Raw genomic sequence first — 72,089 nt, 5'->3', positions numbered from 1 at the left:
AAAAGCGTGGTGTAGCCGATAAAACGCGGATAAAGACAACGGTTTATAAAACCGTTGTAAAATGTATATCGCTAAAAAAAACTTGATTCACTAGCATACAGATAGTATTGGTTGTATTTACAAATCAGTGAAAGGGTTGTTACAAATCCGTAAAGCTCTAACTTAATAAAGCACAAGTTAGCAGAAACTCTTAGTTGTTTGTTTTGTTGTAGGTGGAGTCGCTTTTCTTTTATCTGACTTATAAAGAACAATCTTATATATGGAAGTGTGTGCTCTTAATCCTAATATAATAACAAACACATATTTTTGATATTTATTTCTTTAATTTATCAATGGGTGAGATTTAGTTTGATGAATCAATAAGCCCGATAAGTTGGGAAATGATATCACTTATAGTGTGTGTGTTGATTATAGAAGGTGTCCTAGAGATACTAGGTTGATAATGTCCCCAAGAGGAGCTCATAAGGATTGTCATGTTAAACCTGGGTGGACTTAGTCCGCATGGCGATAAGGTTGAGTGGTACTACTCTTGGACTTAGATATTAATTAAATGAGTTGTCAGTAACTCACTTAATTAGTGGACATTCGATATCTTAAACACAGGGAGACTAACTCATAATAAGAAGGAGCCCAAAAATGTAATTTGGGATTGGTGCGGTAGTTCAATGATAGTTCTCTAGTGGAATGAATTATCATTGATAAAATTAAGTTGTCGGGATGCTTAATTTTATCGGGAGACCAAACCAATTCCTCCTCTCGGTCCTATCGTAGCCTCTTATTTGTAGAGTTCTATACCCACCTATACTCACCTTCTATACCCATCCAATAGGGGCCGGCCAAGCTAAGCATGGTATATGGGTGGTCGGCCCTAGCTTGAACCCAAGCTAGTGGGGCGGCCAAAATAAATTAAAATAATTTTAATTTTAATTTTTATTATATGTGGAAGAAATAATTTATTAAAGAGAATTAAAATTAAATTATCTCTTGTAAAATTTATAAAGATTAAAGGAAGAGATTAGATCTCTTTCCTTATTTGTAGATTGGTGAGATATTTTATTTTCTCTTTAAAATTATTCACATGTTGATAAAATTAAAATTATAGAAATTTCTTTTATTAACCATGTAGAGATTTTAAAGAAATTTTTAATTTTAAAATTTCGGAAACAAATTAGGAAGTTTTAATTGTTAATTGAAACTTATTTGTTCTCGATGATGTGGTCGATGTAGAATTAATTGGGAAATTTTATTTTATTTTTCCAATTAAATCATGTCAAGAAATTAAGGAAATTTTATTGTAATTAAATTTCCTAATTTGCCTAGGCCAAGGAATATAAAAGAAGGGTGAGGGTTCCTTCATGAGACACAACATCTATTATTTCTCTCCCTCTTTTGTTCCTTGGTGTGGCGGCCATCCTCTCCCTCTCTTCCTCTTGTGGTGGCGAACCCTTCTCTTCCTTTGGAGCTCTTGTGGTGGCGGATACTACTCGGAGAAGAAGAAGAAGGAGGAGAGAAAGCTAGCATCTCTTGGAGCTTGGTTAGTGTTTTGATTTTCTTCCTTGGTGAAGCTTTTCCTTTGTGGCCGAACCTAGCTAGGAGGAGAAGAAGGTGGTTGGTGGTTTCTCATCTCGGAGATCGTTGCCCACACAACGTCCGAGGTTAGAAGAACGGTAGAAGATCAAGAGGTTTTTCTACAAGGTATAACTAGTAATTTTTTTCCGCATCATGCTAGTTATTTATGGAAATAATACCAAATACAAGAGGCTTACGTTCTAGAATTTCGAATATGTTTTACGATATTGTGTTCTTTTGTTTTTTCTTTTCCTTGTGATTTGATTGTTCTCTTTGGTTAACCTAAAGTTATTTTAGGAAATTAAATATTAGCTTCTATAAAAGGTTTTGTCTAGTCGGTGGTGGTTGCTCCCATATCCAAGAAGGTCATGTGCCTCGCCACGTCAGAACCAATTATAGAAATTAATATTTAATGGAATTAATAACTTAAGGAGACTTAATCGATCGTGTTAAGTTCCGCAGAAGATCCAAGTCAAAACCTAAAAGAACAAATAGATTAAGTTTTGGATCAAACGTGTTAAGTTCCGCAGGCGATCCAAAATTTAATTTAAAAGAACACATGGTAGCTAGGAAAAGGTTCAGACCTTTGTACAAAATTTTTGAACAGTGGAACCTATAGGTTTTCCGAGTAGCAACCAACAATTGGTATCAGAGCTAGGGTTTTGCCTCTGTGTATTTGGTATTAGATTAATTATGCACATGTCATGCATAATTTAGGCAGGTTAATAGTAGGATGTGCTAACTTTGTAGATGCAGGATCCAACTATTATGGCTTTTAGTTAATTATGTGTGTGATTGGACCCTTGGACATGTCAAGGGCATTTATATGTGTGTGCATGATTGTATTAAAATATAGCAGGAGCTGTATTTAGTTTTATTAGGATTTTATTTTTGATCTAGATACATGTACATTCCTTTTATGGAATATAGGATCAAAAATGTAAAATTCTATTTATGTCGCGGATCGAATCTTGCAAAGCGTGGAACCTTCTTAGGACCAGAGGCGCAGCGGAACTAGGAGCAAGATGGATGCGACAGCTAGATCCGGTGGCGGTGGCCAAATATGGCAGTAGCTTGGGATGACAACACACGGAGAACAACTAGAGATAAAAGCCATAATAGTTGAAAATTAAATTTTCTATTTATTGCTTTTATATTGTGCTGTGTGTGCATGTTAGTTTACAAGTTTAGTAGGCTAGCATAGTTAAAATTCCTCATTTATAAATAACTAAGTGGGAGAGGGATTTTAAATAAATCCCATGGTCTCCATTCTGGTTTGTAAGTGATGCAAAAACTGCTGTTGGCTCTCAGGTGCCCTCCATACGGATGAGCTTGTTTGTGGATCACTAACGAACTTCCATTTTGGATGACTATAGGAAATTAATTAAGAGCGTGTGATCTTCCCCAAGGAGCATAATCTTATTAATGGACTTAGTGTCAAGTAATGATATACACTTAGACACATCTAATAGTATCCTCCCAACGGAGTCACTACTATTATTTGTGTGACCAAATAATACCAACTATTAATTTTATTTGTCAAAAAAGTTGACAAGATAATAAAATTAATGGGTTAAAACCCTCCTTTTACAAATGTTGAATTTGTACGTCCACACTAACGTGACATACAAAATCCACGGTGTTATGAGGTGTTGGTTAATTTAAAATAGTATTGTTTGAGGAATCAATATTATTCTAAATTTAAAGTTATTTGAAATTTTAGGATGACTTTCAATTCGATCTGAACACAAAATAGACTTCTGGACCTAATTACATAGATTGAAAGGAACACAGGCATTGTTACATTGTTCGAAAGCTATAAATTTATCTTGTCGAACCTTGTGAATGCACCTTGTGAATCTACCCAAGAGGAGATTGAATATCATAAGAGATGGGTAAAGGCAGATGAGATGGTGCGGTATTACATTTTGGCTTCAATGTCAAATGTATTGCAACATCAGCATCAAGATTTACCAACAGCTTATGATATTATGAACAATCTCAAGGAGCTCTTTGGTCATCAGGATAGGGCTTCTAGACAAGAAGCTATGAGAAATATAATGACAGCCACCATGCAAGAGGGTGTTAGGATCCTTCGTACGGAGGCTAGAGAGGGGGGTGTGAATAGCCGCCCCAAATTACTCGTTTCTTTCTACAAATCAAAGTTAGCGCAGCGGAAAATACAAAGAAACGAAAGAGAAGAAAAACCAAACCTTAACACAAGGATGTAACGAGGTTCAGAGATTAGGGCTCCTACTCCTCGGCGTGTCCGTAAGGTGGACGAGTCCAGTCAATCCGTCGGTGGATGAGTCCCCAGAGAACCGGCTAATACAATATACTCCTTGTGGGTGGAGAAACCTCGCCACAAACGTTTGCAACAGCAAACAAAGAGTACAAGAACATTAAGAGAAGCAATACAATATGAATACAATAGCACTCTACCAATTGCTTACTTTCTTGTCGACTGGAGGTGAAGCAGCAACTTCACAACCCAAACGCAGCAGCTGGTCGACGCGAAGCTTCGGAGGTGAGCTCAATCAAAGCTCGGAGCGTGCTTGTGAAGAACAGTTCGTAGAAAAGAAGAAGTAGTATCGCGGCACCCCTTTATACCGCAAAGAAGACACGAAACTAGCCGTTGCTCACTGGCGCGGACGGACCAATCGGGCTTGATGATGGTGACGATCGTCGTGGGGACCGATCAGGCATGATCGGTCGATCGAGGCTTCAGAGAGTTGCCCAACTCTCGTGAGAATCGATGCCCCCCGATCGGTCACGATCGGTCCGGGGCTCCATCGGTCCCCGATCGGAGAACCATGATGGCTTGTTTGTTATCCGATCGGTCACCAGACCGATCAGAAGTCTGCAGACCGATCCAGGTCTTGGCTTTTGCCCAAACCAAGTCCCAAACCTTCCAAACCAATATCCGGTCAACCTTGACCTATTGGTACTTCATTCCTAGCATCCGATCACCCTTGACTGCTAGAATTCCTCGCCAAGTGTCCGGTCAATCCCTTTGACCTACTTGGACTTTCCTCAACACCGATGTCCGATCATCCCGATCCATCTGGATTTTCCCTCCTCTGTCTTCACCACTCACCGTGGATTTCCCACGCCGCCGCCCTTCCTCGCTTAGGATCTTCTCATCGCTTCACTCACCGGGACTTTCCAACCGCCTAACATCCAGTTAGGACTTCCCGGCTTCACTCACGGGACTTTTCACCTTGCCTAACATCCCGTTAGGACTTTCCCACCGCCTGGTTTCACTTACCAGACTTTCTACCGCCTAACTTCCCGCTAGGTCTTTCCTCGTGCCAAGCTCCTGCTTGACTTTTCCCGCGCCCTGCTTGGACTTCTCCAGTGCCAAGTCTCCATACTTGGACTTTTCGCGTGCCAAGCTCCCTGCTTGGACTTTTCCAGTGCCAAGTCTCCATACTTGGACTTTTCAGGTCAACCATGGTCAATCTTGACCTAAGGTTGCACCTACAATCTCCCAAACACCTATTCTTGTCAAACATCAAGAATACAACTCTCTTCTCGTCAAACATCATCAAACATCAAAACACAACTCAAGTTAGGTCAACTCGAGTCAGGTCAACCAGGTCAACCATGACCTAAGGTTGCACCAACAATCTCCCCCTTTTTGATGTTTGACAAAATCCAAAATCAAGTTAGGTTAACCCGATAACCTAACTTAGGTTTTCCAACCATCTTCCAATGTCCACTGTTCTTTACTTGAACATTCTCTGGACATTCTCCCCTTAAGTTAACCCGATAACCTAACTTGGGTTCTCCAATAATTCTCCCCCTTTTTGACACACATCAAAAAGAATTCCAATGTTCTTCCTCGAACATTCCTTGACATTCCTCCCCTAGCTTAGGTTAACCCGATAACCTAACTTGGGTTCTCCAATAATTCTCCAATGAACACATCAAAAAGAAAAAGGAGGGTATCAAGGCCAAGAGTTTCTTCCTAATGAAAGTCCCATACCCTTCATAGGAACTCTTAATTTCCCCCTTGATACTAAACTCAACAATCAACTTAGTGATAATCCCATATCACTAATCCTCAAAAGTCTTAAGGAGTAAAAACTCCCCCTTGATAATTAGGTAAAACTCCCCCTAAAGGGCAACTCCCCCTTGACCATTGCACCAACAATGTCTTTGTGAGTTCCACACCTTTAGAAATCCACAAAACCCAACTTCTAGCTGAACTTTCAGACAACAGACTGAAATCAGCATTTGGTGACCGATCAGGGATTCCCTGGATCGGTCACAGTGACCGATCCAGCATCCCCTGGACCGATCAGGCAACCTCCTGATCGGTCCACAAGTCTGATATCAGATTTCTGATTTCTTCTCCCGAAATTCAGAAACCTCTAGAAAATCACAAAAAATTTTAAAAATTGTAAAATTTTGAGGATACATTCCTCATAACATACATTATCATTGAAAAATAATTTTCGATGAAAATAACTTCCATTTTCAAATCTTGATACAAAGTTCAAAAACTTTGAAATAGTTCAAGTTTAACTCAACTTTGTATCACAATGTTCAATGATGAATGCTATCACTAGGAAAGCTTCATCAAGGTTTTTCAAATCAATTTTAAAATGCTTTTAAAACCATTTGAATTTAGGACCATAATCTTAGGGCTAGATGTACATGACTTGTACACAAGCTTTCCCTATGATCTTTAATTTCTTGAATTAGGGTCATCTAGGTACAAGGACTATGCACCTTGATCCTAACTCATGATCCTAATATCTCACACACATCTAGGGTGTATCAAACCACATGCAAGTCAATTTGATGTGAGATATGGACTTAGATCAACTTAGGCTAAGTTCTCATGCATTTTCTAAACACCAATTTGATCTCAATATCAAATTATATGTTTGTCCTTAAATCAATTTCATTGATTATAATGCAAGAGATGATGACATGGCATATAATGATATCATAAGTAAAAACATGTGCCAATGTCATGATGTCATGGCATAAAGTTTGAAAACTTAAATAAAGCATGACATATAAACTAGCCTAAGCATTATCATGACATTTCAAATGATAATGAAACTAAACATGATGTCATGACATGTGAGGGCAAACAATCATGGCAAGATTTAGCATAAATAAATATACCTAGATTACCTATCTAAGTATTCTTAACCACTTTGCTAACCTAAAATTTAATCCTTGATTGCCCCAAAAATGCCAAAATCCTAATTTTGACACTTCTTGAACTCTAGATTAATTCATGCCACTTAAAGATCAAATTTATCCTCAAAACTTGACATGTTTCATTTTTCCTCGAGAGTTCTCTAGATTTTCCCAAATTGTGCCAATTGAGATTAAAAATAAAATTTCCAATCTTTAGGCACATTTAACTCTTCAAAGGAGTAAATGATAATTCCATTTCATTTTCAAAAGTTCTCAAAACCTTGAAAATGCTCCTTGAGTGTCAATTTCCTCAAAGTTGGATTAACTACTCTTCTAATCGGAGTTGACACTCTCTAACCCATCTATGGGGTAGAGAAGATGCTCCTAGGAACTCAATACCTATTAGAGCTCATTGGGTTCACTAAATATTCACTAGGGATAACTTCCCTAGCAACCCTCCTAATGACCCTCTTAGGCTTTAAAGCCTTGGTCATTTGGGTCTCATCAAGGTCAACTATAGGGGTGACTTCCCTTGTGACCTTGGTAATGGTCTTCCTAGCCCTAGGTTTTGTTCCATAATCGAATGAAACATTATGATAAGTGGGCTTGACCAATTGGGACTTAGGTTTGTGACCCAAACCTTTCTTGTCCTTGGACTTGGGTTTTTGACCCCTAGATCCTAGAGTCAAATCCTTAAGAGCCTTTTCTAGAGAGTCAAGTCTTGACCTCAAGACTTGATTTTCTTTCTCTAATACCTCAAGTTTTGAATTATCATTCTTTCTTGAGGTGTTCCTAGGCATGTGTATAGTTGATTTAGGGTTTCTACCTAGGTTTTCCTTAACCTTAGAAGTGTTAATCCTAGGGTTAGCATTCCTAGTAGTATCCCTATCTAGGTTGACATGTTTAGCACCTAAGCACATGTATTGATTTTTAGTGTTAACATGCTTATCATTCTTGACAATTGCAATAAGACTACTAGCATGTATCTTATTAGAAGTGCAAGAATGAACCTTAGAGGATACCTTAGGGTTTGCCTTCGCTCCCCCTTTACATGTGCTTGGTCTTTTGTCCTTGTGAGATTGCCTCCCCCTTGGACATTGACTCTTATAGTGTCCCCGTTGCTTGCATTGGAAGCACACCACGTGCTCCTTGCCCTTGCGTTTTGGGACTCCGACTTCCTTGATCTTTGGCGCCGGTGGAGTCTTCTTAATCTTCTTTGGACATTTACTCTTGTAATGTCCAAATTCCCTACACTCAAAACACATTATATGCAATTTACTTGAACTTAAAGTGTTTGAGTTACCTAGGGTTGAGGATGGATGGATGCTCTCTTCTTCATCCCTCCCGGAGGTAGAAGCTTCTTCTTCGTGCTTCGATCTTGAAGAAGAACTCACCTCCTTTTCTTCTTTAGATGTTGAGTAGCCCTCAACTTCTAATTCCTCACCTCCACGATGTGAGCTACTTGGCTCACTAGGCTCCTTTTCATGGAATTTTGCCAAATTGTTCCACAATTCCTTGGCGTTGTTGTACCTATCTATCTTGCACAAAACATTATTAGGTAAAGCAAATTCAATAATTTTTGTTACCTCGTCATTGATTTCGGATTGTCGGATTTGCTCTTTCGTCCACTCCTTCTTCTTGATAGGTTTTCCTTCCTCATCCATCGGAGGGGAAAACCCTTCTTGTACACAAAACCAATTTAACATATTAGTCCTAAGAAAATACATCATCCTTACCTTCCAATATGTGAAGTTGTCGTGAGACTCGTAGAAAGGTTGAATCGTGACATCTTCTCCATAGAGATCCATCTTTAGCCCGTGCTCCCCCGGGTGTTGATCCGTCGAAGAGCGGCCTCGCTCTGATACCACTCGTTAGGATCCTTCGTACGGAGGCTAGAGAGGGGGGTGTGAATAGCCGCCCCAAATTACTCGTTTCTTTCTACAAATCAAAGTTAGCACAGCGGAAAATACAAAGAAACGAAAGAGAAGAAAAACCAAACCTTAACACAAGGATGTAACGAGGTTCGGAGATTAGGGCTCCTACTCCTCGGCGTGTCCGTAAGGTGGACGAGTCCAGTCAATCCGTCGGTGGATGAGTCCCCGGAGAACCGGCTAATACAATATACTCCTTGTGGGTGGAGAAACCTCGCCACAAACGTTTGCAACAGCAAACAAAGAGTAAAAGAACAGTAAGAGAAGCAATACAATATGAATACAATAGCACTCTACCAATTGCTTGCTTTCTTGTCGACTGGAGGTGAAGAACTCACAACCCAAAGCGCGCAGTGGTCGACGAGAAGCTCACGCTGAAGCTTGGAGGCGAGACTCAATCAAAGCTCGTTGAAGCGAAGCTTCAGAAGGTGAAGAACAAAAGTTCTCGTAGAAAAGAAGAAGAAGTAGTATCGCATCACCCCTTTATACCGCGAAGAAGACACGGCGAAACTAGCGCTGCTACGCAACGGCTAGACTGACCCACCGACCTCGATCGTGGGGACCGATCAGGCCGATCGGTCCCCGACCGATCGAAGCTTCAGAGAGTTGCCCAACTCTCGGTGGAATCTGATCGGTCCCGGACCGATCCAGCCACTGAAATCGGGACTCCGATCGGTCTCCAGACCGGGGATCGATCAGTAAGCCCACAGCCTTCTGTTTGTTATCTGATCGGTCACCGGACCGATCAGATACACAAACGTATCACTGGATCGGTCTGCAGACCGATCCAGAGCTTGGTTTTTGCCCAAACCAAGTCCCAAACCTTCCAAACCAATATCCGGTCAACCTTGACCTATTGGTACTTCATCCCTAGCATCTGGTCACTCCCTTGACCTGCTAGAATTCCTCGCCAAGTGTCCGGTCAATCCCTTTGACCTACTTGGACTTTCCTCAACACCAGATGTCCGATCATCCCCGAACATCCCAGTTAGGACTTTCTCACTGCCTGACTTCACTCACCAGGATTTCCACACTACCTAACATCCCAGTTAGGACTTTCTCACTGCCTGGCTTCACTCACCAGGACTTTCCAACTGCCTAACATCCCAGTTAGGACTTTCCCACTGCCTGACTTCACTCACCAGGACTTTCCACACTGCCTAACATCCCAGTTAGGACTTTCCCACTGCCTGGTTTCACTTACCAGGACTTTCTACCTGCCTAACTTCCCAGTTAGGTCTTTCCCTCGTGCCAAGCTCTCTGCTTGGACTTTTCCCGTGCCAAGCTCCCTGCTTGGACTTCTCCAGTGCCAAGTCTCCATACTTGGACTTTTCGCGTGCCAAGCTCCCTGCTTGGACTTTTCCAGTGCCAAGTCTCCATACTTGGACTTTTCAGGTCAACCATGGTCAATCTTGACCTAAGGTTGCACCTATAATCTCCCAAACACCTATTCTTGTCAAACATCAAGAATACAACTCTCTTCTCGTCAAACATCATCAAACATCAAAACACAACTCAAGTTAGGTCAACTCGAGTCAGGTCAACCAGGTCAACCATGACCTAAGGTTGCACCAACAAAGGGTACTCCTGTAAGGGATCATATCCTAAAGATGATGGCTTATATGAACGAGATATAGATCCTTGGAGGAGAAATTGATGGGGAAACCCAGATCGATATGATCCTCCAAACGCTACCTAGAAGTTTTGAGCAGTTCCGCCTGAACTATAATATGAATAAAAGGATTTATTCATTAGGGGAACTACTGACAGAACTTCAAGCAGCAGAAGGATTATTTCGTCACAATTCTCAAATTCACTTTGCTGAAAATGGTTCTACTTCTAAACCGAGAGGAAAGAAGAAGAAGAAACAAGCTGGCTCAGCAAAGAAAGTGAATAAATCTCAGAGTACGGGATTTAAAGCTGGAGTGAAGAAGCCGAAGGGCAAGTGCTTCATCTGCAAGCAGGCAGGATATTGGAAGGCGGACTGTCCTCGTAAGAACCAAAACAAAGGTATATCTCATGCTCTAGTTGTTGAAACATGTTTAGCGGTGTTATCTACCAGCACCTGGTGTGTAGATACGAGAGTCACTGATCATGTCTACAATTCCTTGCAGGGGTTCCAGGAAACCCGACGACTATCTGAAGGGGAGATTACCGTCTACATGGGCAATGCTACTAAGGTGGCAGCTGTTGTAGTGGGAGACGTCTACTTATCTTTTAGTAGAAATAAAAATTTGGTTTTAAGAAATTATCTTTATGTACCCAGTTTTAGAAAGAATTTAATTTCAGTTTCTAAACTGTTTTTAGATGGATATTCAGTTTCTTTCAGTAACGATGTAGTTATTAAAAGAAATAAAGTGATTATCTGTTCTGGTGCATTAGTTGGCAATTTGTATACTTTAAATCCAATTTCTTCCACAAAGCAAAACATGGAAATTTATAACTCATCTTCTAATTCTAATAAGAGAAAAGAACCTTCGGAAATGAACCAAGCATATCTTTGGCATCTAAGGCTTGGTCATATTAACTTAAGTAGGATTCAGAGGCTTATAGCCGATGGACTTTTGAGTTCATTAGAGTTGGAAAATTTTCCAACTTGTGAATCCTGCTTAGAAGGAAAAATGACCAAGAGGTCATTCAAGGCCAAGGGGTATAGAGCCAAAGAAGTGTTAGAATTGGTTCACTCTGATTTGTGTGGTCCTATGTCTGTCCAAGCAAGAGGAGGTTTTGAATATTTTATCTCTTTCATAGACGATTATTCAAGATACGGATACATTTACCTAATGCGCCAAAGTCCGAGTGCTTTGATAAGTTCAAAGAATACAAGCGATGTGGAGAAACGATTAGGTAAAGTATCAAGACACTACGATCTGATCGTGGTGGCGAATACCTCTTAGGAGAGTTTAGGAATTACTTATCGAGGTTGAGATTTAATCCCAATTATGCACTGGAACACCCCAATAGAATGGTGTAGCGAACGAAGGAATATGACTCTTATGGAGATGGTTAGATCGATGATGAGTTATTCGAATTACCAAATTCGTTTGGGATATGCTCGGAAACAGCAGATACATTACGAACTTAGTACCTTCTAAATCGGTTTCTTCTACTCCCATAGAATTATGGAATGGCCGAAAACAGTCTAAGACATATTCGGATTGGGGTAGTCCAAGACATGTGCTGAAACCAGATCTTGATAAGTTAGAATCTGCAGAAGTTCGCGTGTTTGTAGGATATCCCAAAGGAACAAAAGGTGGTTTATTTTATAGTCCTAAAGATCGAAGGTCATTGTTAGCACCAATGCCCAGTTTTAGAAGAAGACTATATAATGGATCACAAGCCCAGAAAAGTTGTTTTAGAAGAACTTAGAGGACACGTCTACTTGAGTACAATAGTACAAGATGAAGTACCACAAGAGACGCAACACGTGTCACACATGATACACAACCACGGACAATGCCTCGTCAGAGTGGGAGGGTTGTAAGGCAACCCGAGAGATTCATGTTTTGGGAGAGTCTTGGACTTGATCCCTGGAAACATGAACCCGATCCACGAACATATGATGAAGCACTCCAAGATATAGATGCAGCATCTTGGCAAAAGGCAATGAATTCGAAATAGAGTCTATGTACTCTAATAAGGCGGGAGCTTGTAGAACCACCGATTGTGTAAAAGCCGTTGGATGCAAGTGGATCTACAAAAGGAAAAGAGGGATGACGGAAGGTAGAAACCTTCAAAGCTAGGCTTGTTGCGAAGGGTACACTCAAAGAGGGAATCGATTATGAGGAGACCTTTTCACCGGCCATGCTTAAGTCTATCCGGATACTCTTATCCATTCTTGCTCATATGGATTATGAGATTTGGCAAATGGATGTCAAGACTTTCCTTAATGGAAGTCTTGAAGAGAACATCCATATGAAGCAACCTGGGTTCATTGAAAAGGCAAAGAGCATCTAGTGTGCAAGCTCAATCGGTCCATTTATGGACTAAAGCAAGCTTCAAGATCTTGGAACATCCGGTTTAATGAAGTAATCCAGTCATATGGATTTATTCAAAGTCCGGATGAGTCTTGTATATAAGAAGTGTAACGGAAACGTGGTGGTATTTCTTGTACTATACGAGATGATATTTTGTTAATTGGCAACAATGTCAAGGTATTATCGAAGAAGGGTATGGTTGTCCAAACAATTTGATATGAAGGACTTAGAGATTGTGCACAAATTCTTGGGATCAAAGTAATAAGGGATCGTAAGAAAAGAATGTTGTGTCTCCAAGCTTCATATATAGATACAATCCTTGCTCGCTTTAGCATGCAAGGATTCCAAGAAAGGTTTCTTACCTTTAGACATGGAGTAGCTCTTTCTAAAGAGATGTCTCAAGACGTCGAAGAGATAGAGGACATGAAAGCGGTTCCTTATTGTGTAGGAAGCCTAATGTATGCAATGCTATGTACGAGACCTGATATTTGTTTTCAGTAGGCATGGTCACAGACATCGAGTAACCTCGACAAGGACATTGATGCGGTAAAGCATATATTAAAGTACCGAGAAGGACTAGAGATTATATGCTAGTTTACTGCCAGACGATCTACTCCCTGTGGTTACACGGATTGATTTCCAATCGGATAGGGATAACAGTAAGTCTACATCGGGCTATGTGTTTACTTTAGGAGGTGGAGCCATTTCATGGAGGAGTGTTAAGCGAAATGCGTTTGACTCAACCATGGAAGCTGAGTATATGGCAGCCTCGAGGCTCTAAAGAAGCGTATGGGTCGGGAACTTTCTAATGGACTTAGATGTGATTCTGGTTTGCCCAAAATCATCACAATTTATTGTGATAATAGTGGTGCAGTTGCAAACTCGAAGGAACCACGAGCTCATAAGGCAAGTAAACATATAGAGCGCAAGTACCACCTGATAAGAGATATCGTGAAGCGAGGAGAAGTTGTCATCGCCAAGATTGCATCGCTATAACGAATGCAGGATCCTACTCCTTCACCAGAGAGGACGTAGCGAATGGTCGACAGTATGTTAGAGGTTAGATTAGTATTAGTATAAGTGGGAGATTGTTGGAGTGTATACTGAAAGCCTAAGCTTTTGTAAACATTTGTTTTGAATAAAGAATCACATTTGGTCAAATTATCTACATTTGTTTGTAGTTGTTCATTTAATTTATATTGTAGATAACATAGTATGTGGTGTCACATACAGAAGATGATGTTATCAGTACCTTATAAATTATAAACAGTAGCTCATGACCAGAATGGAAAGGAACAAACCATTAGAAGGTCGTAGTGTAATTAGGTATTAGTTTATCTTGACTATATAATTACACTAGTGCACTCAGAGTGTATTGAGTAGGACCATTTGAGGTCGTTTCTTTTATACTGACTTTATAAAGGAACAAAGACCTCGGTTATTATGGAAGTGTGTGCTCTTAATCCTAATATAATAACAAACACATATTTTTGATATTTATTTCTTTAATTTATCAATGGGTGAGATTTAGTTTGATGAATCAATAAGCCCGATAAGTTGGGAAATGATATCACTTATAGTGTGTGTTGTTGATTATAGAAGGAAACTGTGTCCTAGAGATACTAGGTTGATAATGTCCCCAAGAGGAGCTCATAAGGATTGTCATGTTAAACCCTGCAGGTGGACTTAGTCCGACATGACGATAAGGTTGAGTGGTACTACTCTTGGACTTAGATATTAATTAAATGAGTTGTCAGTAACTCACTTAATTAGTGGACATTCGATATCTTAAACACAGGGAGACTAACACACTCATAATAAGAAGGAGCCCAAAAATGTAATTTGGGATTGGTGCGGTAGTTCAATGATAGTTCTCTAGTGGAATGAATTATCATTGATAAATTAAGTTGTGTGTTCGGGCGAACACGGATGCTTAATTTTATCGGAGACCAAAACCAATTCCTCCTCTCGGTCCCATCGTAGCCTCTTATTTGTAGAGTTCTATACCCACCTATACTCACCTTCTATACCCACCCAATAGGGGGCCGGCCAAGCTTGGGAAACAAGCTAGGGTCGGCCTAGGTATAAGATTGGGTGGTCGACCCTAGCTTGAACCCAAGCTAGTGGGGCCGGCCAAAATAAATTAAAAATAATTTTAATTTTAATTTTTATTATGTGGAAGAAATAATTTATTAAAGAGAATTAAAATTAAATTATCTCTCTTGTAAAATTTATAAAAGATTAAAGGAAGAGATTAGATCTCTTTCCTTATTTGTAGATTGGTGAGATATTTTATTTTCTCTTTAAAAATTATTCACATGTTGATAAAATTAAAATTATAGAAATTTCTTTTATTAACCATGTAGAGATTTTTAAAGAGAAATTTTAATTTTTAAAATTTCCGGAAACAAATTAGGAAGTTTTAATTGTTAATTGAAACTTGTCCAATTTGTTCTCCAATGATGTGGTCGGCCAATGTAGATTTAATTGGGAAATTTTATTTTATTTTTCTCAATTAAATCATGTCAAGGAAATTAAGGAAATTTTATTGTAATTAAATTTCCTAATTTGCCTAGGCCAAGGAATATAAAAGAAGGGGTGAGGGTGACTTCATGAGACACAACATCTATTATTTCTCTCCCTCTTTTGTTCCTTGGTGTGGCCGGCCATCCTCTCCCTCTCTTCCTCTTGTGGTGGCTGAACCCTTCTCTTCCTTTGGAGCTCTTGTGGTGGCCGGATACTACTCGGAGAAGAAGAAGAAGAAGGAGAGAAAGATAGCATCTCTTGGAGCTTGGTTAGTGTTTTGGTTTTCTTCCTTGGTGAAGCTTTTCCTTTGTGGCCGAACCTAGCTAGGAGGAGAATAAGGTGGTTGGTGGTTTCTCATCTCGGAAGATCGTTGCCCACACAACGTCCGAGGTTAGAAGAGGAATACGGTAGAAGATCAAGAGGTTTTTCTACAAGGTATAACTAGTAATTTTTCTTTCCGCATCATGCTAGTTATTTATGGAAATAATACCAAATACAAGAGGCTTACGTTCTAGAATTTCGAATATGTTTTTCGATATTGTGTTCTTTTGTTTTTTTTTTCTTTTCCTTGTGATTTGATTGTTCTCTTTGGTTAACCTAAAGTTATTTTAGGAAATTAAATATTAGCTTTCTATAAAAGGTTTTGTCTAGTCGGTGGTGGTTGCTCCCATATCCAAGAAGGTCATGTGCCTCGCCACGTCAGTACTGGGAACCAATTATGGAAATTAATATTTAATGGAATTAATAACTTAAGGAGACTTGGGTCGAACGTGTTAAGTTCCGCAGGAGATCCAAGTCAAAACCTAAAAGAACAAATAGATTAAGTTTTGGATCAAACGTGTTAAGTTCCGCAGGCGATCCAAAATTTAATTTAAAAGAACACATGGTAGCTAGGAAAAGGTTCAGACCTTTGTACAAATTTTTTGTACAGTGGAACCTATAGGTTTTCCGAGTAGCAACCAACACATTTAAGGTAGTTTCTTTTTATACTGACTGCATAAAAGAACAAGACCTTTATTATTATGGAAGTGTGTGCTCTTAATCCTGATATAATAATAACCGCATATATTTAGTATTTATTTCTTTAATTTATCAATGGGTGAGATTTAGTTCGATAAATCAATAGGCCGAATAAGTTGGAAAATAATATTATTTATAGTGTGTGTTGTTGATTATAGAAGGAAACTGTGTCCTACAATCTAGGTTGATGATGTCCCCAAGAGGAGCTCATAAGGATTGTCATGTAAACCCTGCAGGTGGACTTAGTCCGACATAACAATAAGGTTGAGTGGTACTACTCTTGGAGTTAGATATTAATTAAATGAGTTGTCAGTAACTCATTTAATTAGTGGACATTCGATTTCTTAAACACAGGGAGATTAACACACTCATGATAAGAAGGAGTCCATATAGTAATATGGGATTGGTGCGGTAGTTCAGTAATAACTCTTTAGTGGTATGAGTTATTATTGATGAACTCGAGTTGGGTGTTCGGGGCGAACACGGGAAGCTAAGTTCATCGGGAGACCAAAACCAATTCCTCCTCTCAGTCCCTGTCGTAGCCTCTTAATTATAAAGTCTTATATCCACCTAAAGCCCACCTTCTTACCCATTCTTAGGTGGTCGGCCAGGCCAAGCTTGGAGCCCAAGCAAGGGCCGACGAAACCAAGCCTTGGATGTGATTAAGATGTGGCCGGCCTAGCTTGGAGCCCAAGCTTAGGTGGCCGGCCACATAAAAAATAAAAGGGAGTTTATTTTTAAAATCTTTCCTTATGTGGAAACCATGATTTTAAAAGAGAGTTTTAAAAATTAAATCTTTCCCTTTATAGTTTCTACAAAGGATTAAGAGAAAGGTTTGATATCTTTCCTTATTTGTAGTTAAAAGGAAGATTTTAATTTTTGGAGAAAACTTTCCTTAATTGTAATCATCCACATGTTTTAAAAGGGAGATTTTAATTTATAAAAGTTTCCTTTTATAACCAACCATGAAGGGAATTTAAAATAGGAATTTTTATTTTAAAAATTTTCGGAAACAAATAAGAAAGTTTTAATTTTATATTTAAAACTTGCCTTGTTTAGTGCACATGATGTGGTCGGCCATTGAAAGATTAAAAAAAAGTTTTAATTAAATTTTCCTTTTTAGTCATTGGCAAGGAAAATAAGGAAGTTTTAATTATATTTAAAACTTTCCTTATTTGCCATGACCAAGGATTATAAAAGAGAGGGAGGGTTGCCCTATGAGAAAACACATCTATTATTCCTCTCCTTTCTTCCTTGGTGGTGGTCGGCCCTCTTCTTTCCCTATTCTTCTTCCTTGGTGGCTGGCGACATCTCATCTCTAGGAGTTGTTGGTGGCTGGATCTTATTAGAGGAAGAAGGAGAGATTGTTTCTTAGCATCCCTTGGAGCTTGGTTGGTGGCCGAAATTCTTCATCTCTAGGAGATTGTTGGTGGCCGAAACTTGCAAGGAGAAGAAGGAGGCTTGGGTGGATTCTCATCTTGGTAGATCGTCGCCCACACGACGTCCAAGATAAGAAGAGGAATACGACAGAAGATCATGAGGTCTATAAGCTACAAAAGATATAACTAGTTTTATTTCCATATTATAACTAGTTCATCTTTTGTATGGATTTTGAAATACCAAACATAAGAGGCTAACGATTCTAGGTTTCGGATTTATGATTCGATTTTGTGTTTATTTTGTTTTTCGATCTTGTGATTCGATTGCTCTTAATGGTTAAACCTAGGGTTACTGTAAGGAGATTAAATATTGAATTTCGTTGAAAGGCTTTGTCTAGGAAGTGTTGGATGATCTCATACCCAAGAAGGCCTAGTGCCTCGCCATGTTTAACCTGGAAGCCGATCTCTGAAATAAATATTTAATTAAATTTGTAACATGGGTGGATTTGGATTAATAATGTTAAGCATTGTTTGCGATCCAAGTCTAAACCTCTAAGAATAGATAAGTTGAATTTGGAATCAATAATGGTAAGTTCTATTTGCGATTCCAAATTTAATTTCTAAAGAACACAATAGGTTGTTAGGAAAAGTTCGGGACTTGTACAAAATTTTTGTACAGGGGAACCGGTACGATATTTCAAGTAGCAACCAACAGCTTCCACTTCCCCGGCTAGTGCTAACACCATAACTTTTCAATCTTCATCTATTAGCCTTTTATCCCAAGTGGAGTCTCCATCTATTGGATCTTCCGAATCATGTGGGTCATTCCCTTGGAATCAATCTAGCCTTTGCCTTTTTATCTTTATTTTTCTCCTAATCCACCTCTTGTCAAGCTTTGGACGAGTCTTGGGGCTCCCTAGAAGGTGAGTGAGTTCGTCAATTTGTACGATGATTAACATCAACCTCATGAGCAAGATGGTGAGAGCGTTGGTAAGGCTTGGGAGATCTTTTCTACTAGACTAGTTCTGATTGGCCTTCCGTTGCTCGGTCACACACCGTAACTCCCTCGTATACTACTAGCATTCTCGATTAGAGTGAGTGTCCGATTGATGATAATGTGAAAATGATCTGCCTTGAGAGGCTCCTGACCCAACTCAAATGTGGTTGCTGGAGTAATTTCCATCATTTGTACAACTTTTTCTCTTAGGTTCATAAATTTCTGATTTTGTAAAGGTAGAGGGGGAACCTTATGGTATGGTTGAGTAGTGGCAAGAATTAGGGACGGAACTTCCTTTCTCTTTGTACATTGAGCTTTCTCCACCTGAATATATTTAATTGAGAGGACTTTCAAACTATCGAAATCAACTGGAGGTTTCTTTACTAGAGATCTAAAGAAATCTCCATCCATTATGCCTTCTGAGAAGGCACTGACTTGTACTTTTGGGATAACCAAAAGAGCATCCATAGCTACCCGATTGAATTGTTATAAATATTCCTTTAGAAGTCCTTTGTACTTTTTCTTGAGAGCAAACAGGTCATGCAGAGTTGTTTGATACCTCCGACTGGTGGCGAAGTGTTGCATGAAAACAGTCTTGAATTCCTAGAAGGTTTGAATGGAGGAAACGAGAAGATGATTGAACCACTTTTGTGCCAAGCTTGAGAGGGTCATCAACAAAACTTGACACTTGATGTCATATGTATACTGATGTACTAGAGAAGCATTTTCAAATTTGCATATGTGATCTTTGGAGTCAATTGTCCCATTGTATTCCCCAATTTAGAGCGCTCGAAAATGTTACGGTAGCTCATCTCGAAAGATGCTTCTTGAAAATGGAGGGCCTTAGGGGCCCTTTCCTCCGCCATATGTGGGAGCTTTTCCCCTCAAAGGGTTTCGATTGGGGTCTCTCCTGAAGATTCCAAGGATGGTGCCTGCATAGCTGATGTCCCAATTAGAGTGGGGATCGCAACTATAGGCGCCTTGGTTGGTCGGGTCTACCTTTGATGAGGCACTTGTGGCGCTTCAATCAATCGAGGTAGTATCTCGAATGATGGAGGGTTGGGTACTGGTGGTGCCAACTAGGATTGTCACTACAACATCGCCTACAACATGGTAACAACCAGCTTATTAAAATCATATGTTGCCATGGCGACGACGTTGGGTCTTTCGGTGTCATCCATCTCAACTTCTCAATTTAAGTCTTAACTCAATTTTTCCACAAACGATACCAATTTGATCCAGTCTAAGACCGCTAATGCATGAGCCACCGATGAGTTGGCATGGATGTTGACTTTGCCATCGATCACCTTGGCATAGCAAGGACTTGTAGGGAAACCCACTAGAGTCTGGAGAGGGGTAAACAAGAAGGAGAGGGTTGACGGCTGGGGTTCTCAAGCGCAGCCACTCCGATACTCAAGTCAGTCTCTGACAGGGGAGGATGAAGAGGAAGAAGACAAATAGTGAATTAGTGTTTCTGGGAGTTTAGATGTGTATGCGCTTACCTGTGCCTATGAGAGCAAGTGATCTTTTATAGGGATGTAGTTGTGTTGTCACAATCTCCACCTGTTCCAAGATTCGTGCTTACGTTAGCCATGTTTCCTGCAATAAATGACTACGTTTTCCATGTTCTCTGAAAGAAACGACTACATTGTTAGTGTCTTGGGCAACAGCGCCATGCCTCGCTTGCAGAGTTGAGAATGGTACAAATGCGGAGATTGTACGGAGCTGGGGATTATCCAGAGTTGGGAATATCATGGAGTCAGGGATGATCCAAGGTCAGGAATGGCATGGAGTTGGGGAACAACTTTCTATTGAATTGAAGCCAATGACGATGTAGAACTAGGAGCGACGCCAAGTCGGGAACGACCTGGAGCCGATTATGATGCCTAGTCAGGGATGACGTAGATCCAATGGTGGCGCTAAGCCATGGATGGCTTAGAACCAACTGTGGCGTCGAGTTAGGGACATCCCAGAGTTGGGCGCTTCACGGAGTCGGGAAGCAACCCTTTGTTGACACTAACCACCACCTCAATAGGACTATCAACTTCCTCTTAGCCATGTGGCACATTCTAATCGCCTCCTATATCATCCATTATGTTAACTCATTTTAAGGGAACTCGGATTAGTAAGCCTTTGATTTAAAGTTTTCTTCAATTAAGATGTGTTATGGCCATGTGTTATTGAAGTATTTGTGTTCACTAATATAACATTTCATGCAATGACTTAAAAGAGAACAACATAAAGATTGTCAAAAAAGAGCTACTGTAATATTAACAACTATAACACCACTAAGGAATATAACATGATATCTCAACGTTTAAATTGCATCTCAAATAGAATAATTATCATAGTATCTCAAGTGCAATTAAAATATGATATCTAAAACAAAATAACTCACATAGTATTTCAAACAAGAATACCTATCTCCTCTATATTAAGTTTCATGTGAATTTGCATTACATTCAACCATATATTTTTCACTGAGAATTTCTTTGAGTAACTGATTTTTTATATAGAATTTAGTTATAAGTTAAAAGTTAAAAGTTTAATATGTTCTCAAAACAAGTATCAACAACTTTTTGAAATATAAAAAGGAGTATCAACTTTCATATAATGTGATTCGGTTGAGATCAGATGATGAGCTGACTTCTTGAAGACTAGACAAGTTACCGCAAGTAGAACGGAGGAGGGTCAGATTGCTTCTAGCTCTTGATCAGGTCAGCTCTTCTCGGATCAATAGCTAATTGGATCGTGTATTGATCGGGTAAATTAGGGGTTCTCAATTGTTGATCTAGTGTGAAAATTGGTGGAATTATAAATATCGGAGTTGAATCGAGAGTTTTTCCGAGGTTGACAAGCGAGCAAGACTATTGTGACCACAAAGCTAAAGTTAGAAGGGGGCCAAGACAGACCTCAACGAAACCCCTCGGATGCTCCACATCATAATGCATTTTGATTTTTAGAAACAAAACAAGGGAATCCAAAGCTATAGAAGTGATTCTTCTTTTATATTAGCAATACAATTAATGATAGATCAATCATTAGTAAGAAGCACCCACAATCTGTGGGGATAGGCATAACCCATTGCAACTGTAACTCCACAGTCTTCTTGTAGCCAGCTAGCTAGCTAGACATCAGTAATCCATGATTCATGGAGAAAGAAAGAAAGAAAGATCATGCTCATCATAATCCAACCCATTCCTTGTTTGCCAAGTTTCAGATAATTTATCAATCAACTCCATGACTCCTTCCTCCCAATTATCCTCATCCTTAAATTCTCATTACTGCCATAATTAATTACTTAACTTACCAGATCAACGTAATAATTAATGCCATAGTTAAAGATGATCTGATAGAGTTAGTACACAAGGCCCACAAGCTGCTTTCTTTGTCATACGTTATAATAATGGTGTTTGGTGAAGAATCATGAGCCCTTGCTTGGGAGTTAGGGTTGCAGGTGTTGGACCCAGCCAGCCTTAGGAGATCATTTTGTCAACTCCCTGATCACTTCTTGCATGGACTAGTTCGCAGGCCATCATGCATGCAACTCATGCTTTGCTTTACATATATATCTTTCTCTTCAAGATTTTGTGAACTCATCCATCGAGATCGATCGATGTTAAGCATGAAACATATATTTGTCACTTGACTCGGTTTTTTAAATTTTCTATAGGAAACTGCCAGGAAATTTAAGAGCTGAAATTAATGCTTCGTTCAAACATTGATTTCTTCATTCACTTTCCTCTTTATAAAGCCTTCCTCCGTGTCTCTGTTCTTCCAACCAAACTTGCTTCCGTTCATGGAAGAGGAAGAAGAAGAAGAAGAAGAAGAATGCAACACGAGGCTCGCGCTTGGGATCGGAGACTATGGATTGAAGAGTAATGCTAGAAATTCTACCAGTACTCTTCATTTTGATGCTCTGTTTCCGATTCAATTTAAAGAAGAACAGGAAGAGTTAGATGAAGGTATCAGTGGAAAGGAAACCAGCAACTGCAGCAGTGAGAGGCATTCAGTCGGCGCGAGGAAGAAGCTTAAGCTCACAAGGGAGCAAGTCATGCTGCTCGAAGAAAGCTTTAGCGAGCACAGCACTCTTAATACGGTAATTAATTAATTAAATTAATTAAATCTCTTAAGAATTGAATGCGTTTTTTAATGTGTTGAAAAGAATTGAAGAAAAAGATGGTTGAAATTATTGCAGAAGCAAAAGCAGGAACTGGGCGAGCGGCTGGGCATTCAGCCGCGGCAAGTGGAGGTGTGGTTTCAGAACCGGAGAGCGAGGACGAAGACGAAGCAGATGGAGGTGGATTACGAGTACTTGAAGAGGAGCTGCGAGAGGCTGAACGAGGAGAACCGGAGGTTGAAGAAGGAGCTGATGCAGCTGGTGAAGTCGACGACGATGACCGTGTCGGTGTGTTCGTCGTGTGAGAGGATGGCCGGCGCCAGGAAAAGCGTGGTGGTGGATGGCCTGGTTCTCCGCCGGCGAACTTAACTGACGACTATATAATTTAATATTTTTAATTATTATCTGTTGGAATTATATATAAGCAAAAATAAATATTAGTGTGTGTGTGTTTAATTGAAATTATGTAGATATAATGATTTTTTTTATCAAAAAGGTTTTTTTTTTATCTAATATATTTTGTATCTTAATTTTTTTTTAATTTTCGTACCTAAAAACATAAAGTGAAAGTACTCTAACTTAATTAAAATTATTACACATAAAAACTATTATATACACAAATTGTTTATTAATTTAATTAAATTATTCAAACTCAAATAAAGTGTGCTCTTATAGTATTGTATAATAATTTTAATTAAGTTTGAATTAATTTAATTTAAAATAATATAGCAATGCCATATGGTAATAAAAGGTAATAATTTTCATCCTAGGGTTTCAAGACTATCCCATATAATTTAGAAGGGATGTAAATTATAAGACTTCGTCCAATACAAACCTTTTATATAGGGTCAAGAGACCCCAATATATTTAATACACGTTAAAAATCGACCCTAATATACTATCGCTTGTGAGGGTAATATAGTAATGAAAAATTTATCTCCTCCGTGTTGGTTCTGGGACAGATTAACAAGAGCGCTAGGCGCGAACGTATTCACCTTTTGCCATCAATATAACAATGATAAATTAGTTGCTACAGTTTTTTTAAAATAAAAATATTTTTTTAATGAAAAATATATTAAGGAGTTAATTTTTTTTTAAAAAAAAATAATCTTTTGATTTAAACTAAATAGCAAGAACCGGATCCTCTGATCCCCTTATCCTGATCTGCTCCTGGATCGGAACAAAAGGATTGATGGGAAGTAATGACCCCCTTCTGTTAACAGGTGGAGGACCATTGCCCCCCACTAATGTAAAAATTGGATTATGAATTGATTCAATCTTTACATACTAGAGGATCCGTCCCCCTAAATGACAGCCTTTTAAATTTTACCACAAATGATTAAAAAAACCATATATTTCTATAATTTATTAACTTAATAATAACACCGTGTTTCCTATTCTTCTTAAATAATTAAGGGAATATTTGGGATTTCAAAATATTTAAGGGGGAAATTGTGTAACTCAAAATATATGAAAACGCCTTGCCATCAATTTTTGGCATGGAATTTTTAATTTACTAATTCTAATCCATTTTTAATTTTCGCCCACTAATTCTAAAATCGATTCATAAGAATTTTTTATCAATCATTAAAATAAATTAGAAAGGACTTGCAATGATGAATAGTCCATTAATCTAATATTTTTATATTAATTATTTATAAAAAATTATCTATTAATTTGTTAAAACTCAATTCGATTCTTACATATTTAAGAAATTTAAAAAAAAAAAAAAAAACATCCACCCGCACCATCCGGAGCAACGCCTTGCTATCAACGCCAAAGCAAGTGCAAGTAAAATCACGGCGTTATCGCCATCCGTACAATTAATTTGTATTGTTATCGCTTTTACTAAATTTATTAGACTTGAATATCCCATCGACTAAGTAAGCCACGTGCCCTTGTGGACTGTGTCTTTGATAGGTTGATGAGGCGGTCAAAGATTTCAGTCAACGTTGACATCGACAAAAATGATACGTAAGATTTGACTTATAATCATTTTAATTTGGAGGTAGATTTTTGTCGTACGATAAGTAGTGTAATGCTCACGTAGATGATAAGCATGCTCTTAATTCCACCGAGGATTCTTCGCCCTCGTTGACTTGAGTGTCTGATTCCTTCCTTAATTGAATCACCAAGTCAACGGTCAATGTCCCAAACTCAAAATATAATTGCACATTAATTAAAATAAGACTATAAAATTATAACACTTTTAATTTGATACTTTGAAATAATTCGTTCCAACTAGGAGTTTAACATTTTAATAAAAATTAAATAAATCGAACTAATAAAAAATAAATTAATTTATTAGAACTTTTACTTACGCCTATCTCCACCTTATAACATTTAAAACAAATTTGTTCAAAATTATACCATTTTAGAACAACTTTAACTAAAACTATACCATATTAGAGATAAATTATTCCAAGAAAGTGAACAGTTTGAGTTAAAATTACTCTAAAATAAAGTACAAACATATATTTCGGATAGTAAACAATAAGTAAAATATTATTTTAAGAAATGAGGATCTTGCAGCAGTTTGCTTTATCTGGTGCTCCAACAACCACACCCAAAGTCTAATCATCATATAAAAACTTATGAGTCTCTCCACAAACATTCAAACCAAAACATGAAACACACGACAAATTTCTGATTACAAGGTGACCTACTCGGAGGAAGTGAAAATGCGATGTGAATTATATTTTCTCTGTTGAATGTCATCGGCTGAGTAGAGTAGGCGTTGGTGATTCTGTTGCACTTCCATGCGTCGCAGCCTGCGCATACTAAGATTCATTGATGATCCGTAGGCTTAACAACATAATGGAAAATGAAGTACTCGAACATTACTCACGATATTACAGATTTTATCTAACAAAAGGAAGACCAGATGGCACTCTTCTTGCATATTCTACATACTGTGAACCGAAAAATTGCCTCAAGAAAAATTCTTCGTATCTGCTCGTCATTAAGGACTACTTGCCTTCTGAATAGTAGTTATCCAAGCAAAAATTATGCAGATCCATTGAATAATAGAAGCATAGAAATAAGCAAAGAATACAAAATAGTACTTTAACAAATAGGATACGGTATTCGCGTCGAGAAAAATCGCCAAAGGACAGTTATGAAACCGATGGTGGAGACTGGATTGCAGAGCATAACCTGTGTTCCAGCTGCCCAAATGAAGAATCCAGAGTAGCCAGGGTGGCGGATAAATCTGTTACTCAGGTATAGTGAAGATATAAGTAAATCATAGTCACTGGCTTTGATAACATGGGAAAATGGATGTAAGCAAGAGAAGCTATAGGGAAAATATGTTCTTGAAGAATGAACATTACTACATTATAGATCAATTTCCAGGGCTTTCAACTGATGACTTATTTTCTTTTGGGGCAAGTGATTAATGACCCTTGGTGCGTTTGGTTCAAGTCATCATATATAACTTTGGTTATATGATTATCAAGTAATCACATAATCATGATTATGGGAAATAAAACATAACCTAATGTTATTTGATTCAACCTAGATAATGTAATGAAAATTTATCTGTTTGAAGATTTTAATGAATAACTTGATTTAATATTTTATTATATTATCCTCTGTTACAAAACCAACTATACATATTTTTTTCTTTCTTTTTTAATTTTATTATTATTTTTTTTTAACTTTACAATTTTCTTCTTTTTACGTTTTTTTAATTTTTGTTTTTTTAGTTTGCGTTTTTTTATTTATTTACATTTTTTCTTTTGTTTTTTTTTTTTTTTTGAAGTTCGCTTTTTTTTTTTTTTGAAGTTTACGTTTTTTTTATTTTTTTAATTTACGTTTTTATTTATTTTTTTTTTAAATTTACATTTTTCCCTATTATTATTATTATTATTATTTTAAGTTTAAGTTATAAAAAATTTTATGGGTATTTTAGATTAAAAAATTTTGTTAACCCTGAAATCAAGAAAAACCTTACTTTTCTGAGATTTTCTGATTCAGGATTGCATGTCCCTTTTGTTGATGTGTCGAGCATAGATTATTACTCGGGAATCGCCGATTACTTAAATTAAACAGGATTTTCGTTGATAACCTTGTATAGATAACCAAGGTTATTAAGGATAACCCTCAATCAAACGCACCCTTAGGGAATGTTTGGTTCAAGTTATCACATATAATCTTAGTTATGTGATTACCTAGTAATCATATAACCAAGGTTATGGAGAATAAAACATAACCAAAAAATATTTGGTTAAATTTAGATAATGCAATAAAACCTCATTTGTTTGGAGGTTTTATACATAATCTAGCATGATATTTTACTGTATTATTCTTGGTTTAATAATGATAATATTATTATTATTAATAGTGATATATATATAAATAAATAAACTTGGATAATTTTTTTATTATTTTAGAATTTTTTAAGATAATTTTATTGGGTTTAGAATATATCTATCTAATTTATTCCAACTATAGCTAGGAGCTGATTGATTTAATTAACTATATTTAAAAATAAAAAACAAAAAAAAATACCGATCATCTTCCTCCTCTTCTCTGTTGTTGTCATCCATTTGCTGTTGCCACCTGTCACTGTTGTAAGGAACTATAGCGCTAAATACGCTGAAAAGCGTAGCGAAAAAATAAATTTCTATCCAGAAGTTTCATGCAAATGAAACCATATACTAAGTTTTGTTCAAAGATATATATCTTTGTTGCGTGCCCTTCGCAATCCCGACAACAACGTTTCTTTAGGATGTAAATCTCAACGCGATCAACATGTCCGCACCTCTACGGTATCCACACGAACACGTTCTCTGCCTGTCTCACGAACTCATGAAATGGAGAAAGAAACAACCAAAGGTTGTGCTAGCAACCTCTTGCGGAAGTTTCGGCCAAGAGCGGAAGAAGGAAGAAGAGCAAAAACCAAGAAGAACACATCACCCAAAAGGTCACTTCATCTATATAAGGTGACTTCACAAACGGGTTACTTTACCAAATAGGTTACTTTATCAAAAAGGTTATTTCACCTAAAGGTTACTTTTACAAATGACTTTTGTATTCATCTAATGAATACAAAAATATTTTTGTCTCTCGATCTTCCTTTTGATTAATGATATATTAATCTCTATTAATATTCATTAATCTTAATGGGTTGGGTTTAGAATATTGGATTAACCATTAACCCAATAAGTCATTAACTCAATAAACCAATGAGTATAACCCATTACTCAATAAGTCTAATCTGAATCCATTCGAGTCTAACTCAATGTGTATAATTCGGATTAAACTTAACCTCATAATCCATCTCCAAATCAACATGTTCTTTGTGTGTGACCCAATAAGCTCTCGTAACGTTGACAATATATCTAAAACCATTTTAGATACATAAGCAATGAGTGACATCTAGCAATGCATCATTGCTACCCAAGTGATAAGAATGTCGAGATCCGACCTAACCTTTCTGTATCTATTATCTTGTATGACTCAATCCTTCCATCTTTGATGTCTAGATTTATCAATGAGGCATAGAACGTGTCATCATCTTATCAATCTTTGTGTTTCTTGATCTCTAAGTAGATACACTCAATCAAATAAACTCAATATCACATATTGACTCATTTGAACATGGTCATGCATTCTTGAGTCCTACTAATCAAGGGGCTCACAGATATCACTTCCGTTATATGGAAGGGATAGATTTCATCTACATCATTCACATCCCTCCGCATAACTTATTGCATACCCAATGATCGACTTTATAGTCCACCTTGTTACATATGACGTTTGTCGATACCAAAATGCACAACTCCTTATGTAGAGAACCGTAGTGACTTCAAATCTAAAGACTATTCATACTAATAGTCATATGAGAATGTTTATGACACTCATATAACGATCCATGAAACATTCTCATGGCGGGTCATTCAGTATGTATTCTCTAATATATACCCATGTGTCAACCTGATATCTCATATCCGTGACTTGTGAGATTAAGTCATCCGTTGACCTACATGCTAGTCTCAACGCATTAATATTATCCTTGCATATTAATGCTTGACTAGGAATAGTTAAGAGTAATATTCTATGTATATTTACAATATCTCACTATCAATTCAACCAATTGATATATTGTAAATTAGAACCTCCTACTCTAATATATTATTATACTTATTCATTCGGCACTAAATTGAAATAAATATAATAATCAACTTTGGTTTTTTTTAAAAATATGATACAAAAGGAACCTTTTACAATCATCTCATAATTGGTACTAGGGCTAATACTAACAATTTCCCACTAGCACTAGTGTCAATCACTGAAATATCTAATACCCAGTGACATAGTATGACCACGTGCTTCCTCTATGCCAAAGCCTTAGTCAAGGGATCCGCAATGTTAGCATCGGTCGGTACTCTGCATATCCTCACATCTCCTCTATCGATAATCTCTCAAATGAGATGGAATTGTCGTAGTATATGTTTGGATCTATAGTGAGAACGAGGTTCCTTAGCCTATGCAATTGCCCCATTGTTATCATAATAGAGATCTATTGGGTTCGGTATACTAGGAACAATGCCAAGCTCGGCAATAAACTTCCTAATCCAAATTGCCTCATTTGCTGCAGCTGAAGCAATAATATACTCGGCCTCTATTGTAGAATCAGCGACTGTATCCTTCTTTGAACTCTTCCAGCTCACAGCACCACCATTTAAACAAAATACATACCCTGACTGAGATCTGTAATTACCCTTATCTGTTTGGAAGCTAGCATCAATGTAACCCTTTACAGCAAACTCTTCATCGCCTCCAAAGATCAAGAAATAATCTTGAGTTCTTCTCAAGTACTTAAGAATATTCTTGACTGTTGTCCAGTAACCTTCACCTGGATCTGACTGATATCTGCTCGTCATGCTTAATGCATACGAGACATCTGGGCGAGTACAAAGTATGGCGTACATGATAGACCCTAGAGCAGATGCATAAGGAATCTGATACATGCGGTCCCTTTCTTCCTTAGAAGAAGGGCATTGAGTGTTCGAAAGACTCACACCATGTGACATCGGCAGGAATCCCTTCTTGGAATGTTGCATGGCAAAACATTTAAGCACCTTGTCAATATATGTACTCTGACTTAGACCAAACAATCTCTTAGATCTATATATATAGATCTTGATGCCTAAAATGTAGGCTGTTTCACCTAAATCCTTCATTGAGAAACAATTCCCAAGCTATCTCTTCACTGACTGAAAAGTAGGGATATCATTTCCAATGAGAAGTATGTCATCTACATGCAATATAAGAAAGATGACTGTGCTTCCACTAATCTTCTTGTAGACACAAGGTTCATTTTCATTCTTAATGAAACCAAACGCTTTGATCGCATCATCGAATCGAAGATTCCAGCTTCTAAAAGCTTGCTTTAATCTATATATAGATCGTTGCAACTTACATACCTTTTCAACATGCTCTGAATCTACAAACCCCTCAAGTTGTGTCATGTACACATCCTCGAGTAGATTTCTATTAAGAAATATGATTTTGACATCTATCTGTCAGATCTCATAATCATAGTAAGCAGCAATAGCAAGCATGATCCGAATGGACTTTAGCATCGCAACTAGTGAAAAGGTTTCATCATAGTCTATACCATGAATCTGCTTGAATCGTTTAGCCACCAATCTACCTTTATAGGTATGCACATACCCATCCATGTCAGTCTTCATTTTGAAAACTCACTTACACCCAATGGATTTGATCCCTTCAGGAGGATCAACCAAAGTCCATACTTGGTTAGTATACATGGATTCCATTTCGGATCTCATGGCCTCTAACCATTTTTCATAATCTGGCCCTGTACAGCTTCCTGATAAGATGTAGGCTCGTTGAGACCAACTAGCACAACATCACCGTTGTCAGACAAGAGAAAAGAATATCTTTCAAGTTGATGACGAGTCCTATCAGATCTGCGTAGAGCTTGTGCTACTTGAATAGGTTGTTGCTCCACAACTTCTTGTGGTGTAAAAATATCATGATCCACAATATCTTGTGGTACCTGTTCAGTTTCCATTAAGGTTTTGGTACTAGTTTATGTATCTTGAATTTCTTCAAGATCAACATAACTCCCACTAGTTTTTCTAGAAATAAATTCCTTTTCTAGAAAGACACCAGTTCTGACAATAAACACTTTGCCTTGTGTGGGATTATAAAAGTAATATCCCTTTATTTCCTTAGGATATCCTATAAAGTAGCACTTGTCTGATTTGGATCCTAGTTTATCTGAGACTTGTCGTCGAACGTAAGCCTCACATCTCTAAATCTTCATGAAAGATATCTTAGGACTCTTTCCAGTGCATATTGTATATGGTGTCTTTATGACAGTAGTGCATGTCCCCATAAGGAAGTAGGAAGTTCTGTTTGGCTCATCATCGATCGTACCATATCTAATAAAGTACGATTTCTCCTTTCTGATACATCATTCCATTGTGGTATGCTAGGTGGAGTAAGTTGAGATATGATCTCACACTCAACGAGATGGTCATGAAATTCTTGGCTAAGATATTCCCCACCTCGATCTGATTAAAGCATCTTAATACGCTTACCAAGTTGGTTTTATACTTTATTCTTGAATTCTTTAAACTTTTCAAAGGATTCTGACTTGTGTCTCATCATATACACGTAGTCATATCTACTAATATCATCAGTGAAAGTAATGGAGTAATGATAGCCTCCTCTAGCTGTTATTATGAAATGGTCGCATACATCAATATGTATGAGTCAAAACAAGTCATTAGCTCTTTCACTATGTCCACTAAATGGTGTTTTGTCATCTTGCCTTGAAGACAAGATTTGCATACCTCATATGACTCAAAATCAAATGAGTCCAAAAGTTCATCCTTATGGAGTTGGGATATGCGACTCTCATTTATGTGACTTAAGCTACAATGTCAGAGATATGTTTGGTTTAAATCATTAAAATTGAACCATTTGGTATTTATGTTATAGATTGGGCTGTCAAAGTCTAGAACATAAAGTCCATTCACGATATGTGCACTATAATAGAACATTTCATTGAAAATAAACAAAACAACATTTGTCATTTATTACAAATGAGAATCCTTTTCTGTCCAAACAAAAAACAGAGATGATGTTCTTAATTAAGACAGACATATAACAACACTATTCAAGTTCTAAAACAAGCCCAGTGGACAAAGATAAAGAATATATTCCTACAGCTATAGTAACAACTCTTACACTATTGCCTACTCGTAGGTCCACTTCGCCCTTTGTCAAAGATCTACTATTTGTCAGCCCCTGCACATTAGTATAAATATGAGATCCACAACCGATATCTAATATCCATGAAGAAGAAATAGATAAATTGACTTCTATAACATTTATACCTGAGGCAGAAGTCTCACTTTTCTTTCGTTTCACTTCCTTTAGGTACAACTTGCAATTCCGCTTCCAATGCCCGTTTTCACCATAAGCAAGTTCCTTCCTTAGCAACCCCACCTTTGGGTTTCAATGCATTAGTCTTGCCCTTGCCTTTGGCTTGGGTCTTACCCTTACCTTTAGGCTTCTACTTGCCTTTGCCCTTAGGCACCATCAAAATGGTATTACATTTTGCCTTCTTAAGGTTGAGTTTAGTAGTTCTCAACATGCTCAACATCTCAGACAATGGCTTGTCAATTTCATTCATATTATAATTCATGACAAATCGACTGTATGTTTCAAGCAATGATTGCAAAATAAGGTCAATGGTCAATTCTTGGCCTAGTGGAAATTCCAATCATTGTAGGTTCTCCACATACACGATCATTTTGAGCACATAAGGCCCTACGAGACTTTCTTTTTGCATTCTGCATTGAAATAGAGCTTTGGAGACCGTCTTACTTGTCCTTGATATAGTTGTCTAAGATGTTCAACCATATCATAAGCATCCATGTTCTCATGTTGTTTTTGAAGCTTAGAGTTCATGGTGACGAGCATAAGGCATGATACATCTAATGCATCATCTTGATGCTTCTTATAAGCATCCTTATCAGCTCTAGTGGCAGTCATGGGGGGTGCTTCAGGAATGAGCTGCTCTAGGATGTACAATTTTCTTTCTTGCTTGAGAACTATTTTCAGATTTCTGTACCAGTCCAGGAAGTTAGTTCCATTAAGCTTGTCCTTATCAAAGACAAATCGTAGAGAGAGAGTATTCGACGTATTTGACGACATGGTGATCTACAACAATAAAATACAGAAATAAATATCATATTTAGGTCATTTAATTAGGTCTTTAATTAAATTATTCTCCCACTGAATTATAAAGCTTTGGTAGGAGCAAGTCATAGATGTGGTGTTACCCACACTACTAGCTCCAAGTCCAATCGTGTTGACATTCATGTGGGACAAGATCCATATTATACCTCATGTTGAGTTAGCTTTGGCTAATCGCCTAAGACTTAGTATAACATAGGTAGGCAACGTTTATCAATTACATCATATGTAACTCTTGTATAATTTGGTGAACAAGATTATTTGTTCATTTGTCCATCTTATGAAATCCACATTATAACTCATCTTGAGTTAGCTTTGGTCAATCGTCCAAGACTAGTATAATTTGAATTTCATCATATGTGATATGTCTCTAAGTTCTCAACTTAGTTAACTCACACCCAAAGTTTAATAGTCGGGCATCACAATTATTTTGTCGCACTCTAGCAAGATAAATCGAGTCACTTTACTTTGGCAAAACCTGACTACAATTGATTGAGCTAGAAGTGAGTACCAAACTTTGGTAGGTATATATAAAAGAGACCTAATCATGATTAAACTATACATGCATCGCATAGTATATCATGGCATACATCACATATATATGCATCAAATAAAATGTGACATGGTTATGACCCCATTTTCTATCATCCTCTCAAGCCAATGAGAAGATCATAAGGTCAACCTAGGTCAGAGCATCTTCTCCAAGTGCTTCCACAGTTGTCGTGTGCTGTTGTCCTTATCCCTTTTCACCGTCGTCCAGTAGACTTATTCTTCTCTAATTTGTACATTACAAAACCTAAAGAAATCTTGAGTTACATTCGAGGGTAGTCTAAATTTACAACAAGAAAGAAAAGGGAGAGGCACGACACGCAGACCATATTATGAATTACTGCACACATCCAATCACATCGGAGTTAAGGATCATAACCATGCACCATGTCACATAACATTCATAATATTTTATGACATAAAATCTACTATGATTTAAACAAAGACTTATGAGTGACAATGTCACGGTGGTCCCGCTAGCCGGTTAGCGGACGAGGGTCAAGGAGGCAGTGTCCCTTGCAGGGTGAGGGGGCAGCGCCCCAGAAGTTGCATACTCATTGTATGAGTTGCTGCCATGCCCGAGACCCCGCTACCCACAAAATTTTAGCCGAGACTGTTGGCCTAAATATTACTCATAATCACGTAAATCATAGTAAAATCTCATACATTTCTATATCACATATCAAAATCTACTATAACTTAGTATATGTCTTTGCAAGTGGCTTTGATACCACTGTAAAGAACTATAGCACTAAACACGCCGAAAAGCGTAGCGGAAAAATAAGTTCCTATCCAGAAGATCCATGCAAAGGAAATCATATACTAAGTTTTGTTAAAAGATATATACCTTTGCTGCGTGCCCTTCGTAATCACGACAGCAACGTTTCTTTAGGATGTAGATATCAGCGCGATCAACACGTCCGTTCTCCGCCCATCTCACGAACTCATGAAATGGAGAAAGAAACAACCAAAAGTTGTGCTAGCAACCTCTTGTGGAAGTTTCGGACAAGAGTGGAAGGAAGAAAAGCAAAAACCAAGAAGAACACATCACCCAAAAGGTCACTTCATCTATATAAGGTAAGGTCACTTCATCTATATAAGGTGACTTCACAAAAGGGTTACTTTACCAAATAAGTTACTTCACCAAAAGGTTACTTTACCAAAAAGGTTACTTCACCTAAAGGTTACTTTTACAAATGGCTTTTATATTCATCCAATGAATACAAAAATATTTTTGTCTCTTAATCTTCCTTTTGATTAATGATATATTAATCTCTATTAATATTCATTAATCTTAATGGGTTGGGTTTAGAATATTGGATTAACCATTAACCCAATAAGTCATTAACTCAATAAACCAATGAGTATAACCCATTACTCAATAAGTCTAATCTGAATCCATTCGAGTCTAACTCAATGTGTATAATTCGGATTAAACTAAACCTCATAATCCATCTCCAAATCAACATGTTCTTTGTGTGTGACCCAATAGGCTCTTGTAACATTGGCAATGTATCTAAAATCATTTTAGATACATAAGCAATGAGTGACATCTAGCAACGCATCATTACTACCCAAGTGATGAGAATGTCGAGATCTCTAACCTTTCCGTGTCTATTATCTTGTATGACTCAATCATTCTATCATTGATATCTAGATTTATCAATGAGGCATAGAACGTGTCATCATCTTATCAATCTTTGTGTTTCTTGATCTCTAAGTAAACACACTTGATCAAATAAACTCAATATCGCATATTGACTCATTTGAGCATGGTCATGCATTCTTGTGTCCTACTAATCAAGGGGCCCACAGATATCACTTCCGTTATATGGAAGGGATAGATCTCATCTACATCACTCACATCTCTCCGCATAACTTATTGCATACCCAATGATCGACTTTATAGTCCACCTTGTTACAGGTGACATTTGTCGATACCAAAATACACAACTCCTTATGTAGAGAACCGTAGTGACTTCAAGTCTAAAGACTATTCATACTAATAGTCACATGAGAATGTTTATGACACTAACAAAACGATCCATGAAACATTCTCATGGCGGGTCATTCAGTATGTATTCTCTAATATATACTCATATGTCAACCTGATATCTCATATCCATGACTTGTGAGATTAAGTCATCCGTTGACCTACATATTAGTCTCAACGTATTAATATTATCCTTGCATATTAATGCTTGACTAGGAATAATTAAGAATAGTATTCTATGTATATTTACAATATCTCACTATCAATTCAACCAATTAATATGTTGTAGATTAAAACCTCCTACTCTAAGACATTATTATACTTATTCATTCGAATTGAAATAAATAAAATAATCAACTTTGCCTTTTTTTGAAATATGATACAAAAGGAGCCCTTTACAATCATTTCATAATTGATACTAGGGCTAATACTAACAGTTGCTTGTCACCCACCACCCACTATTGCTCGCTACTTGCCACCCACTGCCCACCGCCGCTACCACCTCTGGCCGCCACACTGCCGCAGCCCACCGCCTGCTACTGCAGCTACAGTTGCTGCCACTTCCGCCGCCCAATGCCCATTGTCGCCCGCTGCCCAATGCCCACTACCGCCACCTCTGGCCACCACGAAGCTTCAAGGCGATTTGGCTTCACAGCGATCTGCACGCATGAAGGAATGCAACATCGCTGCCTACCGCACCGCCCCACCCCGTTGCCAATCCGACACCTCCTGCCGCCCACTGTCGTCAGTCGTCGCCCACTCTTGCCACCCGCCACTGCCACCTCCAGCCACCGCTCCACTGCACACCACATGAAGCTTTGCAACGAACCTCATTTTGCGCTTCCATGGGTAATTTCGGGAAAAAAATTGCTTAACCTCCGGAATCGAGAAAAACCTTAGGTGACCCCTTGGTTTTCTAATTCCGGGTTCGATGCCGAGATTGATGACGTTTGCTGATGTTTCGGAATCGAAAAAAATTTTAGAATCTAGAGAAACCTTGAACCAAACACGATTATCCTAGATTACCGTAGAAGGATAACCTTGATTATCTGTGATATCCTTGAACCAAACATGCCCTTAAAAGAATAGCAATCTAAGATAAGTCAAGAAATTGATGCCCAAGATATGAGACTATGAGTTGAATCACCGGCCCTTCGAGGAGATTCAGATAACCAAATGGGGAAAATGATTAGTCATCTAAATCATAATTGAGCATTTGCAAAGATATCTCCGGCTGTTTGCTTTAATCAGATGAACTCAATATTAAATCAAAGACACCTAGTTTGCTTGATTAGATAAGACAATTTTTATCAATAAATGAATAGTTGCAATGGAAGGGCATTATTTTATTTAAATGAACAACCGTGTCTTAAGGATTGATGAGAAGTCTAGGTAGTGTCATTCTAAACACAAGGGATGTTCTCATTTTATTACTAGTGACAACATTGCATAGAACTCAGTGGAGGTTAAAATTGACGTGATTTGCCCATGATAATGATAAATAATGTCTTACAAATTAAGAATTAATATGTAGGAAGAACAAATTGTATGAAGTTTCAAACTAGCACAGTATTCTATTACCCGAATATTTTTTTTTTAAATAAATTGCACTTCCATATCCTTTCAGCTTTAGTTATCAAGTTGTCCTACACCTGTTAAGGATCATATATCAAAAGTCTGTTATATGCATAACTCATTTCTTATTCATAAAAAAATATTAAAAGTCCTACCAGTTAATCAATAGAATGATAAATATATTGTTGCTTGAGCCAACTACAACAAATTAAGAGTATATTCTCTAATTTTGGTGCTAAAATTAGACATAACAAAGTGCAGCCTCAAATAACAAGCCATCATAATTTCCAGTCTAATTACCTGTAAATACCATGAGTAATCAATTCATGGTCATCTTCATGATTTCTTCTAATCATATGTGTGAAAGACTGGCCAGCAGTAAGAACAGCAGCTTTACGAATAAACTCTCCAAATAGTACCATCAAAAGTCCAATACTACTAACCCACCAATGCTCTTTCAGACTTGGAAATAAGAGAGACTCTATAGCATATTCCAGCAGTGCACAAGTCATCGCAATTACATAATTCTTGCTAATCAAAAGGGCTTCACAATAAGCATATTAATGAGTTAATCTCTCAGAATGAATTTGAAAGAAAATCACAAGAATAACAACATTTAGTACTTTCAATTTCATGAAGCATAGATGAGCATACACAGAGACCCATAGGGGTACAATATGAAGAAAAAAAAAGAGGATTATTTCAGCACAAGCAAAATATCTTGGATAATGGAATTATCAAACAAGATAACAAGTTCCAGAACTTAAGAAGCGCAGATGCCTTACAAGATTATGTGCTCACATCCTTCATAAATATATTACAAATCTCAATCATTATCACTTGAATGAAAAGCCAGCAAGAGTAAGAAACAATTCATCGATTATAGATGTTTGTAATTTGAACAAGAAAAAAATTATAACAAAAGAGGGTCACTTCTTGCAATGGAAAATTCTACGGCATCATTAAACCCAGAAACCAATAAAGTGAAATACCAAAAAAACAGACAAAAAAAGGAAGAAACCCCAACAATTCAAGTCAAAATTATGTTAAATCTCATGCATTTATCCCTAGACAACCATATTTGAATCCAAACATATATACCAAACTAGAAATTGTTTATTGCAACAAGAACAAACTTTTTACTGTCCAACAATTCTTAGATACAAAGATGTATTTGTATTCCTCCAATAACAAGCGCAAAAACTAACAACTCAGATGTATAAACAGTGAGAGAAAAAGAGAAAGAATAGAGCACTCACAGCTGAGGGTGACATTGGACCGGCCGTGGAAGAAGATAGCAAGCATGTACTCAGAGGAGTGGAAAAAGATGACAGCAACAAGGAACCCCAATACCTGCCAGGAAGCTGTGCTGGTCATCGGAGCTGCCAACATTAAATCGTACACCAAGGCTCTGATATTCGGAACTCCTCCGATTAGATGCAGCATCAGGAAAACGATTACATGGCTAGGGTTACTTTACCCTCGGCTTCCATGTTTCTATATCTACATATGCATGTAAGGCAATCTCAGAAAAAAAACGAAGCAAGGAAATTTCTTGAAATGAACTAACAATTCGGAACTGACCACATAAACACATTCAAGACATAAATCACACAATTTGACTCGACAAAGTATTGCCTAAAACAATTGGAAAAAATTGGGAGAAAGGAGAACACTTAAAGGCTTAAGTTTTACTTGCTATTCAGTTCCACCCTTCGGTAGGTTCAAGTGATGAATGCTTCTGGGACCAAAATGGAGAAACACAGCGAATGGACGAAGAACAATTGATGAGGCAACTCTATTTAGTCTCAAGCCAATAAAACAAGCACCACAGATCGTCCAGCAACACTGCTCGTCTGAGCTTCACATGCACTCGCTTCGCGCTGGTTAACTCCTTGTTGGATCGAAGCTGCGCTTCACACCATGACCAACCAAAACAACAGCGGAAGCTTTCAACAATTGGCCGAGCAAGTCGCGCTGCCTCGCCGGTGGATGAAGAAAGCGAGCGGTGCTTATGAAGGCAGCGACGGCGTCGGCCAGAGCACACAACGAACACGAAGAGATGAGGGATTGTAGACGCAGGGTAGGTCATTACGTCAACATTCGGGAAATGACGAAGGACCAGATTCACCTGGTCCGCCACCCGACCCGGCCTAACCTAACCGAATCAACGAACTCAAACAACCCGAGCAACCCCCTTCAATTTGATAGACTCCAACGTAAAAGCAATTTACTGAGCGTGAGCCAGTTTGACTATTATCCCTTTCATATACCTAGATTTCAAAATATCCCAATCCCAAAACATATTCCCAAAATATTTCCTCGTTCGCTTCATACTATAAACAGAACTAACTTCGAATAAAAATCAATATTGATCGTATCCGGAAATGAAGTCAGATGGACCGTCGAATGAGATTGTAAAAATATTAATTGAATTATGATGTTTTGGAGAGGAGTATACTAAGTTAGTTTTTATGTTGATCAAGTCGTCAGAAATTCGCTGGTCAATGCTACCTGCAGCCAGTGACTGAGTTATCCCCGACCCTGGAACTCAGAGACTCGAGCCAAATCCAACAAATATATGAGTAATAGGTTAATAATATAATAATGAAATAAATGAGGGGCGAGTATGGAAAACGTACCCTAGCCCAGGCCGCGCCCTCGGATGGGACGTTACTCGAGTTGTTGTGCCCCCGGTCCCTAGAACCCCGAGGCTCGAGGCAGATCCAACGAATATATGAGTAACATGTTAGTGCAATATTCCCTAGGTCAAAGTTAACCTGGTTGACTAAGCTTGAGTCTTGATGTTTGGATTTCGATATTTGACAATACATGAAGACAGTACATGGAGATTACAGGTGCAATTGTTCATGTGGGGGGATTGTTGGTACAATTCCCCTTTGGTCAAGGTTGACCAGTTTAGTGAAGAAGAGTCAAGTAGGTCAAGGTTGACCAGATACTTGACTGGGAAAGTCCTAACTGGAAGGTTAGGCAGAAGAAAAATTCTGGTGAGTGATGTCAGGTGAAAGTCCTAGTGAGTGAAGCTAGGCAGAAGAAAAGTCCTGGTGAGTAAAGCCAGGTGAAAGACCTAGTGAGTGAAACTAGACAGAAAGGAAGTCCTAGTGAGTGAAGTCAGGCAGTTGGGAAAATCTTGGTGAGTGAAGCCAGGTGGAAGACCTACTGAGTGAAGCTAGGCAGTATGAAAATCCTAGTGAGTGAAGCTAGGTGAAAGTCCTAGTGAGTGAAGCTAGGCAAGTAGAAATCCAGATAGGTCAAGGGTGACCAGACATCTGGTGAAAGTCCAAGTGGGTCATGAAGGACCGAACACTTGGCACAAGACGGTAAGTCCAAGTGGGTTATGGAGGATCGGACACTTGGCACAAGACGGTAAGTCCAAGTGGGTCATGGTTGACTTGACATTTGGCAAAGAGAAAGTCCAGATGAGTCAAAAGTTGACCGAACTCTTAGCGGTCATAAGTCTAATAGGAAGTTGGCATGGAACTAGGAAGTTCGGACGTAGTAAACTTTCGAAGGTCATAACTTTTGACTCGAATATCGGAATGAGGTGATCTCGGATGCGAAACGAAACTAATTTCAAGCTCTATCCAGTTTTCTTCTTTCCAATCGATTGGCCAATTGATTGGGGGGGTTCAATCGATTGGTTGACGCGAATTCGTGTAGAAATGGGCTGAATCGATTGGGTAATCGATTGAAACTTCCCCAATCGATTAGGAGAATTTTTGAGCGAACAATGAGCTTCCGAATCGATCCGTTGATCGATTGAAAACCTCCAATCGATCGCGCAATCGATTGGGAGGCTGGAAAATCATGCGATAGCTCTGGAAATCGCGCGAGACACGTTGAATTGATTGGGCAATCGATTCAAGTGTTTTCCAAGAGCACATAGGCACTTTGGATCGATCAACCGATCGATCCAAAGCCTCCCCAATCGATTGGGAGCAATCCAATCGATTGAGATTCAATCGTTGGCGCGGATAAAGCCGTTGGCGAGCATTTTTCTGCGCAGTTCTTCATCTCTTCTCCATGGGCGATCACAGCAGCTCTCCACAGCGATCTTTTCTTCCACACCGCTAGTTCTTGAAGGTTCTTGGAGGCTCATCCAAGTGCAACAAGAAGAAGAAGAAGCTAGGGTTTTCATTGTAATTTTGTAAGATTCATTTGTATTTTGCTTCTTTCTTTCTCATTGTTGTATTGTGAGGTTGTAAGGCTTCTCCGCCTTCGGTAGTTACCGAGAAGGAGTGTTTTTATAGTGGAGGGTGCGTGAGTGTGTGGATCCTTGGACTAGTCACCTCTTCTTGAGGTGGATACCAAGTAAATCCCTAGAGTTAGCGTTGTTGTTTGTGTTTCTTGTATTTCCGCTGCACATCATCCCAAGAAGCGAGCAACGACGAGCACGACGATCTATTCACCCCCCCCCCCTCTAGCTACATTTCGACCCTAACATAACAGGCTAATAATATAATAATGAAATAAATGAGGAGCGAGTATGGAAAACGTACTTTGGCCGGGGGGCCCTCGAATGGGACGCTGCTCGAGTTGTTGTGACCCAGAAGAGCAGATGATGCCGAGCTGAAGAGCTGGATCTAACGACGAGGAGCCATACGCGGTGGCACAAAACCTAATGCGACCTTGGCACGCAGTCCGAGTTATAACACCGGTGCACAAGCCGAGATAAGACATCGACACGTAGATCGGGATAAAATATCAGCTCGCGGACCGAGATATGAAATCGACACGCATGCCGAGATACAATGGACACACCCAAATAAGACAATGAGGTGAGGATCGAAATGTAGCCTCGGCTCGAAGGCCGGAACTCAACAAAGACGGAACATGATCAGATCGACGTCCATTGGCGACGAGGGTTCGAAGGCCCGACCCCCATCGAAGGCCCGACCCCCATCGAAGGCATACGACAATGCAGACGGTCCAGTGGTGGAATAAAATGAGGCGATAAGAGAGGCAGTGCTTGGTTGTCCGACGGTCCGAAAGGCGGCGGCCGGTGGTTGTGGGCGCCGGTGTGCCAAGGAAGAGGAAAGCAGCAGACATGGCAGCGGCTTGACTCGCAGCAGCGGCCGGTGGAGGCCAGCACAGTGGAGGAGATGACGAAGGGCGGTGTCAGCGCTATTGAGGACGTGCGAGGGAGGGGACAAGGAAGAGGAAAGCGGTGGCGTGCAAAGAGGGAGAAGAGGGGTGGCTCGGCTGCGGCTGAGGCTCCGGCGAGAGGAGGAAAAGAAGAGGAGCGACTGCGAGTCGGTCCGGTGGTGGCGTCACGAGGAGGAGAGGGAGAGGAGTGATGGTGTTGCTGTCGGCGGCATGGTGGGCAACGTCCGAAGCCCTCCACCGATAGGGGTGTAATCGAGCCGAGCCGAGCCGAACTCTTGGATGTTTGAGTTTGGCTCGTTTATAATCGAGTTGAGCTCGAGTTTTATTTAACGAATATATTCATGGCTCACGAGTTTATTCGAGCTTTTATCGAGCTTAATAAATATAAATTATAAATTAAAATATTCATTAAAAATTAAATTATATATTTTAAAAAATATATAATATTCTTGTTAAAATTTATAATTTTATTCTAATAAATAAATTTAATATATTTGTCTATGTTTTTCATAAGTAGAGTATAAAATTTATAAATTCAATATCAAAACTATTATTTTTTTTATTTAAAAGTTGATTTATGAGCTTAACGAACATGTTCACGAGCTAACGAGCCGAATATTATGAAACTTGAGCTTGGTTTGTTTATCTTAACGAGCCTCATTAAACGAGCTCAAACGAACTTTTATCGAATCGAAGTTCGAATGGCTCACGAGCGACTTGGCTCATTTACACCCTTATCCACCGACGAAAATGGCAGCGGCATCCGCGAGGTCTCAGTGAAGGAAGGGACGAAGGCTCGGTTGCAACGTGAAAAGGGAGAGAGAGAGAGAGAGAGAGAGAGAGGCGACTACTAACTGAAGGCGGCAGCGACGGCGTGCGTGTGGTGCCAACGTTCCTCAGGCGGGAGAGAGAATGGCGGGGAAAATCCACGAAGAAGAGAAAAAAAACCCTCTTTACTCAATGTCTCCCTTTCCTTCTTAAACCCTGAACAATATAAAATAGAAAGTGCCCCTCCTCTCCCCTCTAATTCCACCTCTACCTTTAACCTATATCCGTATCAAATATATTTATGAAAATTTTCATATTTATGTTCATAGAATAAATAAAATAGTAAATTAAATTGAAATCACATCTTCAATTTTTTATTTTATCTATTTAAAAATTTGTCACTCTTAATTTATACAATATATAAAGAAATAAATGCATTAAAGTGATTTTAGAAGTATATTAATTTAATTTATAATGATTCAAAACTCTATGTACATCAGCTTTCTTTCGAAATTACTTAATATATCTATACCATTTGACAAATTGACAGTTTAATATCTTTGGAATTAAGAAAGTTGAGGAACCATGTTAGTTAATGAAGATCTTTATCCTAATCCTTATAAGGAACTTACTATAAATTTTATCCAGCTTTTACAAATTTAAAAACTCATTACTCTTAATTTATTCTATAGATACGATGACATAAATAAATTTTAAAATTTTAAAATATATTAATTTTAATTTAAAGTGATTGAATCAAACTAATTAGATCTTTCAAAAATATGCTAAAAATTGTTAGCTAAAAATTATTTTCATAAATTTCTTAGTTTAAGCGTAAAAATCCACCTAACGGGCCAATGAATATTTATATTTTTATTTATACTCCTACTGTATGTAGTATTTTTACGAATTATTTCATTTCAAAAGGTTTAAGATATATATCTATATATAATTTTATTATTCCGCGCATCCATTCAACCAACCTGTGAGTACCTAGTGTATTTTTTAAAAAATTTTATTTCTTTTAACTTAAACACTTAGGCTACGTTTGGTTGGGTGTAATGTAATCTAGCTTGTAATGTAATCAAATTTATAATGTAATGTAATCTTGATTACATTACTACGTTTGGAAATGTAATGTATGTAATATTTGATTACAAGGATGATTACATTCTTTTATTTGATATCTATTATTTTTTATCAGGAATGTAATTTGTATTATTATAAAATGACAAAAATGTCCTATGACCTCTACTAACGGTCGACCGGCGGTGGCGGCCGGCGGTGGGGGGCGGGGGCCAACGGTGAACTAAGGGTATATTCGGTATTTAAATTTTGGTGGGACGATGACCTCGTAATGTAATCGGATTACATAGCATTTGCTTTGTAATCCAGATTACAAAACTTTACTACATTTTGTAATCCAGATTACATTACATTACAAGTTTAAAAGTGAAACAAACAAAATAATCTGCCTTGTAATGTAATCTTGTAATGTAATCAGGATTACATTACAAGGCAGATTACGCCCTACCAAACGCAGCCTAAACTCTAAATCCTAAATTTTAAATCTTAAATCCTAAAATCTACAAAATTTCACTTCCTTTTACTTAAACACAAAACCTTAAAAAGAAAACAAAAATAACGCTAAGCGTCCATGGATGATAGATGGATAACATATATATATATTTTTTTAAACAAAAAATAACAGTAGATACCTGTGGATTGACCAGGGTGATAGAGAGAAATAAAAACTCTCCCTCTCTTTATATGGGGAGGAAGATTGTTAATGGGTATTACTTACAGGTTGGTTGCTTGCTTGGTTGGAGTAATCATGGAGCTTGAGCAGTCTGCGTCGTGTTTCGTTGTGGTTGCTGCTGCTGATGGTATGAGATGAGGCTTTCTCCGCCTGCGATTGTTGTCGGCCAAGCGCTCCCTGCAGATTCTCTTGGCTTCATCAAACTCTGCAAGCACATGGAACCTGGACAGTATTTGCAAGAGAAGAATATTAAAGCTTCTCCACAAAGAAAACAAAATAAACTGATTAAGCAGATGTTAAAATGATCAAAATGCGATTTCGAAGACGATGTATGTTTGCGATCTCTTAGCTTTACCTGCTGCATTGCTGGCACAATCGCTGCTGCAGGCCGTGGGCGATGATGATGACGGTGGCTTCGGGGTGGAATTGCAGACCTTGTGGTGCCGGTCGTAGTGCTTGGCGCTGGAGAGGTCGGAGTTGCACCCCCTCCGCCTGGCAATGAGGTGGGAGGTGGCTGGTGGCTGGGTGACCACACGCCGCTGCCGTTTCCTTTCTGGCGAAAAATGAAGTGGCCGGCATCAACGCCGGAGGAGAAGTAGCTCCGCTGGCCCAAGTTGAGTCCAATTCGGCCGGTGGCACCTACACCATTCTCCTCCCTCTTAAGGACAATTCCTGGGGAGGATAAGGATACCCAGCGGCGGGGAGAATGGAATCTGGGCGTCCATGTCCTCCAGAGTAGGATTTTGATGAAAGAATAGGTGGCTTTGGTGACTGGCAGCCTAGCCCGAGTCCCAAAGCTTCTCTTTTTCGCTACCGCCGCCACCTCCGAGCGCAGAGAAGGATGCCATGGAAGCAGGGGCGAAGGAAGCATCTGAAGAACCGAACCTGCTCATCATCTTCCCACATCAAACAATGAACAACTAGGAAAGCTACTCAAACCTGCAACAAAAAAATGCGTTATTTGAACTGACAAAGAGAGGATATGCTTCTTCTCTGCTCCGATCGTAGTAATAATAGTGCTAGTTGCCCATTACTGCGGCAGCAGCATACAATCAGCAAAAGCTTCAGTTGGGATTCTGAAAGCAATTCAGGGGGAAGGTGGACAGGGAACAACACCATTGTAGGGCAAGTAGAAGCCTTCGTGCTGTGTCATTGCTCATTGAGTTTCTCTATTTCCCATACCCCAATCCTTCTTGGTGGTGAAGACTGTATGTAAAGGTGAATGCTTAGAAAGAATTCAGTTAGCTGATGGAGAGAGTAGAATGGGATCCTGTCACAATTCAAATGGCTCTTAGTCCTATTGGATAGGATAGAATCCATTTGCCTCCACAACAACTCCATCGGCATCACCAGCGTCGATCCTCAGTCCATGTGACAAGGACGTCCTACAACATATATATGCACACAACTCAACCTGTTAAACATGAGCATCGAGAATATACAAAGAGGCAAAGAAATAAAGAAGCTTGTTCTATGTTTGAATGGATTGAAAAATCAATACCTTGTTATCCGGGAGGATGTTTGAAGCCTTGCCGCTCAGTATATAGCAGATGGCCGATTTGAACCAGTCAAATGAGCGAAAGGTGGCAATGTTGCAAAGGCCCTAATCAGCAAATAGCGCTATACAAGTATAGATCGTCCAGAATTTATGCAACATATTTCAGAAAACGTTCAGCATGTACCTTCAAAATGCTTTGCCTGTAATGCAATTGTTACAGACCTACAAAAGTTTCCAGGGCTTAAGCGCTTTCCTCATCATGGATAGGCATCTGGAGCAGTGTCTTTTCGAAGACTCTCGGCGCTCAAAAAGCCCTTTCTGCTAACTTCTTTGAGAGTCAGCATGAGAAAGACAACACCTAGCTGCAGAAGAGTCAAAGGCGCCTCACGCCCCCTTAACTCATTCTTGATTGAGTAGAGCTAAAAGCCCTTACTCACCTTGGATGAGCCTTGGCAAGGCCTGAACCACAACGGGTTCGGTTGCTTTTGCTTGGCACACATCCAAGTTGTAGTCCACCTCGGGTGAAACTTTAAACCACCTCAAAATCATACCACCAGGAATTGAACCCCAACCGGATCACCTTTCTACTTTTGATGGAGCAATTGTCAATGAAATACTTGGGGTAGTCAAATCATTGGACCATCACTTAGACCGCGATGATGGTGGCATAAATGCACTGAACCAATAGCAAGGAGCACTACCACAAAATGATGTAGCACCATTGGTGGGCATTAATTCTAGACCAAAAAACCACATAATCCACTATGAGGCACACTAGATGATCTAATTTGGGGACAAAGGTGAGGTGAAGTTGGGAAATCAATCTGCTTGAAATTGTTAATATCAAAGTGGGCACAAAGCTACCAATGTGCAAAGGAGGCATGGACAAAGTCACTAGTGAAAAGGAAGGAGAGGATGTGGTTTAGTATGCCAACAATATTGTGTGGTGAAGTCGACAGCCATGGTTGACAAAGTCATCCAAGGCAGATTGGTTATGGCAGATAAGAAAAGAAAAGAAAAGAAGCTGCTCAAGAGATAGTAGCTTGTTTAGACAGGAAACTGTAAGGAAATGGAAGAGTTGAAAACAAGACAATAAAATAGTCTTCGTGCCTTATCTAACATTGTTCCCATAGTGTATAAAGGTTCGATGGACAACCTGTGCTACTAATCAATTTCTATATGAAAAAAAAAATGATCACCCTGCTTGTGCAATGGGAGAGCATGCTTGTGTGATTATCAAAAGTACAGTTCTACCCAATAATCCTTCTTTTGGACTATTATTTTGAGTCATCAATCACAGCAAGAACACACCATTCTACCTTAGGAATGACCCATTGAAAGTCATGATTTAACCCAATTTACCACTGAGGGAAAAAGAAGTCAATTTGCCAGCTTGAGAAATAAGGATAACTGTGAAATTACTACATCAGTCAATGGAAAATATATGAACGACTCTTTTTTCAGTTCCAATTCAGGCAAAACTGTATAAAAATACTATGAAGACCATTTATATATCAACAAAATGATAATCTCATAAAGCTGCAGATAAATGTCCTGTTAACTAACCTGAGTGATACCAGGACTATGCAAACAGGATTGTTGAATACCAATCGGTCAATGGTGAGATTTTCTCTCTTCTACTCTTAGGGCTAGCTTATTCAGCGACTGTTCAGGAAAAGATGAATCTATATTCACTATGCCAGCTATAAACTGGATGGCTTCCTCATATCTCTTGGCTTTACAGTAGCCATCAACAATTGTCCTGAAGGATAGTTCATTGGGGCTGCAGTTGTGTTGGATCATATAGCTAAGAACATCAGCAGCATCATTGAACATCTCCATGCTCACATATCCAGAAATTAAGGTATTATAAGTGATCATGCAAGGTGCAACTCCTTTAGCTATCATGTCTGTCAGAATCTTTAGGGCTTCATTCATGAGCCCTTGTTTGCAAAATCCATTAATGACAGTGTTGTATGACACCACATCAGGCTTCAACCCAGAGCTTTCAAGTTGTTTGAGCATGTCTTCTGCTTCCCAACATTCTCCACCTTTCACACTCATGTCCATCATACTGTTGTAAGTAATGAGGTCAGGTCGGAGCCCACTTGGATGAATCAGATTGAAAATTTCACGAGCATGATCATACATCCCATTCTTTGCATAAATTGAAAGCATTGAGTTAAAAATCACCAAGTCAGGTTTGTAGCCATTCCTCTTCAGCTCCTCAAATGCCTTTTCCATGCCCTTTAATAATCTACACTTAAAGTTGACTATAACCAGAGTTCTAAGGATCACCCAGCTAGGAAAAATTTTGCTATCATAAACTTCTTGTTCAATTGCATCTATAGCTTCTAGGTTTCTTCCTTTCGCATAAGTTTGAAGCAACAAACAGTATGAAAGATCATTAGGCTTAAAGCCCTTCCTCTTCATATCAGATATAACAGAATCTGCAGCTATCCAGTCACCCTTTCTAGCTATTGCATTCAAGAGTGCATTATATGTTGTAGTGCAAGGAGTAAAACCTGCTTTGACCATCTCATCATACATCTTCAAAGCATTGGTACCAGAACCACATCGACCATATGCGGCAATCATAGTGTTGAAGGTATCCTTGTCGGGTTCAATGCCTGATTTTGTCATCTCAGTGTACACTCGTCTTACATAGTCCTCCATGCCCCTTTTCCCACATATAGCTAACATTGTGTTCCATGTGATCCTATTCGGGGCACAACCATTGTGTTTCATGTCAGAAAGTAAGTCAAACATTTCCCCCATCCTTGATTTCTTTCCAAGCATTCCTAATATTGTGTTGTAAGTGCAAACATTAGGAACACAACCCAATTTCTTCATACGATCAAACAGCGCTAAAGCTTCATCCTCTTTTCCAGCCTTGCCATACCCATTAATTACAGTGGTATAGGTAATGGCATTAGGCATTATTCCTTTAGTAGCCATTGTATCCAACACTGCCGCCCCTTCTTCGTAAAAGCCAGCTCTAGCATAGGTAGCTACAAGTTCATTGTAGGTAACTCCATCAGCTGGGCAGTTATTGTACTCCATTTCCTTCAAGACTCCCAGTGCTGCTGGATAGTTTCCTGCCTTACCATACACCTGGAGTAGTGAATTATACGTGACAGTGCCAGGAACATATCCCTGCAACTTCAGTCGTTTAAAGAACTCTGAGGCTTCCTTCAACAACCCTTCCCTTCCGCAAGCAGAGATCACTGTACTGTAGGTGAACTCATCAGAACTAATTTTGTTGCTTTTCATCTCATCCAAAATCTCGAGAATTTTGCTCCAGGACCGCCCCCTGCGGCCATACACATCGAGAATCACATTGTAGGTGACCAAGGTGGCTGAAAGCCCCTTCAATTTCATCTGCTCAAACAATGCGATTGCCTTGTCATACTTCCCGGCGCGGGAGTAGCTATGAAGCAAAGTAGTGTAAGCACGGATATCAAGGCAATATTCCTCCAGAGGAATAGAGTCGAACAGCTTGGAGGCAACTGAGTGCTGTGAACTCCTCCCCAATACCTTGATCATCACCTCGATCGCTGGGGCATCTAATCTGGATCCTTCGGCACGGGAAGTGGATGCAGCCCATTCGAACAACGCGAGAGCTTTCTCCCAATTGCCCAGAATTTCGAGCGCCTTCAAGAGGGCAACCCAATCCACGCCAAAAATCTCATCTTTCCTGGCTTCAACCAGAGTGGCGAAGTCAACCAGCGGCCACTCGACGATGGATCTCAGCAACGACTTGCCTGCGGCGGAGAGGAACCCCAGACGGGGATCCTGCAGAAACCGAGCTCCACATTTGACGCCGGCGAGCCGTGCGCCCTGCGCAGGAGGCGATTTCTCGCGATGGGGCGAGGTCGCAGCAAGGCGCAAAGAGGGCAAGGTGGGATTTTTATTGCTCGACGGAGGGCGAAGGGTGTTGGCGGTCTCCTTGGCGAGGTGTTGGAGGAGGGAGTCCAAAGGAAGCGAACGAGAAGGAGGAGGCGGTGGAGGAAAGGGAAGGTTGAACTTGGGACGGTTAGGCGAGGGATTTCTTGGGATTTTGGAGGTCTGGTTAGGAAGAGCAGGTCGGCTTGGAAATGGAGCTCCCTCCATCGCGACGGAGAAGGAGAGGGATGGATGGGGGTTTAAGTTAACTCCAAGGGGATATCAGGATGAGAGTCGAGTGAAGTAGGATCAATATTTTGGATGGCAGGCTCATCTGGAACGTTGGTACGTTGCAGACCATTCACAAATCACAAAATGAAATTACTTTCTCATGCAATTGCAGTGTCACTACACTGGAACAAAATATGCACGTAGCTAATTTGTATTCTATCGTGGATCGATGATATTGAAACGTTTAAAATGAAGCATATCACTTTTTTACTTCAGCAAAAAATTACTTGCATGATTATCGATATCACTTTTTTTACTTTAACAAAAAAATTACTTTCATGATTATGAATGCTCTCCAGAATAATGTTCTATCCATTTTATCAGTTCAAATCTTCTGTCCCGAAACTCTTCAAACCCTTTGTTCCACGCAGAAAATGACAACCTGAAACAGCGTTGCTCGTGAGAAACACGTGACGCTGAAGACCAAAAAGTTTCTACGAGAAAACCCTCTTCGTCAAAATCGCCGCGACGCAGCCCTCTTCGTGAACCTCGCGGTGACTTCCACCGGTGGAAGACGAGCACCCTCTTCATCCCCACCAGCTCTTTGCTCGCCGGCGCCACCACCGACCTTGGCTTTCCCCTAGCCTTCCAGTAGCCAGAGCCAGCCGCTCGGTTGCTACGGTGGTACGTGGATCTCTCTACCAAATTGAAAAAGTATCTGTCTCCTTCGTTCTCACCTAATTAAATGTACAAACGATGTCAAATTTATTGTACTAGATTAAACTAATTGTCCTTAACAAGGTACCTGGCAAATCCCAAGGATCGAACTCGGAGAGGTTGATCTCAGGAATAACTGCGGCAGGCAATGGGCAGGAAAAGGCCTTCCTTTTAAGGTACTGCGCCACCAGTTCTTCATCAGTTGGGTGGAACCTGAATCCAGGTGGAAGTCTCACTACTCCGTTTCTGATGAAGCTTGGCCTTTCAATATCCATCTCCTTCTCTTCCTCTGTTTCAAACTTCACAGAATCTCCTCTGCTTTGCCATTAATGGAGGAGAATAGAGCTGTGTTGGCCTGCATGAGTGGGAAAGGAATTGTTCTTTATAGCAAAAGAAAGGTAGAAGCCGAGAGGGCTGCTGCGCCGCGGCGATTTTGACGAAGAGGTTTTTCTCGCAGAAACATTTTGGTCCTCGGCGTCACGTGTTTCTCACGAGCAACACTGTTTCATGTTGTCGTTTTCTGCGCGGTACAGAGGGACAGAAGAGTTTCGGGACAGAAGATTTGAACTACCATATTATAATCAGGCCCAAGATAATACTACAACGGTTAAACCTTCAGGGGCGGATCCAGAGGGGGGCGGCATCGGCGCCCCCCCCCCCCTACCGGCAATAGAACCCCTAGTATTATAGGGTTCCACCGGTGGAGATAGAGGATACCGCCCCTTGTTCCGCGTAAAAATCGCCCCTCTATACTTAAATTCCTGGATCTGCCACTACCTTCAAATGATTAATTAGGTATCTAAGGATGGTTAAATCTTAGCTATGGTGCACTATAAAATTTTCTTCTAGTAAGATGATAACTCTATGAATGTTAGCTATTTGGATGGGGCTTCGCGAATGCTCCTAGATTTACCCTGGCGGTTGGTGGAAAACTTCTGTAGGACCGGATCAGTCACCTTCAAGATTAGTCGGTTAGAAAAATTGAATACCTGAATTAAAAAAAAACAAATAGTATAATCACCCCTAGGCTTGGTACGATGATAGACGTCGAGTTCGATTCTCGATACAGCAAATAGACGCTTAATGACACTTAAACCACTCGTGGTGCTGGGCCATTTCCCATAGCCCATATGTACTTTTTGAATTTATCTAGGCACTTAAATCATTCATCGTGTTGGGATATTCCTTGTGTTCCCTTGAGATAACCTGAAGACGAATTATGAAGGGCGTTGGGTGAACATGATCACCTTTTTTGCTACAATGGGGCATTCCCTGCAGCTCAAACCACTCGTGATCTATGCTAATTGAATTTATCATGCAGTCAAATTCTTAGAGACGGGACCACTATGTTTAGGTGAATGAAGATATTTGGCTAACTGACATAGCGGATAACTATCGAACTCGTTGATTCTCACACGAATACCGGAAGCGACTATCAAGTCTATTGATTCACATATGAATACCAAAAGCTACCTTCTACAACCTATTGATTTGAAGGAGAACATCAGGAAATCGGGAAAACACCATATTCCAAAGAAAGAAAATAAATCTCAATATATAGACCTCAATTCCTAACTGGTAAAGAAAGAAAAGGAATCCTATCAAAAAAGAAAAAAGACTCACAATCCTAAAATCTCTAAACGAACTCAAAATATAAAAATATAAAAGATAGAAATTATTAAAAATATCCTAAATATAAACTCAATGATAATAATAATAAAATACTAAAATTACTTTTTTCCGTTACCGTATCATTCTCTCCAAGATGGAGAAAATTTGACCTTGAATTGTTGGCCACATCATCCTCAGAAGTACCACTGACGATGATGACTGGGAATAATGATGCTCCACTTGATTTGTCAGCTAGTTGGGTGGAATGCGAACAAAAATCTTCGAAATCATTCTTGTCTCCGTAGTAGAACCCAATGGCCAATGATGGGTCAATCACATCCAGAGGCAGGTGTCACATCGTGTTAGGGTTGATTTTTTTAGGACCAAAGAAACTAGAAGTAGTATAAGTACTCAATCTTATTGCCCCTTGTTAAAATCATGATAAAATCTAACTGGAGTAAAACCCTGACTTTTTTAAAAAAATGACCTTTAGAAAGGTAGATACTCCCTCAATCTTCTACAATTCTTCTATAAGTAAATCCATATCAACCCATTTGACATCAATTTATGTGGCTTCAAGTTTTCTACCCAAAGAAGTATCATCGCCAATAACATATTCCAAGGCCTCTATCAATAGATCAGGCATTCTATCCCTCAAAGATAAAAAGATTTGTTCAAGAGTATAATCTAGTTGATGAACTTTTGCTTCCACCATTTGCCCAACTTTATAGCATGAGGATGGGTCTAAAGTTGTATCCCATGAAATTTCTGATTGGTGAACAAGGGCAGGTACTCCTTCAACCACCACAAATATTCCAAAGTGTGTAATTTTCTTGATATGACATTTCACAACATCACCAATACCGAGTCTAGCTATAAGACTTCTCTTTTTCTTAACTAATTCTTCCTTCTCTTTTAGTCTCATATGTTGGTCTTGGTAGGGGGGGGGGTAAATAACTTGGTTTGCAACCGGGGATATTGCTAATCCAAAATGATGAACACCCCATTAAAAGAACACTTTGAATGAAGACGGAGTAACCTCTTACAATCGTTGAAAGCGCAGACTTAAAACATAAAAATAATTCAAGTACAAAGTGTGTGTTGTCTTTAATTTTGAAAATCAAGGCTATATTTATAGTCCACTAGTCGAACTAGCCATTTGCTAACGTGACAGCTCCCGGGCACTTGGACCCGATTCGGGAACCTGGATGTGGTCGCCTCAATCCACTCCACAATGGATCTTCATCAATGACTTATTGACTTCAGGGTGCTTAGATCTGGTTCGAGCACCTAGAGTTTGTTGACATGGACTCCAGCTTTGATCCTCTTCGCAACGAGTCACTGACATGGTCGAGACATCCCGAGCACCTGGACCTAATCTGGGTGCTTGGAGTCCAAGTGCTTGGACCTGGTCCGAGCGCCTGGAGTCTGGGCACCTGGACCTAGTCCAGGTGCCTGGAAGAGTCAACTCAAGTTGACCTTAGAACTTGTGACCTTAGTAGTTCAAAGTAGCTGCGAGTTGATTTGTGACAGAAATTTAAGATGAAATGGGCTTTTTTTTTATTAGGTTTCTGACTTCCATAAAAGTTGTAGCATGTGTTTGTAACTCCAAATTGTTTAAAGTCTTAAGGCGCAAGTTGATTTGTAAATCTGCTTGCATCACGGAGATCATGGAAAGATAACCAACAGGCTAAGATTTAACTAGATAGGGATATCTCGACAACATATTGAAACTATGGGGTAAAATGATGATTCAAAAACTATGGAGGCATTCAAAAAAAGTAGTAAACTATAAGGGCAAAATGAAATTTTCCTCTCTCTCTCTATAGCTTATACATAACAAAAGTGCAATGTCAAAATCTAGATCTTAACGGTCACCTCCTTTTCTGTTTAATTTTATTACATAATTGATATAGTTGAGATATATGAACACGTGCCACACCCTAAATAATTAATCATTTCTTTATTAATGTGTTTGTAAGAAATTTCAAATTAGGTGAATGAGTTATCCCTTTAGTCAGTGTCAAATAAACTATCAATAATCCTACAAAAATAAGCAGAGAAAATTACCAAGGGACTTATGATTGAAGCCCTTAGATTATAGATCTTAGAGAATTATAGCACTTGAGTACTTACTCTATGAGAAATAGAAATTCATAATATTTTTTATACTCTTGGTTGTTCAAGAAACCTTTAAAGTACTTACTCTGTTTGAACTTGTGCGCTTGAACTTGTGTTGTTATAATTAGTATTGTTGTTTCTTTAAGTATCATAATTTTACTAATTAGTTTTAATTTGATAATGATTTAATTTTCTTTTAACAGATGTTGTTTGATGAGGTGCTTAACTTAACGACATAGGACATTTCCATTAATATTGAAAACTATCATATTCCAGGTGCTATTATTCCTTTACTAGTGAAATAATTTGAATTATCTATTTTTTTTGTAATTGTTGTGGCTTTGTACATTATAATATGTTGCCTAAAAAACATCTTTCTGGATGTGAGAAAAAGAAAAAAACTAGAACAATTGACTGAATCACAAAGAGGTGTTATTAATAAATTCTTTATTAAAAGTTCTCATGGAAATGCACAAAATTCAACTATGACTGTGAATAATATAGATGAGTGTAATGAGATTCACGATGTTAATGAAGAAAGGAAAATTTTGAGTAAGCATGAAAATGTTTTAAATAGGGTAGATAATGAGAATATTAACATTGATGAACAATTTATTTCTTCACTTGATATATAAGATCCAAGAAATTGGGATAATCTTGATAACAATGCATGTGATATTTTAGTTGAAAAAGACCTCTAAGAGAAATGAATATTGTATATCCTTTAGACGACACTTCTAGGCATTTTTCTTATGCTCATTATTCTAGACATTTAAGTAATGGAGAAATAAGAGACCGAAAGTGGTTGGTTTACAGTAAATATGTGGATAAAGTTTATTACTTTTGTTGCAAGTTGTTAAATCTAAAAACAATAGAAGTTCACTAGCAAATGATGGATTTAGAGATTGGAAACATCTTAGTGAACGACTTAAAGAATATGAAAACATTATTGAAAATATAACTAATATGAACACTTGGAATGAATTAAAAATACGATTAGATAAAAATCTAAGAATTGATAAAGACCTACAACGAGAAAATTCCAAAGAAAAAGAGCGTTGGAGACAAGTTATAACAAGAATAATAACAATTGTAAAATGTATTTCAAAACATTGTTTGGCTTTTCGAGGATCTAATGAAAAACTTTATCAAGACAATAATGGAAATTTTTTAGGGTTGATTGAAATGATTGCTGAATTTGATTATGTGATGCAAGATTATATTAGACGTATTCAAAGTAATGAAATTCATTATCATTACCTAGGTCATAAAATTCAGAATGAGTTGATTTATATTTTAGCTAATGATGTTAAAAGTGTTATCATTAATAAAATTAAAGAAGCAAAATATTTTTCAAATTCTTGATTGTACTCTGGATATAAGTCATTAAGAACAAATGACTTTTATAGTACGATGTGTTAATATGTTAGGTAATAAAGTAAAAATAAAGGAGTACTTTTTATAGTTTCTAAAAGTAGATGATACATCATGTTTAGGACTTTTTAACGAATTACAAAATGTGTTAAAATCACTTGATCTTAGTATTGAAAATATTAGAGGTCAAGGTTATGATAAGAGTTCCAATATGAAAGGAAAATACCAAGGAGTTCAAAAGAGGTTACTTGAAATAAATCCAAGAGTGTTGTATATGCCATGTGCTTATCATAGTCTTAATCTAACTCTTAGTGATATGACACATTCTTGTGTTAAAGCTGTTTCTTTTTTTGGAGTAGTGCAACACATATATACATTATTTTCAAGTTCTCCTAAGAGATGAAAAATTTTACTTAATAATGTGAAGGGATTAACCGTCAAATCTTTGTCGAATACTCGTTGGAAAAGTCATATTAAGAGTGTTCAAGCTATTAGATTTCAAATTGTGGATGTGAGAGCAGCTTTACTTGAATTAAATAATATTTGTGATGATGCAAAGTCAATAAGTGAACCTGAAAGTTTACCTAATTCAATCAAAAAATTTGAATTTTTACTTGGTATGGTCATTTGGTATAATATCTTATTTGCTATAAACATGGTGAGTAAGAAATTATAATCAAAATCTATGTGCATTGACTCTGCCATGAAACAATTAGAAGGTGTAATCTTATTTTTTTGAAGAGTATAGGAATGATGGTTATGCTGCAAGTTTGACTATTGCTAAGAGTCTTGCATTAGATATGAATATAGAGTCAATATTTACAACAAAGCGTCGTATTTTTAGGAAAAGACAATTTAATGAAAGAGAAGATGATGAAGTTTCACTATCATTAGAAGAGTTTTTTAGAATTGATTATTTTATTGTTGTTGTGGACATGACAATTACTTCTTTAAAATGTAGATTCAAACAAATGAAAACCTTTGAAAATATATTTGGCTTTTTATTTGATTCAAAAACATTAAGAACTTTGGATGATGATGAATTAAGAAAATATTATGTCAATTTAAAATCTACTCTAACTCATGACAACTCATCAGATGTTGAGTTAGATGATTTATTTACTGAATTAAAAATATTACAAATGACTTTACCAAATATGATAATATTAGTAATTGATATTCTTGAATTTGTTCAAAGTGTAGATTGTTATCCAAATGTTGCAATTGCTTATAGAATTTTGTTGACTATGCATGTTACAGTAGCATCGGTTGAAAGGAGTTTTTTAAAATTAAAATTATTAAAAACATATATGAGATCGTCAATGTCTTAAGAAAAATTAAATAGATTGGCAATTTTATATATTGAGAAAAATATATTGGAAAATCTTGAAAATAATAATATTATAGAAGATTTTACAAATAGAAATATTAGAATAAGTCATTGTAGATAAATTATATATTATTAGAAATTTATTTAGGATCTTATTTTATTATTTCATCCCGGGCCTCTTGAGTCGAAGGACCGGGGCTGGGAGAGACACCCCTTCGTCTCCTCAACATCCAACACGAATAAATATATTTGATCATTAATTAACAATCAATTTTAAAATCGATTGCTAATTCAGGACTGAATAAATATTTGGTTGTTAATTAAGGACCGACTTTAAAATTAGTAGCTAATTAATACATCAAAGTAGGCTTCTCTTCCCAGCTTCAAAGTATGAGCAGTTGATGAATTCCAAGCTTTTGCACAAGGAGAGCTGTCCCTGAAGCCAAGCAATTGATACGTCATGTAAAACAACTCTGAACATGATTGAGTATTTCAAATAGTTATCGTAGAATATAATGTAACATTATGTTGGATATGCAATTTCACTAACAATTTGGCATCAGGAATTAGAGGGGTTGTCACAAATTTTATCATGGTGAGGTAAAACGGTATATCTATTTCGAATGATCTATATTGTATAAATTGACGTTAATGTTAGGTGAGTAAAATGGTATATCTATTTTGAATGATCTATATTGTATAAATTGACGTTGAGAAAAAACTTAATCATCTTGATTGAATCTAAAAAATATTTGAGAGATAAAAAGTATAAAGTCTTATATAATTAATTATAAAAAATCTAAATTTTAAATAAAAAGATAAAAAATTAAACTATCTAAAAATTATAAATAAATAATTCAGATATATTTATATAATCTAAGACTATATGTATTTGTTTATTGTAAAGCTTGCATATGCTATTCAATTCATTTAGTTGGCATGTTCTCGAAGAAACTGATTCATAATATATTTTTATTTATTTATTTTATTTGTCTATAAGTCAATATTATAATGCTGTTGCTTTTACTTTCATTCAAAATAATAATATAGTAAAAAAAATTAAATGACACATATTTATAGTTAAAATTTCCAGCCTTATCTTTATTTTTGGTTGGTGTGCAAAAGCTATTATGAGAGAGAGAGAGTGTAATTAATTTAATTTGTTTAAATTAAAATGAGTTTTATAAACTAATCTTCTGAAAGTTGTAATAAATAACAAGTTGGTGTGCAAAAGTTATTATGAGAGAGAGTGTGTAATTAATTTAATTTGTTTAAATTAAAATGAGTTTTATAAACTAATCTTCTGAAAGTTGTAATAAATAACAAAAGAGATTAAACTAATCTTCTGAAAGATGTAATAAATAACAAAAGAGATTGCAAAAGTTTTCCGTTGCCGGGACTCGAACCCGGGTCTTTCGGGTGAGAGCCGAATATCCTGACCAACTAGACTACAACGGATTGATGCCCAAAAGGATGGAAGATATAATTGGTATTATTAAAATCTGTGTAGGAATTCCACACAGTTTGATGTATAAGATTAACAATGGCAGAGGGACTCGTCAAAATAAACAAGAGAGGACGAGCCAAGTAGAACACTGCCATTATTCTAAAGTATTAAGAATGGCGCCGCAAGTGCTGAGGTTGCAGTAGCCATATAATTGTTAACAACTGAAGCTAGAGGAAGATAATTAACGTGCTCGTACGTGTTTGAGATCCTTATTAACAATTACGACGTCTCTGTATGTCAGGAAGTCAAAAGTCAAGACATGAAAGTTAATAGTAAAAAAGATATGGTAGTAACAGTAGACGAGAATTAGGGGTGTATTCAATCAAGAAATTGAATGTTTTTTATTGACTTTTTTTAATGATAGATTTTATGAAGTTAGATTGATTTTTATTAACTTATATAGAATCTCGTGTAGTTGTGAAAAAAATTCTATGGAGTTCTATAGATTTTTTTGCAAGACTTTTACATACATTTATAAACGTTTTCATGGAAACTTGTCGATTTATGAGAAAGAAAAATTCGTTTCGTTATTGTCAATATGATAAACATCGCTCCAAATTCGATTCGCTATTGTATCTCTCCATGCATTGACATTTGCTCGTTGTTGTTCTTGAGTATCAGATAATTGATCAAAGCAATTGATACCAGGAACTTGTTCGGGTAAGGATGATGAAGCTTCATTATCTGGTTCAACTAGAAATTCATCAGAACGACACTTCTTGCGAAGAAAATTATGCAATTCGGCATAACCCAAACTTTTTATAATAAAAATTTTATTTTAAAAAAGACCGTAAATTTTAAAAAAAATTAAAGAAAAATTAAAAAAGGGTAATTAAAAAAACATAAACTAAAAAAAGGTAACTAAAAAAATCGTAAACTTAAAAAAAAATGTAAAGAAAAAAATATAAACTTTAAAAAAAACTTAAACTAAAAAAAACGTAAAATAAAAAAAGTAAAAAAAAAACATAAACTAAAAAAATTAAAGTAAAAATCTTTTTAAAAAAACCTAAACTAAAAAAAAAGTAAATTTTAAAAAAAACGTAAACCTTAAAAACAAAAAAAATAAAGAAAAGAATAAAATAAATAAATAATAATAATGTTAAAAAAACACATGTATAGTTAATTTTATAACAGAGGTTAACACACCTCTAAAGTAATCTCTATGGTAGACCGTCGACGTGATCAAGGTGGTGAAGGAATAACATCGAGAACAGTGTTAAATTTGATCAAAGTGGTGAAGATTCTTGGTTGAATATGCATCAAGTTGGACTGTGTACTATTGTATTGGTAGGCTCTGGACGGGGCTCAAAGAAATAATCAAAATCGAGGAGTGGCAAGAGAAAGGACTTATTCGTAAAAAATTAAAATGATTTGAAGTCTATAGAATTCTCAAGGGTGAGGAGAAGACTTTTTATTTTATATTTAAACTTATACCAAGTATTTTGGAGAGCTCTCATTGGTTAAAATTTATATCTAAGAAATTCTAAAAGAATCCATGAAAATCTATTAAAATTTTGGATACCAAAAGATTTTCATAGAGTTTTAAAAAGTCGAGTTTGAATACCACATGACTTTTTAAAACTCTATAAAAATCTAATTTGGATACCATTAGATTTCTATAGAGTTTATAAAAGTCTAGATTGAATACACCTAGACTTTTAAAATCCACAAAAGTCATTCAAAGTAATTAAAAGTTCAACATTGAATACACCCCCCTTAGACTACCTTGTATCATCAATCGTATAATTCCTGATCGATCATAGACAGGACAAGTCCGCGGGCCTAAGTCCTAGAATGAGACAATCCCCAACTGGCTCTTCAGCAGCCAAATCATGAAGGATGAATCTCTGGCCACATTCTGTTGGTTGCTACTCGGAAAGTCTATAGGTTCCACTGTACAAAAATTTTGTACAAAGATCTGAACCTTTTCCTAGCTACCATGTGTTCTTTTAAATTAAATTTTGGATCTCCTGCAGAACTTAACACGTTTAATCCAAAACTTAATCTATTTGTTCTTTTAGGTTTTGACTTGGATCTCCTGCGGAACTTAACACGTTCGACCCAAGTCTCCTTAAGTTATTAATTCCATTAAATATTAATTTCCATAAAAGGTTCCCAGTACTGACGTGGCGAGGCACATGACCTTCTTGGATATGGGAGCAACCACCACCGACTAGACAAAACCTTTAATAGAAAGCTAATATTTAATTTCCTAAAATAACTTTAGGTTAACCAAAGAGAACAATCAAATCACAAGGAAAAGAAAGAAACAAAAGAACACAACTTCGAAAAACATATTCGAAATACTAGAACGTAAGCCTCTTGTATTTGGTATTATTTCCATAAATAACTAGCATGATGCGGAAAAGGAAAAACTACTAGTTATACCTTGTAGAAAAAACCTCTTGATCTTCTACCGTATTCCTCTTCTAACATCGGACGTTGTGTGGGCAACGATCTTCCAAGATGAGAAACCACCAACCACCTTCTTCTCCTCCAAGTAAGGTTCGGCCACAAAAGAAAAGCTTCACCAAGGAGAAAAACCAAAATACTAACCAAGCTCCAAGAGATGCTAGCTTTCTCTCCTTCTTCTTCTTCTTCTCCGAGTAGTATCCGGCCACCACAAGAACTCCAAGGGAGAGGGAGAGGTTCGGCCACCACAAGAGGAAGAGAAGGAGATGATGGCCGGCCACACCAAGGAACAAAAGAGGGAGAGGAATAATAGATGTTGTGTCTTGTGAAGGCACCCCCACCCCTTCTTTTATATTCCTTGGCCTAGGTAAATTAGGAAATTTAATTACAATAAATTTTCCTTAATTTCCTTGACATGATTTAATTGAGAAAAATAAAATAATATTTCCCCAATTAAACAATGATGGCCGGCCAAAACAATAGGAAGCAAATTGGACAAGTTTCAATCAACAATTAAAACTTTCCTTATTTGTTTCCGGAAATTTTAAAAATAAAATTTCTCTTTAAAATCTCTTCATGGTTAATAAAAGGAAATATCTATAATTTTAATTTTATTAACATGTGAATAATTTTAAAGAGAAAATAAAACATCTCTCAATCTACAAATAAGGAAAGAGATCTAATCTCTTTCTTTAATCTTTGTAAATCTTTTACAAGAGAGATATTTTAATTTTAATTCTCTTTTAAATTAAATCTTCCACATAATAATAAACATTAAAATTAAATTTTCTTTTAATTAATTATGGCCGGCCCTACTAGCTTGGGTTCAAGCTAGGGCCGGCCGCCGGCCCTAGCTTGGTTCCCAAGCTAGCTTGGCCCCCCTTTAGGTGGGTATAGAAGGTGGGTATATGTGGGTATAGTACTCTATAAATAAGAGGCTACGATAGGGACCGAGAGGAGGAATTGGTTTTGGTCTCCGATAAAATTAAGCATCCCTGCTCCGAACACACAACTTAATTTTATCAATGATAATTCATTCCACTAGAGAACTATCATTGAACTACCGCACCAATCCCAAATTACATTTTGGGCTCCTTCTTATTATGAGTGTGTTAGTCTCCGTGTTTAAGATATCGAATGTCCACTAATTAAGTGAGTTACTGACAACTCATTTAATTAATATCTAAGTCCAAGAGTATTACCACTCAACCTTATTATCATGTCGGACTAAGTCCACCTGCAGGTTTAACATGACAATCTTTATGAGCTCCTCTTGAGGACATTATCAACCTAGTATCACTAGGACACAGCTTTCCTTCTATAATCAACAACACACACTATGAGTGATACCATTTCCCAATTTATCGGGTTTATTGATTCATCGAACTAAATCTCACCCATTGATAAATTAAAGAAATAAATATCAAACATATGTGCTTGTTATTATATTAGGATTAAGAGCACACACTTCCATAATAACTGAGGTCTTTATTCCTTTATAAAGTCAGTATAAAAGGAACGACCTCAAATGGTCCTACTCAATACACTCTGAGTGTACTAGTGTAATTATATAGTCAAGATAAACTAATACCTAATTACACTACGACTTTCTAATGGTTTGTTCCTTTCCATTCTGGTCGTGAGCTACTGTTTATAATTTATAAGGTACTGATAACATCATCTTCTGTATGTGACACCACATACTATGTTATCTACAATATAAATTAAATGAACAACTACAAACAAATGTAGATAATTAGACCAAATGTGATTCTTTATTCATAATGAATGTTTACAAAGCTTAGGCTTTCAGTATACACTCCAACACATTCTTTGATAAACCCCGACCGGATCAACACGGCTCATCCTCTTCGTCAAGGATCAATTCTTGTAGTACATCTGGGCAGTCATCCCGAGCTATCTGTATTTGAACCTAGGTGGGATGGATAACGCTAAGCGACAACAGTGTCAAAGAATCGTAACTTCCTGTCAGAGAATAACTGCTCTAAGTAATAGAAGATTCTAATGGTCTACCACACACTGAAAGTAGAACCTTCCTTTGGCTAATGGGAGGCTGCTAGACGTCCTCCCTCCCCCGACATACTCTGACACCCGACATTTTCTGGCAGCAATCAGGCTCACAAAGCAAGCAGAATCTTATAAAAAGGGAGGTCCTCTTCGTTGGCTAGGTACACGTACATTTGCACGCGTCTTCAACATTTCTTTTTACCTTCTTTCGACACCGCTCTTCCCGAGAAAAAGGACCTAACTTGAGTGTCGGAGGGCCTGTGCCGGGGACTTTTTCCCTGGTTTTGGTCTCTAACGCTCCATGTGTTTGTCTGAGTGTGTGCAGGGCCCAAGTATCATCAATTTCGTTACTACTGACTTTTGGTATCACGTGGGGGTTCGCTTTTCTGATGCACATATACAGGGTGCGTCAAAGTTGCCTTTTCATCAACACCGATGCCACCTTCACCGGCCTTCATTTGACTTAGATTTCAGACAAGATCAATTTGGCGCCGTCTGTGGGAATCCTCTCCACCTGTTTTGGAACATGAAAATGGAGGACACCAGTAAGATCAACGTAACCATGACAACGGAAGAGTATGAGTTGTTCAAGGAAGCTAAGAGACGAGCAACCTCCGAGAGGCATACTGCATATTCACAGCCATCGAAGAGATCAGCGACCTCGAAGGAATAGACCCACGCTTCTGACAGAGGGTCTAAGAGGAAAGAGCCAGAAGAGTTCCCCCGAGCTTTCTATCATGACCACGGCTGGGATCACAACAACAAGAAGGAACAGTACCATGCCTCCATGGCCGAAAGTTCCCCACCGAGGGATTAGAAAAAGGGGAAGGTCATAGTCCTCCGGGAGGAGCCCAAGGAGGTGTTGGTGCAATCGACCTCCAAGGTTTTAATGTCAGACAAATATGTTTAAGTATGTTTAAGTATAGAGCTTGATATAGGGAAGTCTTAGTTGTAGGCTAGGCAAGGGAAGTCATAGTTAGAGGCTAGGTAAGGGAAATCTCGGTATATCGTGAAAGCCAGGTGGATAGGTCTGGAGGACCTGAACCCTAGGTAGCCGAATATTAAGGCAAGGGAAATCTCGGTATATCATGGAAGCTAGGTGGATAGGTCTGGAGGACCTGATCCCTGGTAGCCGAATACTGAGTTCTAGTGAGTGAAGCCAGGTTGAGAAAATCCTAGGGGGTAGTAACCTTAGGTAACGGGAAGTCTTCGCGCTGTCGACCAAACCAGCGGATCTCGGTAAATCTAGGTTTAGGTTTACCATTATATTATATATTACTATTATTATTGTTAGCTAATATAGTATTGCAGGAAAAGTCTTAGTGGATCAAGCGATCAAACATTGAGTAGGCAAAGTCCAAACATGTCTGGAGGACCATGTTTGGCAGGTAAGTTGAGGAAAACAACTGGAGGAGCGACAGTGAGGTCGAGTTCCTGAAGGGAACAACCTAAGGTCGCTGATCCAACTAAAAAAATTGGAAAGGTTTCCAAGTTGAGATCAAGACAGTTCTACTTTCTAATCTTACTCATGCATTATAATATTATAACTGTGCTAACATCTGTTTTGCAGGTTTATTGTCTAACACTGTTTTGCAAGTTTGGCTGGATTGGTCGACCGAATCGGAGAATCGGTCGACCGAACAAGAAGAGATCAAAACAGTGTTCAGATCAGACCAGAACAGACCGAGTCCGACAAGCCATGATCGGTCGACCGAACAGTAAGATCGGTCGACCGAACCCTGATGACTCAACACAGACAACAACGATCAGGAGTAGAAGGGAACTACACTGATCGGTCAACCGAACCGGATGATCGGTCGACCGAACGATCATTATTAAATGCACAGTAAATGCGAATCTCGGCGAATCTCGACGAATAGGGAAGGAGTCGGTTCGGTCGACCGAACAAAGGGATCGGTCAACCGAACCCTTAATGGGCAGTTAATGCCGAAGATTGAATAAGCAATCGGATCTCAACCAGGAAAGAAGGGAGCTGGTTTGGTCGATCAAACACAGGGATCAGTCGACCGAACATTGACGATCTTATAAATTGAAGCTCGAGGCCTGAGGCTGATAATGTAATCTGTTGTGGTTCAATTCTGTGCTAGTGCTGCTCGTGCGACTGCTCTACAATTCCTCTACATGCAAACAAGTGCCGACCAAGCTTCAACTCGTACACACAGTCGGTATACTTTATTGTTTTTGTATTGCACTTAATCTTATATAAGATAATAGGTTGTTACTATTTTATATCATTGTATTTTGTACGCATTACTTCTTTCCAAGGTTTTCGGGAAGAAGAATCTTAGTAGATTGTTCATCGGTGCGGTCAAGGACAACGGGTCTTCGAGTAGGAGTCGACATAGACTCCGAACGAAGTAAACAAACTTGTCTATTTACTTTCCATTGTGCACAACTCTGATTTCAAAGGAAAAGAGAAGTTTTTAAAAAAGGTGCGATCGATATTCACCCCCCCCTCTATCGCACCCATTCGATCTATCAGGAGGTACTCGAGGAACTGCAGGTACCCTTCTCTCTAAGGGTACTCAAGGAAAAGCTACCGAATGGGTATAAGCCCCTAGCTATTGGGGAGTATGAAGGCAGTAAAGACCCGGAGGATCATCTCCGCAAGTTTCAAAATGTTACTTTGCTTCATCAATATAGCGACACCATTAAGTGATAAGTGTTCTTAAACACCCTATCAGACTCGACACAAAGGTTGTTCGACAGACTGCCTGTCGGATCAATCACTTGTTTTCAGGATTTCATGAACGCCTTTCGACACCACTTCGCCGGCAGCTGGAGGTACCAAAAGATGAACCATTGCCTATTTGTTCTCAAATAGGGGTCTATGGAGCCCCTAAGGACATACATTTCAACCAGGTAGCTCTGGATGTCCCGCCCGCTACATCTGATATCTTGATAAGCGCCTTCTCCCAAGGTCTGATGGAGGAAGATTTCTTTCGAGCCCTCATTGAGAGTCTGTGAAGAATTTTAATGAAATGTTTGGGAAGGCCGCAAGCTACATCAAAATTTAGAGGAAGCCCAGGCTGCTCGGAGGTAAGAAGCCAAAGCACCTACTCCTATCAACAAGGAGGAAAGAAGACCGCCTCTAATGACAATAATGAAAATAATCTATAATTGATTTCAATCAATTGAGATTTATTATATTTGACACACAATCAAGATCGACATAAATCAAATAGGAAAAATAATATTTTCAAATTTATTATATTACTATATTTATAATTATTATGATGGTATATCTTATCTAATCTTTCTTTTATTATTTTAAATAATTTGTATAAATAAATTTATTGATTTTATAATAAAATTATGAAAAAAATTTATATTATTTTTTCTTTTATCTATTAATTTTATATAATATCAGAGTAAAATTCCTTCGTTTCTTCCTGATATCCTTTTATAAAATCTACAGACGCATCAGATTTCTTCTAACATCATAATTTTCACATGCAACTCGTTTCTCTTAGAACCATCTTTTCTTTCCTATCTGCTACATTTCTTCCCATCCTTCTCTTTTCTTAAATTTATTTTTAGTATTTGCTTTTTCAACGTTTCTCTTTTCTCCTTTCTTCTAAAACCATCTTTTCTTTTCTTTCTACTATCTTACGTTGTGAAATAGGTTTTGATTATATTTCTCTCTCCCCTTTTATTCTTCTCCTCTTCCGCCGTTTTCACGAAGAGTAACATAAAAAAAAAATTGTGCTTCTCCTTTTCACTACTGGCAGTCATCCAGTTGTTAAATATTCAACGACATTATGATGATCAAAAGTAAAATTTAGATCGACGTTAAATTTATCATATCTTGGTCATATTAATATTCATTACTTTAAAAAATTTGATTGATCTTATAGTCAGGGAAGATGTCAATTTATCTCAGAATTAAATATATTGATATTCAATGTCCTAAAAGATTTATCTTAAATTTTACGGATAGTCTTGCAGTATTGAGACAACCAACTATTTCATAAGGAGAGCATGCATCTTCAAATCGACCACCACCTTCTTGGCATTCTACAACTCAGCCATCTCATTCTGGAGCATTCTCGCATTCTATCATCTTAATATAGTTTCATTGACTCTTGAGAATCCAAGATGACATCCGGATTCTGGAACAACTCATCATGTTACACCGGAATATAATATTCTCACAGAAGCTTCGCCTTATGATAGACCCGACATAGTACAAATAGGTAATAACTCAGGTTTGCAAATTACTCACATTGGAAACATTCTTTTCACTCATGCGATCGTACTTTTCACATGCGCAACACTCTTCATGTTCCTTCTATCACTAAAAATTTACTTTCCGTTCGTTAGTTTGCTCTTGATAATAATGTGCTCTTTGAATTTCATCCTCATTGTTGTCTTGTGAAGGATCCCACAACAGAAAATATTCCACTTCGAGGAAATATTAAAGACGATCTTTATCATTTTCAACCCACCTATACTAATGCATTTGTTGGAGAACACACTGATAAATTCTCTTGGCACACACGTCTTGGTCATCCGTCTCTACGTGTTGTTCAAAATATCATTAACCAGTATGATTTACCAATTTCTTTAGCCTCCTCTTCTCATTTATGTGAAGCTTGCACGAAATTAAAATCTCATAAATTACCTTTTGTGTCTTCTTTTCGTACTTCTAGTTTTCCTTTAGAAATTATTCACTCTTCTTCTCCTATTCTATCTAATCAAGGTTTTCTTTATTATGTTATTTTATTGACAATTTCAGTAAGTTTACTTAGATTTTTCCTATGAAAAGAAAGTCTGGTCTCTTTGATATTTTTTGTCGCTTTCAAAAATAAGTTGAGCGCTATTTTGATCATAAAATCCTCTCCCTTCATTCTGATTGGGGTGGAGAGTATTAAGCGCTTCATTGTCATCTTACTTCCTCTGACATCATCCATCGAGTCTCTTGTCCCCACACTCCTGAACAAAATGGATCCACCGAGAGAAAACATCGTCACGTAGTTGAAACTATCTTAGCTCTTTTTAATCATGCCTCAGTTTCTCTTAAATTTTGGGATGATGTCGTCCAAACCGCAGTCTACTTTATCAATCGTTTATCCACTCCACTACTTCAAAATAAGTGTCCCTTGGAAAGACTTTATAATTGTCTTCCAGATTACTCCTTCTTTCGTATCTTTGGTTGCACATGTTATCTTTGGCTACGACCTTACTCTACGCACAAGTTAAACCCTCACTCTTTACAATGTGTTTTCCTTGGTTATAGTTATTTGCATCATGAGTACCGTTGCCTTCATATTTCGACCGATCGAATATATATTTTTCGACATGTTACTTTTGATAAATCTCTATTTCTGTTTGCAGTTGCTACCTCAGATCCTCTTTCATATAATCAAGGCAACTATCTAATATCACCAAGTAATATACTAGAGGCCTCATATATTGATTCATCAAGACATATTGAAAGTACAAGGGGGGGATGATATCTTGGGTCCTGCTCCATCTTCACAAGTTCCTGTAGACTCGGCGACTAGTGGTGATCCACTCTCTAGTTCTGATTCTCATCCGTCTGACCAGTCATCTCCGAGTAGCTCTGATGATGATATTCCTCGGCGGATGCTTCCTCTAAGCAATATTTATGCACGATGTCAACCAGTTTTCACTTGTTATCTTCTTCCACGTGCTTTTATTACTTTTTCAAATTTTGTTGAACCTTCTAGTTTTACACAGGCAGTCAAAGATCCAAATTGGCGTGTTGTGATGGCTACAGAATTTGATGTTCTTCTTCGTAATGCAACCTGGAGCTTAGTCCCTCGTACCCCATCTATGAATATTGTGGGCCCTCAATGGGTTTACCAAATTAAATATCGTGCAGATGGTTCTATTGAACGTTACAAAGCTCACCTTGTTGCTAAAGGCTTTAATCAACAGCTAGGTATTGACTTCAATGATACTTTTAGTCCAATCGTCAAAATTACAACTATCAGATTGCTACCATCTATAGCTGTAAGCTCCAATTTGCCAATATGCCAATTAGATGTTTTCAATGCTTTCCTTCATGGACACCTTGAAGAAACTTATTTATATGGAGCAACCTCCTGGATTCATCCACCTACAACTTTCAACACATGTGTGTCACCTTCAGAAGTATATATATGGTCTTCGACAAGCACCTCGTGCATGGTTTCATCGTCTATCTACTTGACTTCATACTTAGGAATTTTCTGGTTCAAAAACAAATTTTTCCCTATTCTGCAAATATAATGAGAAATTTTCAATATTTGTTCTGATTTATGTGGATGATATATTAATAACTGGTAGGGATCAAAACGACATTACTACTTTACTACATCTTCTCCGTCAAGAGTTTCCTATTCGGAATCTTGGCAATGCTCGTTTTTTTCTTGGCATAGAATTTCTCTCACATTCTGAAGGTTGTCTTCTCTCTCAGAGTAAATATATTACTGGGCTTCTACAACGAGATAAAATGGATGTGCACATCCTATCTCCATACCAATCATTGAGGGTGCATGGTTTCACTGCACCTTCATCCTCCTCTTCGATTTCTGATCCCCATATCTACCATAGTATTGTTGGTACCCTATAATATGTCACAATTACACAACCTGATATTGCTTTCGCTGTGAATTGTGTCTGTCAATTTATGCATGCTCCTACTGAACATCATTGGGAATGTGTTAAGCGAATTCTTCGATATCTCAAAGGCACTATTCTACACGGTGTTCTTTTATATCGTTAGTCTTCACGAGAGTTGATTGCCTACAGTGGTGTAGATTAGGCTAGATCTCCCGAAGATAGACGTTCTACTAGTGGATATGCTATATTTCTTAGGCGAAATCTTATTTCCTGGCTTTCAAAGAAGCAACCTATAGTCTCTCGCTCGAATACTGAAGCTAAATATAAAACTATCGCTAACACAACGTCAGAAATTATTTGGCTACAATCTCTTCTTTTAGAATTATACTTTTTCCCAATTGCTACGCCTACAATATGGTATGATAATATTGGAACAACTTATCTTATGACAAATCCTGTTTTTCATGCTCGTACCAAGCATGCAGAGATTGATTTTCATTTTGTTCACGAGCATGTGGCAAATTGTCAACTTTCGGTTTCTTATATCTCTACGGAAGATCAAATTGTTGATATATTTACTAAGTCATTATCTAGACAACGTTTCACCAAGTTAGCACTCAAACTCAACGTTCAGGCACTCTCGTTGAGTTTGTCGAGGAGTAATGACAATAATGAAAATAATCTCTAATTGATTTTAATCAATTGAGATTTATTATATTTGGCACATAATCAAGATCGACATGAATTAAATAGGGAAAAATAATATTTCCAAGTCTATTATATTACTATGTTTATAATTATTATGATTGTATATCTTATTTAATATTTCCATTATTATTTTGAATAATTTGTATAAATAAACTTATTGACTTTAGTAATAAGATTATCAAAAAATTTTATATTATTTCTTTCCTCTACCTATTAATTTCTACAGCCCCAACCTCTCGCTCGACCCTTTACCCGTACTAGGGATGCTCGACCTGGTTTCCCGCCTGTCCAGGAAACTAGAGTGGTGCAGCGAGTTGAGGCTGTCCAAGCTCCTAAACCCGACCAGTGGGGGTCCCGTTACTACACTTATCATAGGTCTCACACCCATTGCACAGGAGATTGCGTTCAGTTCACCCAAGATTTTCAACGAGCGGCCGAACTTGACCTACCTTCACTCGAGATCGTGCCAAACTCTAGAGGCTGCTCAACAATACGCCCACTAGCGCAGGAGAATCTAGCAAAGCCCTGTCTGAGAAAGGAGGTCAGGAAAGTCAGTAAGCAGAACGGGGCAAGGAGCCGATGGAATCCCCTGAGGAAGAGAATAGGGGAAATATCACCATTCGGGAGATCGACATGATCTCTAGAGGACTTACGGGTGGGGATTCCTCAAGAGCCAGGAAGTCACATGAACATGACTTAGAGATACACGTAGTAGGTTGCAGCCAGGAACAAGCTGTCGGACCCTTGATTAGTTTCAGGCCGGAAGACCTGGAGGGAGTAGAGCTCCCTCACGACGATGCACTTATCATCAAAGCTGTCATTGTCAACAGTCATGTGGCCAAAGTTTTCATCGACACCGGAAGCTCTGTCAACGTGCTATTCAAAAGTGCGTTTGATGGTATGTTGATCGATGCCAGTGAACTTAAAACCATAACTACCTCTTTGTATGAGTTCACAGGTAATGAAGTACGACCAATGGATCATATTAAGTTAGCCATATCTTTGGGTAGCGAACCATTGGTGAGGACTCGGAGGAGCACCTTCATCATAGTGGATTCCCCGTCCTCTTACAACGTCATCTTGGGGAGACCTGCCCCACATGAATTCCAAGCGATAATCTGTAACTTTTCATCAGAAGATAAAATTCCTGATGGGAGACCAGGTCAAGGAAGTTAGAGGCGAACAACTAGTCTCGCGCATGTGTTATGTAGACATGGTGAAGGCCGAGGTCTGCAAGGCTCAGAAAACCCAAGACGAGAGAGTCCACGCTATTCAAGAGGAGCCTTTGCCTATGGCGGAAGAACTTATTCCCTAGGAGGAGATTCAACTTCACCCTGGCCGGTCTGAAAGCATCACTCGCATATCGAGTGACCTGCCGCCA

General features: G+C 38.1%; 4 protein-coding genes and 1 non-coding gene across 8 annotated transcripts; 1 reads left to right on the top strand and 4 right to left on the bottom strand.

Annotated features, from left to right (window-relative positions):
* The first annotated feature begins 22,155 nt into the window (after window positions 1-22,155).
* Window positions 22,156-23,166, top strand: LOC122027740 (homeobox-leucine zipper protein HOX11-like). The gene is made up of 2 exons (XM_042586749.1): window positions 22,156-22,658; window positions 22,758-23,166. Exons 1-2 carry the CDS (start codon window positions 22,359-22,361, stop codon window positions 23,046-23,048), a joined length of 591 nt encoding a protein of 196 aa, XP_042442683.1. The 5' UTR covers window positions 22,156-22,358; the 3' UTR covers window positions 23,049-23,166.
* Window positions 23,167-25,156: 1,990 nt separating this feature from the next.
* On the bottom strand, window positions 25,157-39,163 carry LOC122027321 (probable protein-S-isoprenylcysteine O-methyltransferase). 2 transcript variants are annotated; one of them, XM_042586267.1, is made up of 6 exons: window positions 38,737-39,163; window positions 38,301-38,544; window positions 37,342-37,585; window positions 25,762-25,890; window positions 25,528-25,631; window positions 25,157-25,459 (listed from the first exon to the last, which is right to left on the bottom strand). In XM_042586267.1, the coding sequence occupies exons 2-5, from the start codon at window positions 38,485-38,487 to the stop codon at window positions 25,541-25,543; spliced, it is 651 nt and encodes a 216-aa protein (XP_042442201.1). In that variant the 5' UTR covers window positions 38,488-38,544; window positions 38,737-39,163; the 3' UTR covers window positions 25,157-25,459; window positions 25,528-25,540. The 2 variants fall into 2 exon arrangements, with proteins under 2 accessions (XP_042442201.1, XP_042442200.1); XM_042586266.1 differs by having other exon boundaries at window positions 25,157-25,450; window positions 38,737-39,158.
* A 5,431-nt stretch (window positions 39,164-44,594) lies between these two features.
* On the bottom strand, window positions 44,595-50,371 carry LOC122028275 (pentatricopeptide repeat-containing protein At2g18940, chloroplastic-like). Of its 3 annotated transcripts, none has more exons than XM_042587321.1 (4): window positions 46,197-50,371; window positions 45,667-46,080; window positions 45,051-45,580; window positions 44,595-44,917 (listed from the first exon to the last, which is right to left on the bottom strand). In XM_042587321.1, exon 1 carries the CDS (start codon window positions 50,304-50,306, stop codon window positions 47,808-47,810), a length of 2,499 nt encoding a protein of 832 aa, XP_042443255.1. In that variant the 5' UTR covers window positions 50,307-50,371; the 3' UTR covers window positions 44,595-44,917; window positions 45,051-45,580; window positions 45,667-46,080; window positions 46,197-47,807. The 3 variants fall into 3 exon arrangements, with proteins under 3 accessions (XP_042443255.1, XP_042443256.1, XP_042443254.1); XM_042587322.1 differs by having other exon boundaries at window positions 45,051-46,080; window positions 46,197-46,298; window positions 46,378-50,371; XM_042587320.1 differs by having other exon boundaries at window positions 45,051-46,080.
* A 280-nt stretch (window positions 50,372-50,651) lies between these two features.
* On the bottom strand, window positions 50,652-51,444 carry LOC122026762 (NAC domain-containing protein 83-like). The gene is made up of 2 exons (XM_042585484.1): window positions 51,115-51,444; window positions 50,652-51,046 (listed from the first exon to the last, which is right to left on the bottom strand). Exons 1-2 carry the CDS (start codon window positions 51,299-51,301, stop codon window positions 50,652-50,654), a joined length of 582 nt encoding a protein of 193 aa, XP_042441418.1. The 5' UTR covers window positions 51,302-51,444.
* Window positions 51,445-58,847: 7,403 nt separating this feature from the next.
* TRNAE-CUC lies at window positions 58,848-58,920 on the bottom strand. The gene has a single exon. It is a non-coding gene; the product is annotated as a tRNA-Glu (tRNA).
* Window positions 58,921-72,089: the final 13,169 nt, after the last annotated feature.

Source organism: Zingiber officinale, chromosome 10A (assembly GCF_018446385.1).
Source record: "Zingiber officinale cultivar Zhangliang chromosome 10A, Zo_v1.1, whole genome shotgun sequence".
Taxonomy (NCBI): domain Eukaryota; kingdom Viridiplantae; phylum Streptophyta; class Magnoliopsida; order Zingiberales; family Zingiberaceae; genus Zingiber; species Zingiber officinale.
The sequence above is the reverse complement of the archived record's forward strand: the minus strand, read 5'-3'. Positions and strand labels throughout refer to the sequence as shown.

Bases quoted from the DNA above. Each gene is read 5' to 3' on its own strand.
- LOC122028275 (XM_042587320.1), bottom strand. From the start codon at position 50,306: ATGGAGGGAGCTCCATTTCCAAGCCGACCTGCTCTTCCTAACCAGACC.
- LOC122026762 (XM_042585484.1), bottom strand. From the start codon at position 51,301: ATGGATATTGAAAGGCCAAGCTTCATCAGAAACGGAGTAGTGAGACTT. The intron at 51,047-51,114 runs GTACCTTGTTAA...ACATTTAATTAG, and splicing joins CGATCCTTGGGATTTGCCAG to GTGAGAACGAAGGAGACAGA.
- LOC122027321 (XM_042586267.1), bottom strand. From the start codon at position 38,487: ATGCTGCATCTAATCGGAGGAGTTCCGAATATCAGAGCCTTGGTGTAC. The intron at 37,586-38,300 runs GTGAGTGCTCTA...CTTATTGTGAAG, and splicing joins GTCCAATGTCACCCTCAGCT to CCCTTTTGATTAGCAAGAAT. The intron at 25,632-25,761 runs GTATCCTATTTG...AATGACGAGCAG, and splicing joins TTTTTCTCGACGCGAATACC to ATACGAAGAATTTTTCTTGA.
- LOC122027740 (XM_042586749.1), top strand. From the start codon at position 22,359: ATGGAAGAGGAAGAAGAAGAAGAAGAAGAAGAATGCAACACGAGGCTC. The intron at 22,659-22,757 runs GTAATTAATTAA...AAATTATTGCAG, and splicing joins AGCACAGCACTCTTAATACG to AAGCAAAAGCAGGAACTGGG.